Genomic DNA, 72,089 nt, shown 5'->3' with positions numbered 1-72,089 from the left:
GTAAAATTTTATAACTGAGAATGTAATCCACAATATAAAAAGTATATCCTATAAACAATATTAAAGAAGAAAATAAAATGTGTTTCAAAGAAATTCTTACCATAATTTCATTTTGAAGGTGCTAAAGCAGATTAAAATTTCAGTTGTGAATAAATTTTGGCTTCTAGCAAATGCTCCAAAAATCTTCGTTGTTATACTACCACTCCTTCACATTATTTTTATGAAATCTGCTTAGCAATTCAGAAAAATTTGGATGAATCGAAGCAATTTCTTACATCATTAAACCATATAAGCATGACATTCTAGTTTTTTCTAAAAATGCAATATATCAAAATTACAAGCTGCACAATGATATAAACGAAATTTTATGAAAAATTACAATGTAGTAACGAGTGTTATTGTATTTCAAACTAAGATTTCCATAAAGTAATAATGCATTTTCAGCGAGACCAATGACACAAAATATTGGTATGCCATTCATAGTATAATGATTTTCAATGATTATTACTAAAAACATATTGAAATCACTTTACATTTAAATTGTCTTATCAAAAGAAAAATATTAATCTTTAATTTCAAGGGTAGAATCGAAATTGTTTAAATACTTTTTTCTCCTTGCATGGACTGTACAAATTACAGATTAGTCAATGGGTCATCTATTATAGATAGTTTGCTTTTAATTAATTAATGAGTGAACATTTTCAAAGTCACTGTTGAAGTGCATTTTTAATTAAAAAGTATACAAAATATTTGTGTATCATTCATAATATGATAATTTCCAGTTATTATTAGTAAAAAACTTACTATAATCACTTTGACATTTAAATTGGCTAACAATAAGAGAAATATAATTCTTTAATTTCTAGATTAGAATTGAAATTGTGCAAATATTTTTTTCTTCTTGAATGGACTGTACAAATTACAGATTAGTCAATGGGTCATCTAATCATATTATAGATAGTTTGCTTTTAATTAATTAATGAGTGAACATTTTCAAAATCACTGTTGAAATACATTTTTAATTTAAAAAATATACAAAATATTTGTATATCATTCATAATATGATAATTTCCAGTTATTATTACTAAAAAACTTACTATAATCACTTTGATATTTAAATTAGCTAACAAAAAGAGAAATATAATTCTTTAATTTCTAGGGTAGAATTGAAATTGTTTAAATACTTTTTTTCTCCTTGAATGGATTGTACAAATTACAGATGAGTCAATGGGTCATCTAATCATATTATAGATAGTTTGCTTTTAATTAATTAATGAGTGAACAATTTCAAAATCACTATTGAAGTGCATTTTTAATTTAAAAAATATACAAAATATTTGTATATCATTCATAATATGATAATTTCCAGTTATTATTACTAAAAAACATACTATAATCACTTTGACATTTAAATTGACTAACAAAAAGATAAATATAATTCTTTTATTTCTAGGGTAGAATTGAAATTGTGCAAATACTGTACAAATGGACTGTACAAATTACAGAATAATCAATGGGGCATCTAAATCGTTTTATAGATAGTTTACTTTAAATTAATGAATGGGCAGTTCCAAAATCACTGTGGAAATACATTTTTAATAAAAAATATATATAAAATATTTGTATATCATTCATAATAATGATAATTTCCAGTTATTATTACTAAAAAACATACTATAATCACTTTGACATTTAAATTGGCTAACAAAAAGAGGAATATAATTCTTTAATTTCTAGGGTAGAATCGAAATTGTTTAAATACTTTTTTTCTCCTTGCATGGACTGTACAAATTACAGATTAGTCAATGGGTCATCTAATCATATTATAGATAGTTTGCTTTTAATTAATTAATGAGTGAACATTTCCAAAATCACTGTTGAAGCACATTTTTAATTAAAAAATATACAAAATATTTGTATATCATTCATAATATGATAATTTCCAGTTATTATTACTAAAAAACATACTATAATCACTTTGACATTTAAATTGGCTAACAAAAAGAGGAATATAATTCTTTAATTTCTAGGGTAGAATTGAAATTGTGCAAATATTTTTTTTCTCCTTGCATGGACTGTATAAATTACAGAATAATCAATGGGGTATCAAGATCATATTATAGATAGTTTACTTTACATTAATGAAAGGGCAGTTCCAAAATCACTGTTGAAATACATTTTTAATAAAAAAATATATAAAATATTTGTATATCATTCATAATAATGATAATTTCCAGTTATTATTACTAAAAAATATACTAAAATCACTTTGATATTTGTACTACCTTACGAAAAGAGAAATATTAATTTTTAATTTCAAGGATAGCATTGAAATTGTTCGAATATTTTTCTCCTTTCTTTCTGTACAGATTACAGAATAATCTAAGGGGCATCTAATCACTTGATAAATAATTTACTTTTAATTAATGAAGGGACAGTTCCGAAATCACTTCTGAGGTGCATATTTATGGAAAGTTTTAATTTAAAAGTGGTCAAAAAGTTTTATCTATATCTGAAATTTTACTTTATCTTTATTTGGTATTTTTTTTTAAAAAAATTCAGTTTTGACCATTATTTTTTTTAATCTATACTATTATTAAATTCGAAAAAAAATCCTTATTTTTCTTGTTATACACCCAAAAACGTATGCCCATACATTCATTTTTATTATTATTAACAATCAGGCTCCACATGATATAGATATTAAATATATAGGTTGTGCGTTAGGTTTGCTCAATTTTTTTTTAATAAAAAGTCGATTGGGTTCAAGTGCAAAAATTTCCGTTCAATGACTGAAGATATTTTTGAGCATTGTTTCTGAAGTGGAAAGGATGTTTTGAAGTTTCAACTTTTAGATTGACAAGCCATTCTTAGAGCCAAGAAATTTTTAAATAGTGATTCAAATGGACAAAAATATGCCAAATATAAAAGGAGCAGGCACTGACGTTGCGTAGATAAAAAGAAATGCATTTTCAATTTTAATGTTGCCAGATTATTGCCTTTATTGCTAATGATAGATTTTAGGCTCCATATCGATAATGGGCAATAGTAGCCACAGCGTACATATCTCGCCACTTAGGCATTTTATTTTGACTTACTAAAATCTGTCATTTTGGCCTTCTAAAATAGTCCAGCATAATAAAGAACATACAATGAAAAGATTACTACATTTCCCATAAAACATCACAGAAAAATTGGCAGTGTAAGAATATTATATCAAAATACAATTATTTATATTTTAATATTGTTGCGAATTAGTATTGTAGTTTTCCTACTAAATTATTATCATAGTTGGAAAGAGAGATTTGCAGCGATTCTTTATGGTTACTGAATGCATGCCAAGTCAGAATTTCAACGTTGGCGACAATGTGGCTCCCATTTCATGACTTTGTAGACAAAAATGAAGGTTCTGGATAGTGAAAAAAACTTATCTCTATTTCTATTAGGACCCGAGATCAGGAAATTCTTCTTGAAAATGCCATTATTTGTCGAAAATCCTTTATAAATTATGGTACTAAAGTGAATAAATCAATTCTCGCTTTTAAAATACTGATGACAAATCGAGCCTTCTAATTGTTATTATAAACATTGTTACTATCTTTTATCTAATACTTTGCTGTCTACCTGTATTGTTATTGTCTGTAAACACTGTTCTTTTTGTGCATTCTGGTTTTGCTTTTGTCAGTTGTGTTCCGTGTTATCTGGAATATTTGAAGAAAGGATCAACTTTTTTCAATACCTAGCATGGTGAACTTCTTTTATTGTACAGACACTGGTTGACTTCCCTAATAATATATACAAAATTCATTGCCACTACGAATATTTCTCATCTCTTTCTACAGAAAAGGTGAGGATTCAATCAAATTTTGGCTTCTTATTTTTTGATATAAAATAAAGAATTCAACAATTTTTAAAGCTCAAAAGTTAATTAAATATGGAATTAATCAAAATCTTTTTTTTTACAGTAAATTCTAAGCAAATTATTTCACAAGAAATATTTTTACAGAACTTTTAAATTCAAATGTTTCATGATGGATGATGGGAATTTCATTTCGTTGTAATTTTCTCTTCAATTTGAATTCGTTAAAAATATTTGACATTTCGATAGATGCAGACGATTTTGAAAGAAAGAAATACAGATGTCTGATGTTGCTAAACATTAATGATTCTTTTAATATTTCGCATTTATTTTTTAATATTTCTGCTACTTTAATTTTTTTTAATATCTTCGCTAACGTTTTCATTGGTTTAAAAAGCATTTTAAAGTTTATTTAATTTGATTAAAAAGTATCGTAATTTAATCTCTCATTATTTTTACTTACGTCTTTTTTTAAGAAATAATTAATAGTAAATAGCAAATATTAACATTACGAAGACTATAAATATACAAATAATAGAAATCCTAAGAAGTAATAAACTGTAAAAAAAACTTCAGTTTATAGAAAGATTTTGTGTGTTATGATATTTTATATAAACGCACCCACTGCATCTGCAATTTCAATTGAGTTTTTTTGTTCAACATATATGTAAGAAAAACTAATTTTACTTTTACATCGTTAAGCTGCAGAATTCATATGTTTAAAACATTATAAGGTTTTAAGACCTTCAAAATTATTTAATAATATGGGAGATAGAAGATAGTTATAACAATTTTTGGAAAAGTATTTCAAGTTTTAAGGTGCACCAAAAAAACCTAGACAAACATTTTTAAATATAACTTTATTAAAAAAAAATAAATTAAGGAAATATAACAAATAAAAATAAAAGTATAATTTTAATAACAAATAAATTTTATTGGTTTCAAAATGGCTGCGTTTTCAAGCAATACAGAAGTGCAAACGCTTATCGAAATTTTCAACAATGGACCGCAAGTAGTGATTACAATACCGGTATTTTGAGCCATTTGTATAATTTTGTAATACCGGTATTCACAAATTTAAATACCTTTTTTTCGGTGTTTACTAGAAATTCTTTAAATTGTCTCCACTATATGTTCAGGGATTGCCAACATAGCAAAATAGCATACGTTTCTGTTTTTATGTCTCCCTAACGGGCGAAATTAATTAGACTGTGAGTACAAAGTTGCATCGTACAATCAAGAGAAGTGATAAAATACTGTTTGACAACGAACTGTGAAACCCTCCACGCTTTTGCGCACGCGTTAGGTTGAGTTTAATTCTACAAAATAGGGTCGAGAGAAAGATGAAAGGAGGAGATGCTTAAATTTAACAATGAAGACTCGCGATTTTATGATACGTAAACATTACAGATAATTAGTAATACAGAAGGAAAAAGGTACTAATGAACAATAAAATATTTCAGAGAAATTTTTATTTAATATAAGCGACATAAACATTAAATTATGAAAAATAAATAAAAAAATCTCTGTTCGTAAAATTTGGTGATTACTTTTTTACGAATTAATAATGATCTTTTTTTATATTAAAATGTTTCTTTTTTATATAAGGAATTGTTTCTAGAACAAAAATTAGAATTAGCGATAAATAAAAAAAAAATCAACAAACCAAAATACAATACAGAAATCAGCTACAATATCTAAAACCATCCGACGAGAAATTGATTTATTTGAAGATGAGGGATTTAGAGGAAAAATATTTCGCGCATTGCTAACAGCAGCACCAACTAGAGTAGATGCCGAAAGAGCGTTTTCGACAGCTGGTCATTTTTGCACAAAATGACGTTCCAGGCTTTATGACAGTACAATTAATGCATTATGTTTTTTAAAATCACATTTCAAAAATTTGTAATAGTATCACAGACTGAATAGTGATATTTACACTTTTTGTGATTTAAATAAATAAGATGCCCCTTTACTTTTTTTGTGATTTTTTATATGCTTTTATAATTTATAAGTTAGAAATTATTTTTTGTGATATTTACACTCTCTAATAAAACTGCCAAATAAAACAAATTAACACCTGTGTCTTCTTTCTTTTTCTAAAATTTCTACTAACGGTATTAAAAACGGTATCCGGGTATTAAGATCTAAAAAATACCGAATACCCATATTGAACTTTTGGTACGATATTGCAATCCCTATCCGCAAGTCTTCTACCATTAATCTATTCCACCCCCACCCCCGAAGCGGTTGCTTTAGACAGTCCAAACTTTTGCTTGTTTTAGTGCTGTCCCTAGACTCTAAAATGGACTATACATTGTAATCCATAGGATTGATATTTAGGGAGTAAGATGGTCGTTCTCCCGATGATATCACGTCCGAACAATGAGCCTTGCACCACTCTTGTGTCTTTTTGACATTCTGAGCTGGTGCAGATTCTCATTAAAATGTCCTGTTTACATTGCCGGAGTACTTTTCGGCCCTCGGAAGTACAACAACTTCTAGAATGTTCCGCTGGTACGCTTTTTGATTTATTTTAACGCCCTCTTCCACAAAACCTAGAGGTATTTTGTTGCTTGCACAAATTCCGCCCCAGACTATGAGTGCCTTTGGATGGTGGCGATGTTCAACAATTACTAAGGTGCTTGGAACGCCTGTAGACCAAATCCTATCGTTCTAGGAATCATGAGCTTGTTGGACAGTAAAGAACTTCTGATCAGTGAAATGGAATCTCTGTCAGCGCTGACTTTTGGTCCGTTTCAAAAATTTTCGACGTCTTTGGAGCCGCACGAGTTTTTTTTCTTGAGTGAGAAGCTGAACTTTTTGGAACTTGTAAGGCTTCAGTCCAAGATTTGTTTCTGTCATTCGTTGCACTGATAGGTTGCTTATTCCCAGTTCACGAGCGATTTCTCTCATGGAAATCCTCGAATTTCATTGAAATCGCTTTTTGATAACATTACTTACGGCTATTGAAAGTGTTCACCTACGTTTTCGGTCACTTCCTGGACTTTGATCATCGTTGCCGAGCTCTTTGAAGCGATAAACTGCATTAGAAACTGTTTGCCGAGGCATATTAAGCAAACGAACGACTTCAAACTGTCGTTTTTCTTGCTTTAAAATCGCATATGTTTTGCTTGCCATTGTAAAAAAGGCAAAAAACAATACGCAAACTAAAAGATACATTGTAAAATATGTTATAATTGAAGTAGTAGATAATAAAAAATGAACAAAAATTAAAAAAGAATTAATTAACTTCTATTCTATAATGTAATAACTTTGTGCGAGTTTTTATGCCGCATCCTGTATTAAATGGAATTGGTCTACAATAAGTTATTATCCGGACAAAGTAAAAGTCAAGGTTACCGTTAATGCACATAATTCAGTTATTTCATTGTATTCTTAGTTATGTTTCAAATTACCCTACCATGATTCAGTAATTTCATTTAATTTCTAGTTATTTCATAAAATAACTTATTATTTTGCATGAAAAATTGGATTTTATGCTTTATTGATGCAAGTCATAGCGATTACCATCTGGCGGTGGTTAAGTTTAATTTCGTGTTGATACCAGATCTTTGAACTTTGTTTGACTTCAGACTTTTGATTTTATCTGCATTTCTTCCCTCTGACTGAATGAAAGCTTCAGTGACAAGTCAGAAACTTTTCCCAACATTGCTGATAATATTCTGCAGCACTATTAATTGGCTAAGAGAAAGTAAAATGTAGTTCAGAATGAGAATTAAGAAGTTAATAAGGAATTCAATGAAGTAAGCTTAAACGTTCTTATGATGGTTTGTTTACGTTTGATGGCTCTTATTCTATAATAAGTAAAAAGACCCATTCCAGTGCCACGTACTTTAGTAATATTTTCAGATAATATATTTAAATAATATTCAACAACTTGAATTTAACGCCAGAAAGAAATTTTCAAACTTGTCGGCTGTCACAAATTACCCCGGGTATGGGACAGATTGTATCAATAAAAATAACGATATTTAAGACTATTTTCTCCCGATCATTCTTTTATTAAGTAAAATGCATAAGGGATTTGGTAGTAATTAGCACTAGGCATAGTGGCTATAAATGATATTGTAACATCTTGACCTGACCGATCAAATAAGAATAGCATTGCAGACAATTCCTTTATTCACAGTCTTATATGTACACAAGGACAACTTGCTCTCATCTAGGTTAATATGATTGATAAAATTTACACAATAGTTGAAAATCAATCATGAATAGTTTCTCGTTCAATTCGGAAAAATAACACCACAAGAAAAACTAACAGGCTGTTGGCTCATCCGGCTACTCCAGGGGTAGCTCTAGGAATCCACCGATCTTCATCGGGTGGATCTTAACACAGAAGCACGAATCACATGAAGCTTCTCTGACTTCTTCTTAAAAACGATTCTCACTGCTCTTTCTCCCTTTTCTTCAAAAAATCTCGCATTTTATTTCTGCCAAATCTCCGATTATCATTTTCAAATTGGTGCACTTGAGCTCTCTGTCACCCAGTAGCTGTACAGCAATCCTTCCTGAATGGTCTCCAGTCGATCGTAGGAATGTCCGTTAATGATCCATCCCTGTAGCTGACCCTTCCAGAGCATGTGTTAATTATAGTCTCTTCACTGAATGACGAAACACGGCTCTCTATCTGGACACTACTAATGACCAGACACAATGACCCTACTGGCGAAGAGGATACCCCATCTGGTAGTCTGGAGGCACTTAACAATGTGGGGGGTGTTAACAGGTGGTGACACATCTGGCCGGAAATGCCAATTATGTTGTGTGGGGAACGAGAAATGTTAAAATATCAAACGGTTTGCAGTAAAATAGCTATATTAATCAATCTTTGTAAAAGTCTCTCTTCTTCTGAAACGCAAACAAAATGCAAGCTTCTGGCAGTACGCATTTTCCACTCACATTTTGAAAGGTAAATATTGAACCCATTTTTCATCACGCCATTGAAGGCCGGGGTGGCATGTTTGTAACGTCTTGCTTTCGAGGTCGGAGTGTGCCTTGTTCAAAACTCGTTTTCGTTAATAAACCACCTTATAAGAGTACTTGGTTATATTAAATCTGTTGGGTTTAAAGGCTTTTTCTATAATGTGGAGCGAAATGGGAACAGGAGGTGCAAGTTAGGGTACTTCCCTCGTCATCTGACTGCTCCTGAAATAACCATAACGTTGCTTTATATCGAGACATTAAAGTAAGTTACTATATATATAAAATATAATTAAATTTTTGTATACATTCTCGGAGGATAGAGTAAAGTCATGTTTCTTTTTCAAAATCTCTATGTAAATTTAAAATCCTGTTTTTTTCCCCTTGGTTTTCTATGATGGATTTTTTTCTTAAATGTTTTTCCTTACTCTCATGCTTTCTTTTTGTTTCCATTTATTATAATATTTTTGTCATATTTTTTATCACTTTCTAATCAGATAGATCAGTTAAATATTTTTTTAAATTTAAGTAATAAGTGAGTTTTTGTTGGACTCTTTCAGATGTGAGTCCATTGGGAGGGATCTGAGAGTAATATTTCAAACAGAAAGGCTAAATAGATGTATCAAACTCAAATCTAGATAGTTATTTCAAATTGTAATATGTTACAACTCGTCCTCAGATTTTCTTACAATATATCTCATTGCATAGTTACATATATTTTTTGTTGGTTTAGAAAAGAATAAAAAATATTGCAATCAGTAAAATAAAAAAAAGTAGCTTTTTAAAATTTAATACACAGATTAAGCAAAATCGTAAAACCATTTTTAAGAAGATCAATTAACATATCTTCGAATTTAAATTTATGAACCATTTTTTCTGCATTTACTAGCTAACATTGAGCATGTATTCACAACATCTCACAACCCATTTCGTCTGTGCTGACATAATAAAAACATGTTGAAAGAAAATTCTGATAAAAAAATTCCAAGGCCACTGCATAGCGATTTGGTTTACTTATGCCTTGCACAATTAACCCTGGCTTCTTTATCTAATTAATTACTGTTTTACAGGTTTTAAGCAAACGTGTAAAGCAGGTTTATCTAAAACATGTATATGGTTATGATTATCTGAAACCTATATACGGTTATGGTTATCTGTATATGGTTATTTAAAACCTGTATAATATATGGTTATCTAAAATCTGTATATGTTTATGATCCCTGTTGAAACAATGTTTGAACCCATTTTTAGAACAGTATATTAACTTTACAGATTGCTTCTCACAATAAGGTTTCAATTACCAAAAAATTGAAATTTAAATTGTCTAATTTTATTGCGGCGGATTCTTTATGCACTAGTTTCATGAAAAAAAAAATATTGAAAAATTAAGTTTTGAAGCATCAATCCGAGCAAAAGGACGTAATGTTTAAAAAATAGGAAATAAAAAATTGTTTAGTATTTGCCTTTACCCTATAATTATGTTAACTTTATATTTTTATAAATAGCTTTAAACTACTTTATTTTAGTTGCATGAAAACAGAAACATTATATTTATAAACATTATGCTTTAATTTTAGTTCGCACAAATCCTTCATATTTTAGAAGTTGGAAAAGAAAATTGAAGCTTCTATGGTTTTAACAGCAGGTGTGCTACTGTATTTTAAGATATAAAATGTCAATTTTTCAGGATAATTTGTTAAATTGTATTATTTTAAACATTTTAATTCGAAAAGAATATATCATTTCACTTCGTTGTCGATTTTATATTTGGTTAAAAAATGACCCAGAACTTACCACAGGAAAATTGCTGAAATTCTAGGTCTCATATACTCATGAACTAACAATATGAATCCACTGTCAATCAGAATTCGATTCATTTTGCTAATTTGGCTCTCTATGGTCAAATATAGCTTTTGTGCCAATAACCATCACTAAATCAACCAATCACAAGACAGGATGGGATTGATTCTTGGATTATTAATTGGGCTGAAGGACAACTCATGAATAGATGAATGAAATGCGACAAATCTTTCTTAGACAAAATTTGAATATCTTGTGGTGAAAGCTTATAAGCCAGTTAACAGCTATGCTACACGAGCAATTGCTTTTGTATTGTGGTCATGTTACTGGGCTGCAAACCACAAGATCCTCGCTCCTAACAATCCACCACAATCTAAATCTAATTTCAAACCATACCTGTCCTTTGTTTCACTGAAAACATTCAACTAGAGAATGTCCCCAGAAGAAATGTCTAACTAGGAGTGTTCATATGGATGTTCATGGACACAACCGCTCAAGAATATAGCAAATAAGAAGGATGAAGTTTGATAATGTCTTAATCCTGAAATTGAAGATTTCTATCAAATTTTGAAGGAAATTTTCCAAGAAAAGTCTATTTGTCCATTTGTTTGCGTGTGAACATCAAAAATTCACAAATTCAAAGAATTGGAGAGATGAAATATGGCATTTGATTCTATGACTGAAATTTTAGATCTTCACTAAATTCGTCCATAGTTTGAGTGTTTTTCAATTAAAAGCTTAATGATTTGAATGTGAAAATGTTTAATACATTGTAAATTGGCTTACAGTGGATTAAATAGAAATCAATCTACTAATTTTGATTGTTACTTTTCTATTTGTGTTTTTTAATGCGTACAGGATAACATAGAAAACAGTATTTGAGAATTTTAAAATGTGTTCTTTTATATTTTTCAAAGTTATCGATACATATCAAATATTGAACAAAACTAATCTATTGGAAGAAATAAAAAAACATATACACGACGTTCTTCAAGACACTGCGAAACTAAACACAAAACGTGCCATTTTGTGAAAGCAATCGAGAAGAGAAGATTACCCTTTTTTACCTTAAATTATTCCTTTGTTATCTTCTGATAAGTTTCAAAATTTTAAACACTCCAGTATACTTACTGATGTTTAGAAAATGACTGAGAACTTCTAAAGTATTGTGTTATCAAATCATATCTCCAAACCTTATCGAACACATTCCGTTTTTTTCTTATTTGTCCCCTAATTATCTATGAAAAGGAAATTTCATTCTTCCGATTATTTGTAATACAGTTAACAATGACTGAGATTTCCAGAAGATATGTTTTAAAATCCATGATATGCTAAAATATGTTATCAGATTACAAATATATATCAGATTTTAATGATTTTAATCCATAGTCATTAGTCATGATATTTTATAAGCCTTATCTATAAGGAAAATCGTGAAATATGCATAAAAGAGCAATATATAAACTCAAGGTCAAAACTATTAACTAGAGGAAATGAGTAATTGCGAAATGTTTCCATATATTTCAAAATTGTAATTAATATCCAGAAAAATTAAATAAAAATAGCTTTCTAAAATACAAATCTATTAGAGTCATAAAAATGATTTCTTATTATTAGAAAGTTCATTGTTATAAATATTATGAATTCTTAAAATAAATGTTTTTGAAATATACTATCAAGCGGCGGCATAAATTTAAGTATGGAATTAAAATTTAATTAAATTAATCAATTTATTGGCAGTTAGTTAAGTTCTGAAAATATAAAACACACAAGTGTACAAAATCGGAAGACTCTTCAACAAAAGAATCAAAGAACAATCTGTAAAAAGTTTCAGCCTCAAAAGTATAAAAACAGAAAAAATTTTATTCCTCACAAAAGAAAAAAATTTAAAGTATTTGTGTATAAAGTAAATTTAAAGAGCACATAGTATAAAAGATAAAATGAGTTCCATAAACTCTGAATCTATAGCGCAAAAATTGGGAGTAACGATTATTCTTGACAAAGATATAAAATATTCTATTATTTCAAACAAACGTTAACTTTACAATTATATTTCCTAGATAATGTAATTCTGTTTTCTGCATTTCCGCATTAATATAGTTTGACAGCTTTTATAACAGTTTTTAAGTTTTTATTATTATGTGAGAACATGATGCTGTTTTGATTTGAGGTTTTTGAAGCCTCAAAATGCGTAGGCAACAAATTGGCGATTTATCGCTTTTGAGGCATCATTTTTTTGCATTTAGGGTTATTAGAAAATAATGCAAAAAGTTGCCACATTTGGCGATTTATCGCCAACTAAAGATACGACTTGATTTCCAAATTATTCATTCTCTGAAATCTTGCGAATTGTCTTAATCAATTGAAGTCATTAACTAGTTTAAATAAACAAATTTTGAAACAATCACGAGACTATCAGATTACGCATGCGTCGATATTAAGAAAAACGATGGTTTTTTTTCATCTGAAAATCGATCGAGCTCCAAAACTTTGTTTGCTTTGCCAGCTGGAAAAATTGCTATTGAAAGTTTAAAATAATTATATATATATATATATATATATATATATATATATATATATATATATATATATATATATATATATATATATATATATATATATATATATATATATATATAAAGAGAGAGAGAAAGAGAAATAGAGACCGATAGAGAAGTCTCGTGGTTGTTTCAAACCGGTTTAAGCTGGTAAATTGCTTAAATTAATTCAGAAAATGACTTAAAAAATAATAATGTTCTCAAATGATAACTTGAAATTTGTAATCGTAAATTTCATTATATATATATATATATATATATATATATATATATATATATATATATATATATATATATATATATATATATATATATATATATATATATATATATATATATATATATATATATATATATATATATATATATATATATAATAATTAATTTGATTTTACTTTCTGTTTCTGTTATAACTGTAAAACTTCATTGGTAATTAAATTTAACATTTTCTTAGGCTCAAAAAAATTGTTTTCATTTTAAAATTTATTTTAACAGGAGTATACGGAAAATACTTAAACCTGGTACAGCTATCTTAATTAGATGATAAATAACAGAAAATTAAAAGACGAGTAAGAAACGGCTTATTAAGTAACGGCTAAGAAAAATGATTTTAAAAACGAAAACAGTTATCCTAAAAGTATTAGTTTAATTTTTACTGAACTTTTTGCTTATTCATTCATGAAATATACAGATAGAAATTACTGTATTGGTAAAACTATTTCTCCATAGATTTGGTGGAATCAAAAATATTTCGAATTCAGTCATCAAAATCAATAAATCAAAATATTTATTCAATAATGAATGAAAATATTTCGCAAATATTGATGGAATTGCCATGTTTTAAATCTTCTTGAGTCTGAAAAATGTATTTTTGGAGTTATGTCGGTCTGTCTGAATAAGAAAACATCGAAAAAGAACCAATGATATGAAGAAAATTTGTATTGTATATTTTGCATTGTAACTTATTTATTTGACTATTTTCTATTTGCTTGTTTATTCGATCTCTGGCAACTGAAAAAATGAAGTAATTGAAATGAACTTTTCAGTATGATTTTTTTTCATTGAATCTGACAAAATGTTGATCGATTTTTTTAGCTAATCTATCGATTCGTGTATATGCGAATTCATTAGCGGAACAGCACAGCAAATTTGATAAATGAAGTTTAATGAGTGATTTTACAGTTATGTATTTGCAAGAAATTTTGGAAAAAAATCAATGAAATTTATGAGGTACAAAATGCTTAAAAGTATACATACCCTATGCTACGAAACTGAGCCCATTATAGTCCAGATGTTAATATGACAAAGTCGAATGAAGAATTGTGCCACTATTTTATTATATTTCAATAATAAACATATTAAATTAATTGAATTTGGCTTTGCATTTCATTCGTGTTTTGAATTACAGCGCAAAGTTCGTTGCATTATTTTTATAAGATTAAGACAATTTTTTGTTGCTTTGTTAGATATGGTGAATTCATAATTTTCATAATCACGAGGAAGACTTTTATCCTAAAAGGATGAAATAAAGCAAAACATATTTAAAATATTTTTTCAAATTCTTGTTAGGGGCTGTAAACTTTACACTATTTACTCCAATAATAGTAATTGTTAATATCACGGACTTTTCTTCAATGGAAGTGGTTACATGTTGCGCAACTTTCTACATTATAAGGATTCTAAATATTATATGAATTTTTATGTGATCGGTGATTGTCAGTGCCATTATTTTTTTCGTCGGCGTCCTTGCATAGGGGTAGCGCATCTTCCTCATGATCTGGGCGTCCCGGGTTCAAATCCCGGTTCCGGCATTGTTGTTCTTCATCTGTGTTCTTTCTGTAAGGTGTGTGAATGTGCCCCCCTGTAAAAAGGGGCTGCGCAAGCAAATGTGTGAGTTTCATCTTCATATGAGCTAGAAATCAGACTTCTGCCCTCGGGTGTTCAGCGGTCTTTACCCTCAGAAGCCACTGCACCCCCTTTCCGTGGTAACGCGGACACGACAGCATCATCATCATTTTCTTTGCTGTACGTGATTGCAAAAATCGTTTGTCTTTCTTTTCTCTAAGTGATTATAATTGTACGTGATTTGCAAAAGAGTGGCGATAGCTGAATCATTACAAGTATTAAAAATAAAATTAAATTGGATTTTTAGTTCGAAGCGTAGCATAATAACTTTTTAGGCCTGATTCATCCGTTTTTTTATTATTTATTTATTTATTTTTTATTTTCTTGTATAAGTAGTATAGAGAAAGTCCAGTAATCATCCAACAATTCGAACTCAAGATTTTATCGAATCAACACGTTTTGAAACTCCCTGAGTTCGAGAAATACTTTTTTATGAAATTGTCCGTCTGTGTGTCGGTCTTTCTGTGACAAGATAACTCAAAAACACATGGAGATATATAGTTGAAATTTGGCATATGTCCTTTACCCCAAATTTGCAGATTTCTATCAAATTTTAAATAAAATCTTTTCAGAGGAAGCCCGTCTGTGTAAATATAAGTTAAAACTGTAACTAAAAAAGGAAGAGAGCTAGATAAATAAGATTCGGTACACAAATTTAACATCTATAGTGTAGACATCTGTCAAATTATGAGCCAACACCAACACCGGGTTGATTGTCTGTCGGTCCATATTTCCAGAAACATATAAAAGTGGTCATTTGAAAACTCAATGACCTAAATATATCAAATTAACTATGGAGTTTTGTTACTACAAGTGCAGTTTTGTGCCAAGTTTTATGTCAATCGATTGAGAAAAGCTCAAATCATTTTCTGATAGTATTAATCGCATGCCAGGAATTAATCGCCAAAAATTCCGCCAAATTATATGATATATTCCGCAAAAATGTTAAATTCACGTCAAAAAGTAAAATTTCATAACTATTGAACGCCAGGGCTCTGGTATGGCAGTTTTATCAGAGAGTATGCGAGAGTTTTAGAGAGACTACTGGTTCTGGTTTAATATCATTTTTAACAATTTACTCTTCATTTCAGAAACAATAGAATACACACAAAAATTGATTTAATATAATCTCTATAAGTATATATGTAAAATCAGGCACGAAATAATGAAAAATATTGTTGCCAAATATTATTAAAATATTTTTAAACAGCAAAAAAATTCTATAGATATAAAATTGGTATCGTTGAATAATTTTTTTTTGAATTGGCATAAAAGTATATTCTTGCAATGTATATTACAAAGTATAAAAAAGAAGTAACGTTTCATTTAATTTTTAACTAATCAATTCCGAAAATTCCTACTTAATAAGCACTTATTGTCAAAAAATGCCTAAATATGTTTGATAATTTTAGATCAAATAAGAGGTCCCTATAAAGTATTTTGTACAATTTTCTTACCTGAAATTTATATTATTAAAAGTAATAAAGCATTCTTAATAGATTAGATTCTGTTTATAATTTAAAACATTCAAATAGTTTAAAATTTTCTGACTAATAATTTTATACTGTTCAATTTATTAGAAATTAATAATACTTAAATTCATCTTTAAACCGAAAAATTAAATATATATCCATGCAACATAAAACTGAAATTTCCAAAAACATATTGACCCCTACTAAGGCCTTGGGAAATATGCTTCCCACCAAATTTATCAATCTTTGTATGAAATTATGTAGGTTGGCATAAGTTCTGACAAATTTTTTTAGTAAGTCAGAAACTTAGAGGCTTCAGTTCTTTATCTCAGACAAAATGATGTGTCGATTTGTTACTTAATTATTCATTAACCAAATTAATTAATGAGTCAAATTAAATTTATCTAATAAGCTAAATGAATCCCTTTTTTATTCTAATTCCAAGCCTAAAAATATTTAACATAATATGACTAGAAAAAAATGGCCCTTTAAAGGGTTAAATGATCAATAACGACTAGTTGATTCGCTATGCAGACAATTTTACAGAAGAAATCAATGAGAATTTAAGAATATCTATAGAGCATAGACGCAGGATGGGGACAATGATTCATAACTCGAATTACTTGATGAAAGAAATTAGTTTGAAATATAGGTAATGACATAGCGTCGTTCTGAATATGCATTTCTCCCTCCAACTGATTTATAGATTGCATAAAATGAATGTCGATAACATGGAAGTAGTGACAGTGGCTGAAAAACAGTTCCATATCGGAAAAGAATTTTTAAAAATTTTCTTTATATTGCCTCTTGAAATAATCGAGCGTAAACAGGGGAAAAAACGTTCCTGAAAAGTCCCAGTTCATTCGAAATAATATGTTAGATATCTTCTTTCTTAATAATTTCGTATGTTTGAGAATTTGTGAAATGCTTATTATGAATATTGGAAAGGAGGAAAAATATTTTTCAAAATGAGAATTTATTAAAATTTATCTGATCTGATTTGAAATTGAGGGATTGAGATTGAGAATCTTGAGGTCGAGGGATTTTTTATAGATATTATATGATCTCATTTTAATAATTGGATCAATTTATTTCTGGAAAAATAAGCAAAAATCATATTAAGATCTTGCATTTTGTCGTAAAAATGAAATTAATTTTGAGATTTTATTGATTGAGATTTATTTTCTGATTTATATGCTGCATGTAACGCAGAAAAAAAGAAGGCACTTTGCAAGTTTAAATGTTTATATAAAAATGCATCTATGTCAGAAAAAAGTCACTTGAGATTCAAGTTAAAAGTGACAATATTTATTAAAACTTTCTAAGTATATGAACAATCTTTTTTTTGAATAATATTCTATGAATTAAGCTAAAGTTGCGTAATTTTTTAAAATGGAAAAATTTATATATAACAACCATTACGCTAAATATATTTATTTAGCTCCCGATAAAACTGTAGAATTTCCGTATCACCTGTATTAATATATATATTCTTCTTTTATGTATAGAAATAATATTATATATATATATATATATATATATATATATATATATATATATATATATATATATATATATATATATAATATTATTTTGGTTCCTGCAGGAGGCAGGTTTGAAGACAGACGAGATGCTGTATTTTTAATTTAATTTAATATCCATTTCTTTTATATAATTTAATTTAATATCCATTTTTTTATATAATTTAATTTTATATCCATTTTTTTATATAATTTAATTTAATATCCAAAAGCAATTTATTTACAAGCAGACGCAGTGCGGCACAAAAGCAGAAGTAAGAAAAAAAAGGGAGAAAAAGAGCCTCACAAATGATCACTCGTCTTATATAAGATGGGATTTCCGGCCACGCGCCGATGGAATACTATGTTGACCTTTGATAAGGGCAACGGAAGTATCACTTTCATTTGATACGTAATACTGATGGTGCATTATTTTTAACAAGGGATTAATTAAACCGAAAGTGGAATTGGATCACGAAGAGAATATATATATATATATATGGCATAGATTGGAATAATTTTTTGCAAAATGATCAATCGATTTTGACTCACTCTTTTATCAAATGCTTTCTTATATCTGTTTGTTAGAAATTTGTTGTTCATATTGTGTTTGCTCCAAATAATTCTACACATGCTCAATGGAATTAAGGTCTGGACTTTGTGCAGGAATCTTAATAACACTAGAGCAGTGGTAGAGGATCCATTATTTGCAAATACTAGCAGTATGTTTAGGGTCATTGTCTTGGTTTAGTTTAAAATGTCGTGAAATTCCAAGTTTGCTCTCACTTTTCTTCAAGTTTCGCTTGAGAATGTCAAGATAGACATATTTATTCATTGTACCATCAACAAAGTTTAGTTAAATAATTTGTTTCAACTTTCCGACACTAGTGTTTCCCATACAACCCCCGACTCTTTGATTACCGCCTCCATATTTGACAATAGGCTCTAAATTTTTGACATACGTAGCTGAATTTGGTTTCCTCCAAACGCTTTGGATACCATCCTATCCGAAAATGTTATATTTGCTTTCATCAATAAAAATTATATTTTACCGAAATTCTCTTTGCTGCTTTGCATACATTTTAGCAAATGCCAACCTAGCTTGTCGATTTGCTTTGATTATGTAGGGCTTTCTTTGAGGTACTCTGCCATGATATATATGTTTTCTTAACGCATTTCTGACAGTTTTAGGATTTATAGATTTTCCAAACTTACTTTTACATTGCAGAGTCAATTTTTCTGTACAAGTTTTTCGTTTAAAGTGAACTTGTTTCACAATCCACCTCTGTTCATGTTCATTAAATGTCCTTAGACGCGTTGATCTTTGCTTGTATTTTACATTATTTGTTTTCTTATAACAGTGAATAATGTTAAAAACATTAGACCATTTCTCCATTTCAAGATATGTCCTATACAACGAATGGATTTTCTATTTTTCAAATAGCATATTACACGATTTCGCACATCAACCGATTAGCTTTGTTTATCGCCATTTTTTTTTCTATAAATAATCTTATCTGTTGAAACTTTTATGCTTAAAATTATAGTCTAAAAAAAGTGGTAGTAAATTCAATTCCACTGATGTGCTATATATTTGTTAAATTTCTTATTTCAAAAGTGTCCCAATATTTTTTTTACTCCTATTTCGGTTTGAATTATATTTGAAAAACTAGATAAAAATGTAATTCTAAAATATCAATAAAATTTTCCTTACAAATTGTACACCAAAGGTTAAAATATTTCTTGATTCATTTTGTTTTTATTATAATGTGATAAATAGCTATATAAATAGCCTTGTAGTTATTCATGCCAAGTGCCCCAATACTTTTTACCCAATACTATGTATATTATTTACTTTCTCTTAAGTTCATTTATACGAAAGAATGAATAAAACGTTTCAGCTTCTCATGATCAAGTTTTCGAATATTCAAATATCTCTTATTAATGATATAAAATTAGTTGCCAAACATTTTATGATTTCATAATTCTTGATATTTTATTTTTTATCAAATTTTAATGATCTTCACAATATCATAGAAAATAATTACTTTATCGATGAAAGTCTGCTGATGATTTGCATGTCTGAATTGAACCGAACTTTATGTTACGCAAGCGGTTTTGAAGAAAAGCAGCAGAGCGGAAATGAGAACCGTAAAACAGACGAGTACGGTCACTGAATGAATGTCACAGATTCTATTCAACAACTTTCTGGTCTTATATTCCTTTTGGAAACGCCGATTGTAATGTTGTAAGTAATAAACATCTAATTAAAGCTTGGAATAACTTTCATGTGCGATTAAGGTGTATATACACACTTGACACTTCGAAAATAGCTCAAAATATCGAATATTTTTTTTATTGCTTAATAATGTTCTCTGATCCTTTAGCATTCAAACGATACAAAGATGTTGTCAATATTCGAAATATTTCTCGAGTTATAATTATTTTTCTTGAGGTGCTTTCATTAAAAACTCTAATTACGGTTTTTTTTAAAACTCATTTTATGAAGAATGGTATTTTTCCACTATGTTGCTTCATTCAAACAATCATAACTCACCAAGAAATGAACCAAATACAGTTATTTATATATCAAAATAATCTGTATGAAATAGTGGATGTTTTGTGTCTCATTAAAAGATATATTTATAGAAATATATTTTTAATTGCTATTTAAAAGTTAAAATGAAAGAAAAAAATCTCGCTTTTGTTATAATTTTGTAATAAAATTGTTATAAAAACTATATATTTTTATAACTTGATTGAGGCAGACAACATGAAGACTAATATTAGGCATCATTTCCAACTAGAATTGTGTGTCTATACAAATTAGAATTTAAGGTATCATGTTTAAAAAAATATGCTAATTAGCCCATTAAATATTATTTAATTAATTCATAATTAGTATAGTATGGTTTTTTCTCACTGAAATAAGTTTAAACATGTATTAATGACCTACTGTGAATAAAACTGGATTTTGAAAGTTAAAATTTAAAAAAAAATCTTCTAGTGTGTACGTACATCTTAAACGTATAGGTCGTCTTTCATATACGCGATTATAGCTAATATAATATTGTTGAGATGGTTTAAATTAGAACAAATTTTGAAGTACAAATATAAAACAATAGTTATTGTTGAGGGAAAAAAATGATATGATCTGATTTTTTACATCTCATCAAAACTATACTTCCAATTCAAGTGACTCTTTGCCTAGCCCAGATAGCACAATATTATACGATATTATATAATATTATTCAATATTAAACAATATTGTACAAAATTGCGAATATTGTTTTATATCTTAAAATATTGTACAATATATATGTGTTACTAGTAAGTAGATGTTTGCTATGACCTTTTACAAAGTCACGAGCAAAATTTAAAAATGACTGGCATGGACATTAGAGTGAACATTTGCTCAAAGTCGGGAAGAATAATCATCTGACCATAAAAAAAAAAAGATGCAGATATAAAATAAAAATTAATTAATTAACTAAATTCCACAAGTCATTTTTTTCTTATTTCCCCTATTATAACAAATATTTTGCACTATATTATTCGATATTATGACCCTGTGGTGAATAGCATATAAGCCAGTTAACAACTACGCTGCATGGGCAATTACTTTTGCATAATGGTTATGTTACTTTACTGCTAACCAAAAGGTTCCAGGTTCTATCCTCGCACATTCCACAATCGTGCATCACCTACCGTTAAATTGGTGACCTCGGACGATGAACCTTCAACCTTCATACAGCTGTTGTGGCGTCATCTACCCGCAACCAAAGTCGTTCAGACTCACTTGACGCAGCATCCAAAGTCGCCAGACTCACTTGGCGCAGCAGCATCAGCAACCATTCACCCACGCACACGTTCGCCATAACGCTTGGTGCTACTCAACAGGGTACAGGCCCATTAAACAACAGCTAATTGCTTTTGCATAATGGTTATTGTTACTGGACAGCGAACCACAAGGTCCCAGGTTCTATCCTCGCACATCCCAATTCGCTGAAACCTTGTTAGAACGAAATGTACAACAACGTATTATCACAATATTATCCGATATTCAGAATATCGTGTAGATATCGGAAAAAATCTTGTGCTAATAGGGAAGGTTAAATATTATCTTGAAGATACCGCTGCAATCCAATTGAAAACTTTTTGAGCTATTTTGGTTACTATCGACAAAAGTAATAAAATTTTTAAATAATTTTTTTTGTTAGATTCCGAGAGCTGAGTTGGAATGGGACATATTGTATATTATTAAGAGGAATGACTTTCTTACAGGATTCAATACCTTCACAAAGAAAATTTTCCAAATTTATTAATGATAAAATTCAAAAAATTTATAAAATACTTCAATAATAATCGAACTATACATAAAATTGTCAAATGTGTGCCTTAATAAGAAATTTCCCGATTCACACAAAATGCCACACGCCAATGTTACGATATCTTCACGATACTGGCTAGCTTTCAGAACACCGTGGAGACATCGCATCTTAATATGTACAGAGTAACCAATAAATAAGGTTTAGTTAGAGATAAAAACTTTTATTGGATTTTATTTTTTCAAACACTTTTATTGAAAAATATCGCTGTCATAAGTAAGTGAACATTTTCTAGTACTTGATAGAAGTTATAGAAAAAATAGATACATCACAAAACATTTTTATATTTCTGTATAAATAATAATGACAGAATAGGAAGACAATTATGAATCATGACTGGTGCTATTTGCATGGATTGATTTTCGGCCCAGAGAAATAAATCGACCCCTGGAATGTCTTCACAAGGTACTTCAGGATTTCTACAAAAAATAACTCTTTTCATTTGATTACATTACTCATATTAATAATAAAAGAACATATTGAAATTGTTGAAAAAATTTTCTTTGTAGTCATTTTGACAGCTTTTTGTAAAATTCATTAGATAGTTACAAATATACTAGCAGTACCCGTACAGCGTTGCTCGTGGCATGACATCTAAGAGGAAAAATTAGTTAAGTCTAGCCTCCACCCGATACGACATGAGCTTGTCACGCAACATAACATAAAAAGATATTTAGAAATCCTCAAAAATAACTACAGAACAATTTTTTATAGCATATATTCAGAAATATTTAGGCCTAAGCTTTGATATACTGTCATTTGGCGCCTTGCGAGGTTGGCAATTTTTCGGTGGCGCTTTATTTGGGGGTACATGGCCGCCATTTTTTTATGTTACTATATTTCAATCTTTCCTGTTCATTTCCCTTGATTGTTTTTTGCTGCACAAGCTTCTTCTGCTTACTTTCATTATTTTAGATTACATTTTTTTTGCGTGCATTCATTTTACTGCATTTGTTGATTTTTTTTTATATTTCCGCTAATTTGCTACAGCGTTCCTCGGAACCTCGCGATTGGAAACGCTATTGCTGCCGTTCGCGCCACATTCAGCCATTTCGCTGAAATTTGGCGATAAAATTTTTTGACCATAAATGACTGTATATAAAAGCTGTTTCACATTTAAAAAAATACATATGTTAAAATTTCCCATATGTTAAAAAGGTAAAAATATGGGTTGAACCGGAGTTTAAGCCAAGTTCTTCGCCAAGTTAGCGATAACGCGCCAAAAATTTCAACGGCCGTTTTTGTGGTCCTTCTTCTGGCAACCCTATTATCTTTCACGTGATCCGCTGTCTGCTATGGTCGGACATCTACTTTATGATTGGATAGTTGGATAGTTTCTAAAAATTTTATATTTTCAAATTTCTTATATTTATATTTCAAAAATCAAGTTTAACATTTCCTTTCTTTGGTTCTCACACGATCTCTTGCCTCTCTGCTACGATGGAATGTGTGGATTATAAGAAAAATTTGGATGGATGCTTTATGAATGAGGTAAAACCTCATGACCTGACACAAATAACATCGAAGGAACGTGGTCGGCGATCAAAAGGGCCTTGAGGAATACTCCTCATAAGGCTGATTATTTTTATTCGTACCTGTTTGAATATGTGTGGAGGAAAAACCACGGTCACTCGGTGGGACCTGACGCTTTTGAGGATTTCAAAAATGATATCATAAAAGTTTACACCCCTTGGGTGAGAGGTCATGTCGAAGACACAGACAATAGATCAAGCGCCTCGTCGGCAAATTAGATCGGGCGACTGACCAGTAAATGGGTGCAGTGAATGTGTGGAATGAATGTGTGGAGTGAATATATGGAATGAATGTGTGGAGTGAATGGGCTGCTCACATCCATCAAACGAATGTGAATGGGTAAGTGAAAATTTTCTGCATTAAAATAGTATTTTTGCAGTATTTTAAAACGTGTTAAAAATTTTAAAAAACGGGGGGTTCAGGGGGCACAGCCCCCTGAGAAAAAAAAAAATGCTTAAAAAACTGTAATAAAAATAGCAATGTGTTATTAAGCATTTTTGTTTGCATCTAATTTCTATTATTTTAATTGTTCTTTTTCAATTTTAAACATTATTATGCATTATTTTAAATTTTAAGCTTTTAACACTTGTATTTTGATTACTTTCTCAAAATTGTCTTCGCAAAAACCACGGTCTTGCGATCACGTGCTTCACGGTGACCGCACGGCGCAAGACCGTTGTTGGCGAGTAGGCGATTTTTTGAAAAATACGCCAAGCGGGGGGTTAAACTCCGGTCGTACCAAAATATATGTTCATAGACAAAACAATTCATTAAAAATATACAATAGAAAAAGTGTTTTAAAATTTAAAGGCCTAAGTGAAGATTAGTGTGCACCAGCCGATTGTCGCCAATATTGCAACCCATCGGATCCCTCTTATAGCAACCGTACAGCTGTTTTGTTTACTACTTTTTGAAATGGTTGAGTTGTACTTAAACTACAATTAAATTATGAAAAATGTTAAATTAAAAATATTAAAAAAATATCGCTTAAAGATTTTACTTTTGTCCTTTATTATAATTAAAATTTATTAAATAAAGAAATTTAAGCTTATAATTAAAAGTTATTTTCTTCTTTCTTTTTTTAATGTGAATACGAACAGAAAATATTTATTCTTTTGCAATTTTTAATTGTCAGTATTCGCTTTAAAAAAATCGTCTGCATCCTCACTTTGAAAGACAGCTGCAAATGGAATTCTTCGCAGTTCTCGTAATTCTTTTGGTGTTATAACGGTTGGTTCCCTTCATAATTTGTTATGTCGGGATTATTTCGAACCTGTAGAATGGATGAAGGGCGAGTTAAATATGCATACATATATATTTTACGAGTTAATGAAATTAGGAAAGGATGCTTGTTTGAAATTTTGTATTGAGAATGGTTTGATATCGAACCGGCAGAATGGATGGAGGGTGAGTGGAATATATTTTTTTACAAGTTGATGAAGGTGGGGAAAGTATGTTTGTTTGAAATTTTGTATGGAGAATGTTCCAATTGCTTATTTCTCCGTTTTTTCTTTTCTCTTGGTTATGTACTGTTTCTGTTTTCCACACAGTCTTTATGTTCAATGTGCTAGCGAAGCTACTAGGTTCCCGCTCCCGCTGCTAGCGAAGCCGTATTATGTTTTTTTAAGTTAAAAAATCCGTTCGTACAACATCCTTCATTCTTTCTTTTCAATTGATTATGTACAGTTCATGTTATCCACACAGTCCTTATATTCAATGTGCTAGCGAAGCCGTAGGATGTTTTTTTTAAGTTAAAAAATTCTGCCCGGTGCCTTCTACAGATGCCGAAGGCACCGGGCAGTATGAAAAAAAAAAATACTTATCAGTAAAAAGTTCTAATTAGATGGCGGGAAATAGTAACCGTAACTGTTCCGCGGAAGTATTTGTTTATTTTGTGCGCCATCTTTATTGGCGACTTGGCATTGTTGGCGCAGCTGGGTGCACACTAAAATTCACTTTTATCAATTTAAAAATATGCAAATAAGTCATTGCACCCACTGTTCCACACTTGTTTATCAACTCTGTATAATCATATATGAAAATAAAATACAGCTTGCTTCATAATATTTCTTTGTAAACTATATGGGCTGCTTTTCCTCCTGATGCCAGGACAAAAGAGACAACTAGTCAAATGTAGACTTCGCCGTGGGCTTTAAATGTTGGCATAAAGTAGTGTCCATGCACCAGTGCACTCATAAATGAAGTCATTGGAAAGGCATTAATGTACTGGCCTATATTCTTCGTAAATTCTTTGGAAGTAAGATGTTCATTAGTAAGAAATGAATCTAATGGTTCAGGAGGGGGATGGCATTTTCTAATTTAATTTTCCCTAGTAAACAACACATGCCTTTTGATTCATCTTTCCATTTTAAAGCTGAACAATATGGACAGACTATAGACATTGTTCCCATTGAGAACGAAGCATCATTTCTGTAATCCTTGTCTTTCCCTGCCAGCAGACAGGCGAAATTCATTCTGTCTCTGTAATTCAATTGCAGTGCGATTTAAAGAGAGATGGTTACCTCGATCAACAAAAGACTCTTCTTCCCTAAGTGTGGACATTCTTTCGCTGATATCTGCCAACCTAACGTTTCATACGCTTCATTTCTTCTACATTTTCATTATCCCGCAACAAACGAAGCGTTTTGGCATTTAATGTGCACCGGCCAAGGTTGGAACTACTTTTTGGGGGCACAATGAGTTTTTAATCGCTGTTTAAAATCAGACGTAAACAAAAAAATGTATCGCATATGCATAGCAGAATTCTTGCTATTTGCGCAAGCGCAGTTTGAGATTTGCATATGCACGGATAAGTGAAAGTACAGATGCTGCTTTTACGCATTCGCGAATCGTAGTCGGAAAATAATTAAAATCGTAATTATAATACTCCATTTTTTATTTTGATATGATTTCAATATATTAAAATCCTTCCCAATAAATGCTCTACAAAATGATACAAATATCTCCAACATCAGTAAAGTATTTCACGAGTTTTTCTGGTTCAAACATACAGACGCTTTCAGGAGACTTCATTTTGTACTATGTATAGATAATAAAGAAATTATTTTAAAAATACAATGTATAGAAAGGAGTACTTAATTTGGTCGCAATATTATATAAAAACAACAGCTGTCTACTTTTTTTTTCTAAATGAAAAATCTTTATGTAATGAGAAAAAATATATGAAATCTGGGTGTAAAAAATGAAATAAAAAGAAAATGCAGCTGCGATGTTTCTCATAGATCCTTCTGAAGTCAATGTTAAACTTAAATTAATTGACAAACAAATTCAACAGATGTGCTGCCATCCATGGATAAGAAATGCGAAGACAGCCATTTTTTAAAACGAACGCATTTAATAACAGAAAGAAAAAAAAATTACATTAAAGTTGAATAAATTCCGACACGAAATTAAAAATGAAACCAGTGTGAGGCATTTCATTTCATAAATATAATGCAGATTTTAAAATAGTTTTTAAATTGCAGTGAAAATAAACATGTGAGTATTGAACTTACGTATCACTAGGAAGAAGCATAACATTCTTTTGTATATGTGTGATGTTCGAATTATCACAGAATATACGAGATAAAGAGCTCTGTTTGAGGGATTTCCTCTGAGCTGCAATAATAATAATAGAAATAAGATATTTAAAACAAAGAAATTAATAAAACAAAACATTATCATTCACAAATAACGTTAAATGTTACCGATAGTATGAACCGTTGTTAATTTCAAAATGTTATCAAAAAATTCATTAACAAATGAAAAAGGAATGTTTTAATATAAAGCAAATTATTATTATTCTGTAAAAAAAGCGAATTATCAAATTTTAATAAGAGAAATCTTCCATTTATTTATAATAATTCAATGTTCAGTCCCCTTACAGTAACTAAAATTGTTCTTACGTATTTTATTGTGAATTAGAATATTCTTTTCACAATATTACGAGTTATCCGCACATTTTTTGTTTTAAAGCTTTGAATAATTCGAGCTCACTTTACTGTGAAATGTACACATCTCCTCATTTCACCTTTTCTCTCATACCTATTTTGCCCAAATAACCTCATCCTGACGCATGCGTAAAAGCGAGATAGGTTTTAGAATCCGTGAATAAACAGTACCAATCATAAGTTTTTATGAGTTGTTAATTTGGATAAAATGTTTCTATTGTGGTTCATAGCTATGTGATAATTTTAAATCTCTTGCATTGAGAAAAGTGAAAATTATGTCTGGATTTTTTTTATACCAGATTTCTACATATGAATATAAATCTATTTTATTCAATAAGTTATATCATACTAATATTTTGTTGCATTTAAATTGAATTTAGCTTTTTTACAAGATTATCATGTACCGCTGACTAAATAGTGGATTCCAATCGCTCACTAATTGAAATTTGAATCCTTAAATAATATTCACTCAAACAAATTAAGGTATAAAATTCTGAAATATTTTTAATAACCATTTCTGATTATATGTCAATGATATAATTAAATGCACTTGGTTAACAGAGACTTCCAAATTATAACTTTCATTCTAGCCTTTACAACAATGTTATTACACTGAATCAACTTTTCTGTTTCAGTGTTCTTCGATTATTTCTGTTAGTGTTTGTTTCCGAAACTCTATATATTTACTATTGTTACGAAATTTCCCGGGGTTCGTTTGGATAGTGGGAGTTATATGGTGTGGAGAACACTCAATCAGCAGGCGGCAGTAGAAAATGAAACAACGACGTTTATTTACACGAAGACACACAGGACAGCACAAAGACGACAACTATATACAGCACAGAAGACTATTATCTTCAGCCGAGACTTGCAGCATACAATAAGACTCTACTGCAGACAGTAGCGCACAGCTTAGTTCAGCACTCGCTTGACTCTGTCACTGCTCCGCTTATCCCTGGAAGACCAGTTCTTCACCTTCGATCTCGACCACTCTTCTCTGTCGCTTCCGACTACTCAATTCACCACTACTCCCCGGCAGCTGCAGCTCCTTTTATAGGTCTCAAGAGGCCGGGCTAGAAACCTCTCCACCAATCAGGAACGTTCGAGGCGCATCTCGGCTCCTAATGGACGGATCGGGAAAATTCTGGAAGTTTAATGTATAATCTATTTTGGAGCCAAAGTCGCCAAATGGTCGTCAAGCTCTGGGACCTCCTATGGAATCAACTATGCTGGGAAACCGCATCACAGATTCGTAACAACATGAAATCTAGACAATCATAAATAAAAGCAGGATTTTAATTTGCACCAAATCCTCACATGTCAGGTATTTTCATGTTCTTATGCTAAAAATATTAGAGTTCTTTGCTGACCATGTATTTTTATACATGCCTCTGGCATAAAGCATCATCATTTTAGCACATGATAACAAAAACCCATGCAGGTCCATAAAGTATCTGTTTAAAGTATATACTTCCTTTTTTCAACCTACCCTATTAACAGAAGATATTATACGATATAGCTAAAATGCTGTTCGAATCTCAAGTTGGTGGTCATTATCTTAAAAAAAATATCGGAGCAATATTGTTTGGCATTTTGTGCTAATAAGATAGGCATCCTAAATACTTAATTGTTAACGGAGAGTGGTTTAGATTTCTACCCAAACGACGAACAATTATTGCAGCTGACAATCGTCTGATTTGTATGTAACTTAGAATTCGCATTGCCCAAAACTTGCTTGAAATTGTGACTTATGAACATGCGCACATTAAAAATAATTGCTAGCCCTTCTCAAAAAAAATTGTTTAGATATAGATATTTGATATTATTATTCAATGCGGAGTTTTTGCAAAATATTGAAGAAAATAATTCTAATATTTAAGTTTCACCAACATTAATTGCATAAATATGTTTATTTTTGGCTCGTTGTTGAAAACCTTATTATCGTGCACATACAGTTTTCCTAATACTGTAATAAGTAATAATTATAACTAGTAGTAATAAGTACAGAAACAGTTTTTGGAATCTGAAATCTACAAATTGATAATTAATTCCCAACTGCATAACAGCCTCCTTTGCATATTAACTAATTATGTGTCTTGTGTTCTATTTATAGACTGACAAAAGTGCGATTTTGCTTTTTGTGTGCGTATGTGGACCAATTTATAGAATGCATAGAATTTACAGCTATTTTTAAAAATCTATATTATAGGTATTAGTCAAGTAATAATTCAAAAGAAATTTTAATTAATCAACTCTATAAAAATTACATTCTTTAAGTAAACATGGGTTCCTCACATGCAAGCAAGGGAACCACACACAGACTGAAGAAAAACTCTTTAAATACTCAGTTTCCGGTGTCAAGGGTTGCCAGAATGTTCGCTTAAAGCAGAGATCTGTCATCCATTCCGGTGATGCATTACAGTTCTGATGCCACAATATATCATAATTTCATTTAATTTTGTAGGAGATTGGGATTTGTACATGAAATTTTTATGTATGTACCATCCTTAGTTTTGTAAATGAGAGTCATTTCATTCTTAAAACTTTAAAACATAGATTACCTGCTTAGACATAGATCTTAAAACTTTAAAACATAGATTACCAGCTTAGACATAGATCTTAAAACTTTAAAACATAGATTACCTGCTTAGACATAGATCTTAAAAATTTAAAACATAGATTACCTGCTTAGACATAGATCTTAAAACTTTAAAACATAGATTACCTGTTTAGACATAGATCTTAAAACTTTAAAACATAGATTACCTGCTTAGACATAGATCTTAAAACTTTAAAACATAGATTACCTGCTTAGACAAAGATCTTAAAACTTTAAAACATAGATTACCTGCAGTGAAGGAAGGTACCACCCCTTCATGTTCAAAGAAAAATCTGTCTCCATATTTAGTAGAATAAAACTGCTTGGCGATGATGCAAGCGGCTGTTGGACCAACCACTGATCCAGGAAATGGATCTTCCATCTGCACCCCTACCATCAAATCTATGTCCTCTACGGCTCTATGGCGCAGATAAAATAACACATTAGCCTATATTAAAATTAAAAATTAATACCTGAAGAAAAACCTATTATGAACTTAGTTACAGAAATTTAGGTCAATGTTTTACAACTGTTTTACCCTTTTTTGTTACGAACTGACTCGTGTTTTTATGTTTCAGTTCATTATTAAACATTGTTTTTCAATTACGTTTCCAAAGAGAAAAAAACCCGATCAGATGATTAGCTATGATCAGGTGATTAGTTAATATATAATAACAAAAAGGGGCATATTACCTCAAAATCTCACTAGATATTGGAGAAAAATCTTAGATGACGTATTCTTTCACACGTTTCCGATTTCTGATATTTTAATTTCTTGATTAACGTATAATTTTATATTTTAATTTCTTGATTAACGTATAATTTTATATTTTAATTTCTTGATTAACGTATAATTTTAGATTTTAATTTCTTGATAACGTTCCAATTTCTGATTATAATGATCTTAATCACCTGAATAAAATTATGTTTTGAAAATCGATTTAATCGAGTTATATTTACACGTGGCAGAGTGACGATATTGTAGCTGGTTCGCGTTCTGTAGAATATCAATCGTGTTTACTCCCACTCCAATGAAGTGGACATTTGGTGCAGGTGTTGATGCATCTGTAGTTTTTAACATATGTCCACTATTCAAAGTTACAACACTCATGCAGCTTTAAAATGGCATGATAATATATCTAAAATTAAATTAAAGTTTTTAGTATAAATGTGACTGCTGGTGATTTTTTACTAAAGTGAGACGAGAGGTTTGCAAAAGTTACTAATTTAGACACTATACTATCTGTCTGTCAGGCTTTTGTTACTTACGATAGCTTTAAAGAAAAATGATTAAACTATCAGATAATAAAATTTGAAAAAAGTATGCACTTTAAAGAAAGAAGTTATTATATCCAAAAGTCACATATACGCACTTTTTCCATCTTAACAATGGATGGTCTTTAGATATTTATGCAAAAGTTTGTAATTGAAATATACTTTAATGTGCTCCATCAATTTGTTACCAATATGATACTTCAAACAAGCAAGTGTAGTAATTTTTTTAGCAACCCTATTCATAATAATGTATGGCATCCATCTTGATTTTTGATTTAGTTTACTTGGCATTGCTGCTGTTCTTGGAGATGTTAAAAAGTATAATAAATTAGATTTGAATTCTGCTCTTCCTATCTGGGGAATTAAACTGAAAAGAATCATTAAATATTCATGCTGTGTTTCTTTAATGTACTATTATCAGCTAACAATTCTTTTCTTATTATTGTTTCTTCTTAGATACATTCGAATTAGAATGTGAAATTAATTCAATCATAGAAAACCGAGTTTTCCTATTCTTTGGAGTGTCCTCTAGATAGGCATTTCAACGAGCTACCAAACTGAAATTATTTTTAAAAGTTTCTGCAGTATGTTTTGAAATAACGCGCATTCATTTCTAAATTCATGCAATATATTGGAAATTTATCTATATTCACAGCTTATGTAGTCAGAATCGTATGATTTTGTATATACGACAATTGCAGATTACATGTAGATGTATTTCTATTTGTAGAGTACATCTGCTTGTCTTTACTGTACTGTATATTGTACTGTTTACTGTGCTGTACTGTATATTACTCTGTGTGAGCAGTTTAAGAAGCAGTATCAGTCAATAAGAAGGAAATGTTGAAACTAAATATATTCTAAAAGTGTGCTGGACAATAAATGTTATTTTAAAGTTTTTCTTTCATTATCCCTTGTAAAACTAGATTGCTCTGTCATCCTATGAAAATCCACACAAGGGTTAGGAAGTTCTAGCTTATCATCCAATTGCAGTTTTTCCATTATTAGAGCTTTAAGTCTAGCTTCCGGCTTCTGAAATAAGGTTTATAGTCTTTCTGGATGCAAAAAAGACTATACAAACAAAGGTTATAGGTCCAGTTTCCGATTTCCTACCTTTTGTTCCCAACGAAGGCTAAAGTTTTAGCACTAATTTCTAATCCCTACCGTTATCGTCATTATCAATTTAATGTCTTCATATTTTTATGGTCCATTTCTGAAGAGAATGTCGCATTTTTGTCCATCAGTAAGTATAAAGGGATAAAAAAAATTAACCATTTTATAGAACGTTTTAAAATTAGTTTGAATCGATTTTAAAGTCTCTTTTTAATCGGGGAATCATTCAGAAAAAGATCTACAAGGTTTATAAAGGTATTTCGAATATAAAAATTATGTTACGATGCGTTTTTTAAGCTTTTCTCCATTCAACAAACATATTTTACGAAACAATGCAAGTTTTTAGAATTTGTATTGTTTATATTATAATACAAGTTTCATGAAAAAAAATTCAAGTTTACTGAAGTTGTATTATTTCATAGGCAATAAAATTAATCTTGAATAATAAAATAGCATATGAAATCTATTTTAATGTTCCGTTTTAATTTCTTGCCAATATAGAATTGCAAGCAGGCAACTAATCTAATTCTTCTAGAAAAACTACATACATTATTCTTCTAGCAACCCTACTCAGTATTCTACCAGCGACTCTAAGCACAATGTTGACTATCATTCTGATTTTTACTTTTAGCGATTTGATTGTTGGCATGTTTGGCGATGTTGGACCAATGGCATCTTTGGCGGTGTAAATATGATTTAAACCAAAATGCATCTATAAAATGCATTTTAATCAACAAATATATTGTAAATAAAAAATAACTTTAAAGTTATAATATTAGCAATACTATTATTCGAAAAATTCTCTGTATGAACTAATACATGCTTACGCATAATTTTCCTTCAACTTTTCTGCTTTTTCCTCTGTCATCAGCAAAGGTGCAAGGTCATCGAAGGTCGTAACGCTTATTTTTTCTTCGGAGCAGAATCTCACCATGACTACGTAAGGTGGCAATCCGTGATCTCTTGCTCTCTGGATATCAATAGAATTTAAATCGATACCATATGGTACTCCAGGTCGTCTGTAAATATTTAAACAGAATTCTCATTACAATCACTAGGAATATACCAACGATAAACAGGAGAGAATTATAAACTTTGTAAAAATTTGATGGTTGCTAAACAACGAAATTTTTGGAAGAATGATGTTGCGGCGAGTAAGCAAGCAAACAATTTAGTATAGTTACATTTAGCTTAAGTAGCATCAGCTTTTTATTGTTGTTATACTATAAAACTACTTATATACTTATAACATACTTATTGTGAAGAAATAAATATATATTATACTAAAATCTCTCAATATATGGTGCCGATAACTCTACGTGAATTAGGAACTTGAATTTATACTTCCTGCTTTTTACGAAATATCTACAAGTTTTCTTTCTTATTGAATTTTTTGTGTTTATACTTCGGATTACTGCAATGGCGACGCATGATGAATCTATAGACAAAATGGCGCAACTCAAACGGAAATGGAAAACTATTACTCGTTTTTCTGCTCAAATAAGTAACATAAAAGTTGAATTTTCAATTGAAGATGTTGAAAATATTTATAATCTCTTAACGACTACTTTGAATGAAATGAAAATAACGGATAACGAAATACATAATTAATTTTCTGATGAAGAATACGAAAAGGATATTTAACAGTGTGAAAGCTATACCGACAATACTGAATTCGCAATTTTTAAAACTCAAAAAATAATTCAAAATAAATTAGCGCCAATTACGAATAACGTTACTGATTCGGCTATTAATAATAATAATTTGGCGATGAATTTCAGCCCTTGTATTACAACACCTGTTACTCAGTTAAACTGCCTACAATTAAGCTAGAACAATTTAAAGGCGATGTACAACAGTGGCAAATTTTTTGGGAACAATTTCAGTCTTCCGTAGATACTAACCAAATCTTTCAGTTATCGATAAGCTTGTTTTTTAAGAAGTTATTTACAAGATGAACTGAAATGATTGGTTGATGGTATAAGTATTATTACCAATAGATATGAAGCTACTAAAAACTCTTTACGGACAAATATGGTGATAAAAATAGAATTATCCAAGCTCATTTGGACTTTTTAGAAAATTTGAAGTCAATACGAAATCCATTGACAACTTCACTGAATGAAGTTTTTATTGAGTGTAATAGAAGATTACAAGTTCTACGTGCTTTGGGAGAGGACATTAATGCTTATGTTCGAATTTTAACTCCTAAAATCTTCGGGCATTTCCTGATGACATTTGTCACCGTTTGGTTATTTTTGCGAAACGTCAGACAATTTCGAAAGGTGATATAACAAAATTAACACAGTTTCTCTCTGAAAAGGTAGAAGGCACACTTACAGTTCTGAAAATTAGAGATTAGCAGTCTGTTCACTATGATTTTAAACCTTCCAATGCTAACTTGTATGTTAATTCCAAGAACACTACGCCAATTAAAAAACGTTCTCCATTTTGTGCTTTCTGTGATACTAATGGACACTGGCCGCGAGATTATAACATTATACTGATATAGATACTCGTAAGCAAAAGTTGAAAACTGGTAATCGTTTTTTTATGCACCAACCGTGGCCATAACGTAAATAATTGCCCCCGGAAAAACACAGCCCTTTGCTATAAATGCAAAAAAAAAAGCATTATGTTTCCATCTGTAAAACTGTAACTGAGAATCCAAATTTAACTACCATTCCAGTTACTTGTACTAATAACGTTGACATTATAACGTTCAAATTTATTCATCTGCAAACTGCTTGAATATATGTAATTGGGCCAAACGGTAAAACAAAAGTAAAACGGCGTTTCTTAGACTGTGAGAGTCAGTCTAGTTTCATTCATCCTAGTTTGATCGACTTCCTGCAATTGGAAATAATTAGCTCAGGGAAACTGAGCCTTCAGGCATTCGAATTCATTCCAACAAACACTTAGAAAAGACGGGAGTCAAATTTATCTTGTCAAGCATTTGGAGCAACTCAACAAGAAATATACATACATTTGAAAGTTCAAACACTTATGCTTTTTATCCATCTTCTCCTCAATCTGTGTCATATTTTGCTCATATCAAAAATTGAAACTTGCAGATCTATCAGGCAGTTTAAACAACTTATTTATTGTTTCAAGATTCTCTTTGTGTTTACATAAATATATACAAAATGTTGATGTGGACGAAAATCATTGTATAAAAATGACAATAGTTTCTGAATTTTATTGAATCTATTTTTTGGAAAAATGAAATAAATACGTCTGATAAGTATATGAAATGCTGTTATGAGACGTCAAGGTGCGCTTACTGACATTATCAAGATGTCCCGAAATGTTCTGAGTTGATGATAGAGCTTTTATGTTCCGATTCATCAATTCTATTTTCGCAAATGCAAATGGTGCTATTCCTATCGCCTCTATGAGTGCAGAAATAAATATTCCAATTGGAATTGGACTTCAATGCTTCAAATTTCATGGGGAAAAATACATCATTTCACCTTTTATGGCAATACCAACTCAGATGCTGGTTGTGGTCAGTTTTATATAGTTGATGTCTGTGAACCAATACTCTGCGGATGATTAGGAATGCTGGTTGTAACTATTAACCTAATTATTGGCTGTAATCATTACCTCCTTTGACGAATAAGCCATGTTACAAATGCAGTAAATTTTTCTGAATAGCCTTCAAATGATATGGAGATGATATTCAAGGATGATCCAGTTATGGGTATGAAAAAATGCAATGCTACAACAATAAGGAATGAAGTGGCCTCAACTTTTATAAGAGGGTTGATATATCAGCTAATGTATTAAGATCAATCCTAATTGTGTTTTGCAGTAATCCTATTAGTATACAATGTTTGCATTATAGCGATTAATGCGAGCCAGATTTGCTTGGTAAACCAAGACATGGTTGCTTTGTAATCCTCCAGGGAGTTAGCGACTAAAGGACTGAAACACCTACAAATAATTTAATATAATAATATGCTATTACTAATTCTGATTAAAATTCCAAATAACATGTCTGAAACCATTTCTGAACATCCATTACCTGTAAATGAGATTTCTATTAAATTAAGAAGCTCTAGTTTCAATAATCTGTTTCTGGTTTGTAGAACATTATGAGTGATTGGTAATCTTAAAAGTGTAGTTTGCAGACAATAGGATAATATATAAATATTATTATCTCAAAAGTAGGAACAATAATAGAAAACTTTCTTCCTTACTGAGCCATGTAGTTAGTCACATCATCTACATGGTAATGATCATATTCTTCAGATGGTACTCTGTAGGCTCCTTGCATAATTCTTTCCATGTAGCCAGCTCGAATGATTTTCGGATTTGCGTAAAAATCTTTGAACCTTATGTTAGTTGTTCCCACTACTTTAGGTATCATGGTGTGGAGACGGAAAGCCGCGGTTGAGAATTCATTACTGACTCCAAGTCGTAAGCTAGAGTTGTAATTTGTTCCATCTGATCCATTTTTGACTGTCAAATTAAATTGATCCATAATGTACTGGCCCAGAAGTACCTGCAGGTATTCTTTGTAGGTGATGCATTGAAGAATTGCTGTGTTGATTCTCCTATGAGAACAATGAAAAAAAGAATGTTAAACACGGTAAAGAATTAGAATAATAGGCATTATAACAGATAAATTTATGACAATTCTTCAGGCTTTAACTCTTTGATTCTTAAAGCTGTAAGCTGTCAGTGTTTTTTTTCTCTTGATAGCGGAAGTGTTCACCCTTAGATTTCTTAGACAAGAAGAGACTGTCAAACCGTGTCTTTTCTGTTTTCATTATAAGAGCCTGTAGACCTGGAAATCAAAATGTAGGGAAGAAAAAAATGGCAAAACCTGGAATGCCATTACAAAGTCTGCAAATGGTACTTTCATACCTATACTTCTGGCTTTCTAGTTTATCTAAGCAATATAATAAATATACTAAAAATAACTATATACTTTAAATACCTTATTTTCGATCAGATGAAATCCAAATTCGATTACGATATGCACTTTGAGGTATCCCTTGTAAAACAAATTTTCATTTATCTAAGTTATTTTTTTTGTTTTGATTATTTCTTTCAAAAATTCCAAAAGTTAACTCATTGTCAGATTTTGTACAAAATTTGACCCAGATGAACAATTTTGATGATGATTTTGTGGAGCAAATGTTAACTACCGATCTATCTAGCTTTTCACACTTGCAGAGACAGACAGACAACTAGAATTTATTTGGAAGGACTTTCGTGCATAATTCCCATTTAAAATGAAGACTGAACTTTATTTATCAAAATTATTCAAAATGTTTTGAAGAATTTCAGTTTTAAATTCATACAAAAATTCTGAAGTTATTTATATATTTTTAGAAAATTTAAATTCGAAGTATTTTAAGTTCAAACATCAGCTGTATTTGGAAAAGCTAAAGCAGCAAATATAGGGTCGTGTTTCCAAGTGAAAGAAGACTACACGTGTGCCTTTTCCATATTTTAATAGACGAAACAGGACTACACGAACATTAATCAAAAGAACAAAAGTATAGGGTTGGTTGCAGTTTGGGTGAACATAGAATGGCTGTTATCCTTCAACTTCGACGCTCACACTCTCCCGCTCCAAGCGTCTCCTTACTGCCGTTCGTCTCGCTCCTCCTTCTAGTCGGAACACTACTGCCATCTGCAGGGAAGGGATGGACAGAAGCATAGCGGCTCATACTACACAAACTTCTCATTAAATAACTATTAAATTTTATATTTTATTTACTTTTGACAGCTGATATATAATAATTATCGAGACAACGCAAATAAATATCCTGTTAAAGAAATTATATTATACAAAGATCAAGCTAAAAAATATCAGAATGTTTTTTCAAGTTTCGTATAACACACCAAAGTCAGAATTGGTATCTCTCGAGAAATAACAATAAGAATACTAAATACTATGGCTGAAATGCTAAAAGTTTCGAAAATAAATGTATATGTGTCATATAGGTAGTATTATAATAAAAAATCAAAACTTAGAATTTTCTTACCTTCTCCTAATATATTCTCTCCCGATATACTGATAATTCACTATCTTTAGTTAGTACTTGAAAAATGAAATTTATGCTATTAAATTAATGAAGTTTATTTAATCCTGTTGCTTATTATTAAACACCCTCGTAAACACTTCATACCACTTTTATATCCTTATTGTCATTGAAATATTGTCAGAAATATTTGAATATTTCAAACTGAATTCCGTGAAAGGTCATTTATCAAATAACGCGATTCTATTTGAAAACGGATTAGAATGCAATTTAATTGATTTATTTTAATCCGCCGTTTCAACGCATTTCAAGCAGCAAAATATAAAATAAGGCCGGGATAACCTGGTTGGTAGGGCATTGGACGCGCATCGACGTATCTCGAGAGTAATGCCAATGGGGGTACTCGTTCAGTGGTGATCGTTCTCTGATTCAGGTCTAAATTACGATCTGTGGATGAATGAATGAAATGCATGAATGAAGTTCTCCCCGTAAAAAGGGTTGACGTGGGAGTAGCTAAGTCGCGCTCTTGGCCCTAGTTGGCGCTACTGAAAAGATGCTCATTTGGCTTAAATCGCTGATACATAACTGGCAGCGAGCTTGTAAGGTGCCATAAGTCACAACAACACAACATGATTAATTTCGACGTTCGGCGTGTCAAAATTTTACCATAAGCGGTTTCAGGCTCAGAATATATACCGTAATTTGTGTAATACGAGAGGTGATGCATGAAAGCCAACAATATGAAGGATAGTTACTAACATTAAACCACGAAAACATTACACTCGTCATACATAGGTGTCCAGGGGCAATCTTAATGATAATCAGTAAGACTCTGTACGAGAACTAGAGATGCAGTCACTGCTTAATTTGTGCAGAATACATGCCCCGTCATTAGAATGAAGAACCTAAACAATTCCTATAACTCATGATAAGCGATTACTAGCCTATTTATCCTGTAACTTTCCATTCGTGCGTTCTTTTCGTTTCCCGCATTAAGATAAAGATCAGAACGGATTCTTCCTGCAAATTGTGTAACACAAAAATTGGCATGAATAGAAAACAATGTTCAAGTCAATTAAACTAAAAAAATGTAAATAAAAAAAAGAAATATAAATATCAAGCTACAATTCTTCAGAATAGGATTCATAACTGTTTTGGTATTGACATATCGACGGTGTGAGATAACATTTAAAAAAATATCTTTCCTGTTTCTAATTTATTATTTTTATTTAAACATAAATGTTGAAGATACATTTTAATATGAAGTCCCAAATTTAAAGAAATACCTGGTTTCTTGAAACAATTTATCTTCTTTCCAGTGAGGATTCATCTTCTTGAGATGTGTGGCGATTCTGTTATGCTCTCGCACGTAGTATGTGGAAATTCCAGTCAGAAAAGCATGCTGATTCCCTCTTATATCTCCTGTGAAAGAGAGAAAGAAATTATTCAGTTGCATCATCCACAGTCTAACACATTCTATTTCAAATACATTTACTTAATTATTCTTTATTCTATATGATGAAATAGTTTATTTAGCTTTAAAGGACAAATGTGGTTTGTCTCATACAATATAATGAAGTGCTTATATTATCATTTTAGAGAGATCAGCGATACAAATTAAAATAAACAACACGGGAAAAACAATTCATGAATATGTTTTTTATAAGGACATGAAATTTAAGATGACAGTAACTAAAAAACAAGAGATAGGGTTTTAATGCCACAGTATTTTTTTAAAATACTGTGAAGAAATTCAAGAAATAAGGATAATAATGTACAAATTAAAACGTTTCGTTATGCACAGAGCCTGTAAATTAAGCATGAAGTTACTTTAATAATGGGTTCTTACAAAAAAATGTTTTTTTTTTTGAAATTTCTAATTGGTTTTGTTTTATATACTAAATATTATTCGACATTTAGAATTTTTCTTCAAATTCTTCACAACGCATTGCTGCCCAAATATTATTTATACATCTCTTTAAAAGTATTCAAGAGAACTGAAATTTTATTTTCGTACGATTTTTCACTAACTTTAATAATTTTTTCAATATTTTTAAAACTAAATATTGTTACAAATCTGCGATGCGGCTTTCCAACATAGTTGGTTCCATGGGAGGTCCCAGAACTTGGCGACCATTTGGCGACTTGGCGACTTTGGCGACAAAATAGATTATGCCCGAAACATCGAGAATTTTCCGGATCCGTCCATTAGGAACGGAGATACGCCTCAAACGTTCCTGATTGGTTGAGAGGCTTCTAGCCCCGCCTCCTGAGACCTATAAAAGGAAGCACCCGCAGCTGCCGGGCAGTGGTGAATTGGAGTCGTGGACCAGTGGAGTCGAAGAGTAGTCGGAAGCGACGGTGAAGAACTCGTCTTTCAGGGACTAGTGGAGCAGCGACGGAGTAGAGCTGCTGTGTATACTGTTGCATGCTGCTGTGTATGCTGTTGTATGCTGCACGTCTCGGCTGAAGATAATCGTCTTTTGTGCTGTATATAGTTGTCGTCTTTGTGCTGTCTTGTGTGTCTTCGTGTAAATAAACGTCATTGTTTCATTTTCTACTGCCGCCTACTGATTGAGTGTTCTCCACATCATATAACTCCCACTATCCAAACGAACCCCGGAAATTTCGTAACAATATGCAACATTTTTTTTATTATTAAAATTAAATTAAATCACGTTTTATTAAATGTATTACCCTCCTACCTTTACCACTGCACACGTTATGACAAAAAATTACTTCCTTTTTGTATCAAAGCATGATTTTGATTTTCAATTGTAAGTCCGATAATGCTATTTTTATTTAAAGAACATTTTCAAAAACACACTTATCAAAATATTTTAAACAATTCTGAGAAATCTTTTGAACTTATATAATTAAATGTAAGTAAATAGGCAGAATTGATACTTAAAAAGACTAATGAGGATTACACGACTACAACTTCTCAAGATATGGACTGGCCATTTCTTAAAGATAAATTAAATGGAATTGGAAAAATTTAATTAAATTGACGTTTTTCGATACAAAAAAATATTCTCGGAGATACGCAAGAAGGAAGTAAGAGAAGGAAGATTCAGTTCAATAATACATCAATTAACTGAAAATCTTTAACCTTAGTAAATGTTCGAGAACAAATTACAAATTTTTTTTAAAAAAATGCCTAAATAAGGAAAATAATAGTATTAAAAATAACTCTGGCTATGGCCTTATTTCGCTCTTGTCCGAAATAAGAGAATGTTTTTATAATCTAAAATAGTGTACATACTAATTGTTTAATCTATTTTTTTTTTATTTTGATACGTTCTGTGTTTTGTATAGTGCTCTAAAATCTATATATTATGAATCTTCAAAAAGAATTTAGTTTAGGTTTCTTTTTTTTAAAAATCTTACTGCATTTGCAGCTTTTGTAGCTTATATTAGTAAAACATAACTTCAAGAATTGAAGTTACTTTTTTGTATGTCGTATTTTTCATACAATGATACTACTAACTGATACTATTTTCCTAAAATCTCTGTTTGGTTTCTCTAAATTTTCATGCTATTTTTTTCTGTAATATATTTTTCTATAAAAATATTTTGCTGTTACTCCAAGTTCTATAATACGATACAGTTTTGCCTTATTTTTGCTGAAATTCACCGACTGTTATATTATAAGAAGTACATTAAACTTAATAACAGATAACTACGCGTTATTCCACAAGAAAACATGAATCACAGAAGAAAGATATCAAAACGTAAAAAAAAAAAAAAAAAAAAAAAAAAAAAAACATTTCTAGAAATCAAGAGCTCACACAAACATTAAAGAGTTATTCACTATTCACACTAGTATTTAGATTGTAATTACAGAACTCTATCGGAGACCTACATTACGAAGAGAGAATGAGCGTCACAGCTTATACATGTTCCATGAGAAGATATGAAATTTTCAAGAAGGAACTCCGACTCTCTGATCTTGATAAATATTTTGCCATTATCCTAATATTTCATTCAATAGCGGTATCTGCAATATTATCCTTCGTATTATGAGACTAATTGTGCAGGAAAACTATATTACAGATTCATAACAATATTTAAATAGGCTTAGATTGCAATTTTTATGCTTGATTTATTTCAATCATCTCATTACTTCAATGTTTTTTTATATGTTACATAAAAGGCAATTCCATATTTTTTTACCTGACAAATAGCAAGTGTTTTCTTTCTTTTCACGGCAGAAAATACCGTCAGGAGTTTTAAACGTAGGTAGAAGATCACCATGCTCTGTGGAATTAACGATCAATTTTCCTGAAAGAAAAAAAAAGTTTATATTTAAAATAAATGTGTTAAGTCTTTGTAAAATCTTAAGTTAAATTTCGATCGTTAGAATACATTAATTTCTATTTTATAGTTCATTTTATTTTTGACGTCTTTATGCAATTTAAAAGTAAGTATGAAATTTTTATTTGATTTGCCTTTTTGAATATTATCAAACTTTAGATTATTTGTTAAAAGTATCTCTATGATGTACATAAAGTCAAATATTTATAATTTTCCTTACTTCTCTATTAACAAGTATTATCATCTAATTTCAAAATTTCGTTATAAAAAAAACTCTTTAACCAGAAATTTTATATTAGGTTATTGAAAACAGAATCTGAAATTTGTATTTTCAGCATTATTGATTTTAACGAATATGCTAAGCTGTAAGAGAATCCGAATCATGTTTTGTATAAATTTGTTATAAAAAGCCTATTTATCATAGACATTTCCGCAGTTAAAGTTTGAAACATATAACCAGGGGCACTGTATTGAAACCAATACCCCTTCGTATTGTACGAAGTGCTGTTAGTATTACTTCTAGAGAACAATTTTTAATAACTTCATCATCGACATCATCATTCATTGCGTGGTTTTCATTTCCTTTCTTAACTTTAGTAATATATTATGCAACATAATATATTCAGACACTGCTGAGTCTTCATTAACTTTTGAAAATTACATATTTCTTACATATTCTTCAACTGTTTCCTTGTATTTCAAATGTTGCAATTTTTCATAACTATCGATTTAATTTATTCTCTCGGAACACAGATAAAATTTAAAAAAAAAATAATGTACAATTTTGTTAAATAGTGGCGTTTACAGAAAAAAAAATTCATTGATATTTAATCGGAAAAAACTCATTACATAGAAATTATTCTTTTGTAAAATGGGGAGTAACTAATTTGCAAGATTTGTTTACAATCAAAGCTATGCAGAAAATGTCGTTAAATGGAAATTCGGTGGGTATTCAACCGTATATTTATCTCGTAATTACATTTTATTTATTTTGATGGCTCTTTCTGTTTAAAAATATTTTACGGTAATACTAATACCTATATCGACCATTTCTATGAAAAGTGATAAAAACACTATATTAATAAAAAAATTTCGATTTCAAACAAGTTGGTAGACACCCAATTACCCACTAGTTACCCAGCAAGTTAAGAAATAGAATGAATCAATAAAATGCAGTTAGAAAAGAAGAATTTAAAAAAATTATTAAAAAAAGAATGAACGTGTTCTTGACAACATCCTTAAAAAAGCAAGCCTGATTGGCGCTTTCGTAGCAAATTTCACCCTGCTGTCGGAATAGTTACTGTCTCAAGATTTCCCTCCAAGGCGTCCAATGCCCTTGGAATAGGTTATCCAGGGAAGTAAAAATAATATACTGCTTCCAAATAATGGAGGTCAACTGTCCCTTCAAGGCATACTTAGATGTCCCAATTGACTTTGATCCACCGAAGATAAGGCACTTCCATTTTGTCACGAACCCATGACACAAGGAAGATAGCTTACTTGTCTATATTTGTTGAATTTATGCCATTAGGGATTTAGATTGATTTTCACTAAACTTGCTCCTTTTTGTAAGGTAAATTTTCCATGATGCTTTTTATTTTTTTAACATATAAATGTTTACTTAAATTGTTATGTTCCTATATCATGTGAAACTGGCGAACAAGGCTAATTGCTTAGGATGGTATTGAAGTATTTTTATGTATATTTATCTTACAAAGCAACCGAAAGAAAAGAAAAACGCTTTGCATTTGATCCAGTTTAAGGTAATCGTTTTCTTTTGTTATAAATTACTAAACCGAAAAAGACACTGAAGTATTTATCTAAAATACGTTTCAGATTACCAAAATTAAAAACTGTAAAATAAAGCTTATAAAAACAATATTATAAGATGTTAGCTTAAAACTGTTTTTTTTAAGTCTATCTTACAAGTATTCTATTAAGAATTTTTTTTGAAGGATTGCCCGTTTCTAAATTAACTTTCTGTCTCTGAACAAAAGAATGGGTAACCCTAAGAGCTGTTGAAGATGTCCCAAATGTTTTTTTTCCAGTTATTTGGGGTTAGAAAAGGTTGATTTTTTTTTCTTCACGGTTTTTCTTTTAATATGGAATTTCTCTTATACTATCATATCCTATTAATTAATCCTTCAATTATCCTATTAAGGATTAATTTTTTTTTAAAAATACTGTTCGTTTCTGAATTAATATGCTGCCTCTGAACAAAAGAATAAGTAACTCTACGAATTGTTGAAAAATGTCACAAATGTTGCTTTGCAATTATTTTGAATAAGATAGATTGAGTTTTCTTCTTTTCCTTCATGGTTTCCGTTTCAATTCAGAATTTCACTTTTCGGTAGTTTAAGGCTAATAAAAAAAAACTATAAAAATGTGTCACCTGTTCCATCATTGGTTCGTATATTCATTGCATTTTCTTCGTTTGTGCCGTACACCATTGATGCATCCAAAGCAGGTGTTACAGCATTCACTTGTTCCCTACTGGCTGATAAAAATGTAAGAAAAATAAACTGAAATCAATCTAGAGACCAATGACAGGAAAACATTCAAGGGAATTTTTAAAAAAAAAGAAGAAAAAAAAATGTCTTTAAAAAGGCAAAACATAAACAATAAATAATAAAATTGCTGTCTACTTTCTCAAATTTTAAGTTATCATGTCAGAATATTATTATTTTTAGATCGTGGTTTGTCTTAATTAATTTAAGTCACTAAGCAGTTTAAACCGGTTTGAAACAATCACGTGACTAACAGATTACGCATACGTCTACATTTAGAAAAACGATTCTTTTTTTCCATATCTCAAAATCGGTCAAACTGCAAAACTTTTTCTACAGACCAGAATTTTTTTTCCTTCAAAAATTGGGTTTGAACTGGTTTGGAATGATCACGTGACTACTAGATTGCGCCATCGTTAATTTTTAGAAAATAGAAGTTTTTTTTTTTTTTTTTTTTTTTTTCATTTCAAACTCTTTTGAGCTCAAAAGTTTTTTTTTTTTTTTTTTTTTTTTTGCCAGCTAGAAAAATTTGTAATGAAAGTTTAAAAAAATTATATTTTTATTATTACTATTTTATATATATTATAGAGTCCACAGAGTCCAGACAGTAGAATAGAGTACATGGCGAATATTCGCGCGAAGTTGTAACTTTTTGTTAGTGATAAGTCGCCAAAGTGCAAATCTTTATCTTTTGCTAATAATCCTAAAAGCGAAAATGGTTGCCCCTAAAGTAATAATTCGCCAATTTTCAACCCGTGCATTTTGTGGCTTCAAAAATCTCAAACCCAAACAACATCATCTTTCAAATGATAAAATATTAGAGTTTTATTCAATGAACTTTAAAGATAATACTCGGAAAATCATGGAATTTAGTTTTCAATCTTCGATAGTTAAAACAAGAGAAATAAAAAATAAAATTAAAAAAAAAAACTACTTACTGGCGTTACAAATTTCACAAGACTGAGTTCTATGCAGATCTAAACAGGAGACGTTATATTGAGAATAGAATGGATCATTAGATCTTATAGAAACGGCTATACAAGATGGATGCTTAGAGGAATCTTCACAGCATTGTTCTTGAACTGAAAATTGAATGTACAAATTACTTTTTTGTCTAATACTAACAAATGAGAAAGAATGGCTGTATTTTTTTTTACCAGGTTATATTTGTTAAGAAAAGGGCAATTTTATTTTTTACATTTTATAAATGATTTGATTTTGTTTGGGTTCTTGTCGATTTTAACGGCGAACAGATAGAGCCAAGAAAACATTTCGCCAAATTATTAAATTTTTTCAAGTGTATTAATATATGTATAATAATATTTGAATAAATATAGATCAAATCACGTGGGAATCATATGCTATATAGTTTTAACGATTGAAATCGCCAAATTGGCGATATTTTTTTTCTTGGAGCATTTTGATTGCCATCATGACAGACAAGTACCCAAATTTGTTTAGTAATCATTATATTTAACCATATACGTATAGATATATGAAGAGGACAAGTAATAGCAGTAGAATTTACTATGCTGACTGAAAAGCAACTAGTATCAAAGTTAAAATATAATATTTTGTTCCAAATATTGTCCATAGATATTAAGTTTTTTTTTGTGTGGTAAGAGTTGCGATTGAGGCCAACTCGACATCAAAGGAACAAATAAAGATAATTATGCGCTGTACCATGCTTTGCTCAATACCAGTCTTTAACAGCAAGTTAAAATAATGAATACAATATTTTTTTATGTTTCTTTTTGTTCATATGCAAAAAATGTGTGTTAATTTAAATAAATAAATAAATGAGATTATTGAAATTAAAAATAAGTCATTTCATCACAACATAATTTCGAATTATACATAATCTGTCTTTGACGAGTATACACGTCATCACCAAGTTTTTGGACACAATTTTGATACGCATTTTCCGAAGAGGTTGGAACAGTGAATTGGCTATAATTTTAGTAAGACTGGCTGAAAAAATTCAAGAAGTGCCGAAATTTGCCTCAAATTTTTTGTTGCCTTACTGTATAATTTGAAATTTGGTTCTTACTAGGTTCCAAATCTTCATTTAAAAGAACCACTTTGTTTGAAACATTTGAATGCCATTGTCATAATTTTCCAAGAAGTCAGAGAAGCAATGTTCCACTCACCGAGGAATATACTTACTGTTTCGATTCTCAGTTCGGGATAAATCGTGAGCCATAGTTTGACCATAAATCGTGAACATGAATGAAACATTTGGAGAGGGTCGGTGAACGTCTTTGAAGATATTCACAGTTAATTCTCTGGCGAGAGGCAAAGGATCTCCATTCTTAGATCTTGGAAGCATTTCGAACCCTAAAACGTTAATATTATTATACATTAATCATGGAATCAATATAAACTGCACTAGAGAACAAAATTAGAGAAATCTTTTGGAACTAAAGAGAGTATAACAGTAATTTTTTTTCTCGTATATGTAGTATAGATAAAGCATAGCACATATTTGGAAAATGTTTGTTTGTTTGTGATAAAGATAACTCAAAAACGATTTGAGCTAGACTGTTGAAATTTAGTATAAGATCTTTACATCAAATTTGCCGATTTCCATCCAATTTTGAGTAAAATCCATTCAGAGGAAATCCCGAATTTATGTTAACAAAATAATTACGGAACGGGGAAATCTAGATGAATAAAATTTTGCACACAAACTTAATATCTAAATTCTGTCAAATTTTGGACCAATTCCAATTGCGGATTGACTATCTGTCTGCCAGTACTTTCAGAAAGGAGTAAACATGGTAATTCAAAAACTGAATGACTTAAATGCATCAAATTTGGTGTGGGATTTTGTGACTACATGTGCAGCTCTGTGTTCATTTTTGCTTCGATCAGTCAAGAAAAACGCGCCAAAAGCACAAATTCGATTTTTGGATCTTATTAATGGCATGTCAGGGATTAATTGCCAAAACACTTGCCAAGAATGGCACGATAGATTCAGTAAAAACAATAAGTTGATGCCAGAAGTTAGTAATGCCATGCATAGCATTATATGGTATAACACCTTTATTAGAGAGTATGCGAGAAAGTTTTGGGGTGACCACTCCCACTGGGCTGCTGTACAGAACGGGTTAAATAATCTGATGATTATGGTTCTATGAATAACATTTATGATAGACACAAATTTGCTTGGTAATTTTCAGTTAATCCCAGATAAATAAAATATAGATGAACGTACACATAAGATGATAATCAATATGGTTTTGACCCTTAGTCCATTGTACACGGCAGGGTAGAGTAAAACAAACTGGATGCTATTTAAATCATTAAAACTGCAGAATGTAGACTGCACTATGGAATATAGCAATTTATCTTCCAAATGTTTCGTTTAATTTCGAATAATTCCACCAGATTTGATTTCTTTTCATTTTAATCGGGAGTTGATGTGGCAATATTGTACTAATCAAATTCTTTTACCTTGCCTTGTTGGCAATGGATTTCTGCCATTTCTCTAGATATTAATGCACTCCACAGTTTCTTTTTAAGTTGTTAGCCTCTAATCTCTACTAGGTGTCATGTAGAACACTAGTTGATGTAATATATCCAATATACACATTGCTAGTAATATTCAGAGAATGTTTCATTCCAAAAATAGAGAAAAGGCTTTAATTCATAAAGTTAGAATTGTTATATGTAAAATTCTGACAATATCTTATTTTGAAAACAGAATTAAAAGTACAATCGTACAGTTTATAAAATTAGATTTATAATTAGAAATATAATTCTCTAAGATAATTAGAATATAATTATAATTATGATTAATTAATTAGAATTATGATTAATTAATTAGAATTAAATATAATTAGAATTAGAATTCATTAGAATTAGAATTCTTTAGAATTAGAATTAATTAGAATTAGAATTCTCTTTCACTGAATACCTGATGATGCATTGATACTAGTGCTCTCTACCGGTGATTTTCCAAATTACTTACATTTTTTGTTTTTAAATACATCGACAATCCTAACAATTCTAAAAGCAACTTTCTTTCATTCTTATTATGGATTTTTAAAGTTTCTACATTTTTTTGGTATTATTTTGCATTCTTATATTTTCAATATTTGATTTATTCTTCCAATTATGGATTTTAATATTATGCTTAATCAAATTCGTTCGCAATCACTTTTTCTGTTCTGTAATTTCCAAATTATAAAAACTACTGGATATTTCAGGTAAATAAATTTTGATAGTTATAGAAAATGAATCGATTTCTTTTTTACATATTAGAAGCAGTCTGTATAAAATAAAGAAATTTTGCTTCATCGTTTTATTAACGTTTCAATACTGTCCCTCTTTCCCTATTATATAGACTTTATTCGCATTTTAGCCTTTTTTCGAATATCTTTTGAGAGAAAATATAGATGTCTTTTCTTGGAATTTTAACATTTATATTAGACTCTAGCTGCATGCGTCGAATAATTTTTGCATTCTAGTTCACATTGCAGTCTTCCATTTTATATTGTTTACACTTAAATATTTTCTTCTGGGAATTTTTGGTACAACATTTTGACAGAACTTTTGTAGCATTGTTCTATTGCGACATTTCCTCCCCCTTCATATATTATGTGTTCTTTATCCTCTCAAAAGTTTGGGTTTTTAAATACCCTTTATTTAATATATAGTAGATTTGTTTCTTTAATGGTATCATTTTACAGCAATTCTTGGATTGCTAACCAACTCTTAGCGAAAATCTATTTCATTTTATAATGTTTTACAAGCTAACCAAATTCAAAAGCATATAAAATTACAATGATGTTAATACTAATTGAATAATACTGCAGCAAATGCCCTTCTTACAACACGTTTACGGAGTTCACTTCGCTTTAATGGTAGGCTATCTCATGACTCATTGAAGAATTCGAGATTAAATGCGTATATAATGAGGTTCCGTTGTGTACAGTCATGGTCAAAATTGTTTTTTTTTGGTCAAACCTTTTGGTAAATATAAAATTTTGATATTTAATGGCACATAATAGCAAGTTTATAAAGAAAAATACCATACCATTTTTAAGATTTGTAGTTTAATTAATTTTCATTGATTTCTGATACAAATAAAAATGCTAAGCAAAAGTATTTCTGGTTGTATGGAATTTCTTTTGATACTGGTGTTATAAGTGAAGAAATGAGAATTTAACTGATAGAAGAAAATAAACATATTATCATAATTATTTCAAGAAAGTTCCTTCAAATAGGATAGGCCTCTTTCCTTGAAATGCTTCGACATTAGGATTAAATCGATCAAAATATTATATTTTTTGATGAACAGTTCAATACAATATTGTGAAAGCATGCGGAACTTATTTCGATGTTTTTGAAATGATATAATTCCACAGTCGAACACCTAAACAAGAAATGTGATAAAATGTGCAGAAAAGTAGAAGATAATAACAGAATTTCAGAAATGAATAATTCCAGTTTTTGTTTCTAATTTTAATTGACTCTGTAAAATTGTTTAAATCTGGGACTTTCACACAAAAACAAGCAAAAACAAAAATCACAAGCAGTTCAATCTGAGTTGAAGGACTTTCGCTTGCGCGAGTTTTTTCTCTTCAATAAAACCTTCAATAAGTTGTATTTCGAATTCTCAACTCACCGAGGGCCGCGGTGGCTTGGTGGTAAGGTCTCGGCTTAGGAACCGGAGGGTTTCAGGTTCAAGACCCGATTCCACCGAAGAACTTGTAAGGGGGTCTGTTGCACGGTAAATCCGTCATGACCAAGCGTCCTCCCGCTGGTGTGATGTGGAGAGAGGGGTGCCAGCTCAGGTGTCGTCCTCGTCATCTGACCATGGTTCAAAGTTACGAGGTCAGTCCCAAAATAGCCCTAGTGTTGCTTCAAATGGGACGTTAATATAACTAAACCAAATCTCAACTCACCGGGTGAAGATTGCAGTGAATTTTACCTACTGTTTTGAATTTCATTGATGTTTAAACTCGCAAGAATAATTCTGTGAAAAAAAAATGTTGACTTAACTACCCATTCCTTATCTATATTACCTTCGTAAGATGCTGGAACATATCTTAAGTAGCACTCATTGACTATACCCCATGTCGGATGATTCAAATTGTTACAGCTTCCGTCTATCGTTCTGTATGGGTCAGAAGGATCACATGATGTGATTTGGCCACTCTCACAGTGATAGAGTTCTTTTGGTATTGAGACATCAAATTTCCAGAGTTCATCTGTTTTATTTCTGTTTGGAAAAAATAGATAATTTAAGAAATAAAATAAAGAAATATTTATCAAAGTTTGAATTCATTTCCTTTCTAAATTTTAAGAACTATTGATAATGGAAAAGCGACACTCCTGGACTACATATTTCCCATTTAATATCAATTCGGCGACAGCTGTACTCATAAAATATACATCTAGGTATAGTAAAGTGGCAATGCACATACAATGAGAAGAGCGAGAGAAGGCTTATAGTCTGACTTTCTTTTAAAATTTGAATTCTTACCTCGAAATCTTTAATATATTAAGGGTAAATGTCAACAACAATATTTCAGCATATCATACATTTAATACTTAAAACTGTTTTCTGAAAATCAATGTTAGAAATACAATCAATAAAATGCCACTTTGTTTAATCACTATTTCAACATACTAAGACCTTTTCTTGTTTCTCTTATATGGTGTATAAATAAATTTTATCCTGAAGTGGAGGACTCCTTTTGCTGCAATGATGGAAATGCATGTTTGAACTAAGTTTTTAACCAATTGTTGGAATGTTCCCTCAGAAAATACACAGCATTCTTGTAAAAGAAAAGCCTTGGTATATTCTGTCACTACTCTTGGACAATAAGAGAATACTGCGAACTCTTATCTCAAATTTCAAATCCTCTCATAGTGATACCCAATATGTTAATCGTTAAAGCATACACTGTACAGAATTAATTTGTAAACACCAATTTTTAATCAGAGGATTTATCTATTTAGAATCGAATTTCTGTTCTATAGAAAATTAACGGAACTTACCATAAGATTTTTACAATAAATTTTGTGCAATATCTACTGAAACATTTCAAAAATTATGGAGCAATACTACAAATCTGTAGCATTGCTTACATGTTTCGCTAGTTAAGAGTGATGGGGTGGAATTTATACATAACTCTAATGAATGCTGAATGAGCACAGGACCAATGACGTCTGGCCTTAGCGATAAATTTGGGACTGTTTGGCCACATGCTAACAAATTTGACAATTTTGGTTACAAAAATAAAGGTTCCCGAATATTCGAGAATTTCAGTGATATCTCAATTAGGATTCGAGTTACGTCATGTGTCTTAAAGCATTCGATGACCTCCAGAGTGTCAGAAATGCCGAGGAGCACAGACGGGGGTACTGGCTGAGTGAATTTCTTCTTTAAACTGTTGACCTCCAGCGAGTTCTTACTAAGAGCTTTGTGCTGCTGGAATTGTTTATAGCGATTTGCTGCTTGTGTGTTGTTAATTTGTGCAACTCTGTTATGTGTGCATTTCGGCTGTGTTTAGTTACCTGTGTTCCGTGTAGTCTAAACCGTCTTTATCCATTATTGAGCCTGTTGTACATTTCACGCACACCTACCAGGCGGATTTTTCCGTAACAATAATTTTTTTCATGGAGTAGCAGGCTTCATTGCAGCTAAAAGGCCAACCCCTCACTTCATATTAGTAATTCATGCATCTAAAGGATAAGGAAAAACGTTAACGTTTTAAGATGTCTTAAATAACATAGAATATGTTATATATGAAGGTTAATGTAACAATTATAAAGTTAGCGTAGTGTTATGTAATGTCGCAATGATAATGTTCATGCAATTAAAGTAAATAACATATTAAAATTCACAGTTAATTATGATATATAATTTAAATTGGGAACATAATTTATAAATTTTGAGGGTGAATTAGAATATTTAAAGTTTTAATACGTTTAAGTGTAACTATTCGATAGTTGAAAAATATCATTTTGTTTCAAATCTTTCATCATTTAACTTGTCTTAGAGAGTAAGCGAAATTCATCTCCCATCAGTACCGATATCTTTCTGAATTTCAAAGCTTTTGAATTGAACTTTTTTATTTAATCTCCCTTATATATATTACTTTGAAATTTTGAAAGAAAAGAGTTATGGTTTATACACACTATTAAAAATTAATTGCCATAAATACTCATATTCCCATGAAAACTCAAAGAATTTACATTGAGTTTTGATATAATTCTTCAATAAAATATTGTACCGTATTTTGTAAATTATATATAATTTGGCTGAAAATTTTTAAAGCTATAAGAAAAAAAACCCCCATGTTTTCAGGAATATAGCTCTTTGCTGTCATTGTTCAATTTTTAGATTTCAATTAAAGAAATGAACCAAAGTCTGAGTTCACCTTTGAGGGAGGGCTCCCTAAACACAATCATAACCTAATTTTTGCTATAAATTGTGAGTTCAGGCATATTCTTTAAGTGCTCTAATTTCAGAAATAGGTTTTCTTGCTTTATTGGAGAAATAAAAAAAAAATCGTGAATACCGAATTTTCTGGCATTTTTGATGGTACAGTGTGCAATCATTTCCTTATTTTATTATTTTACTAGCCGCCTTTGGCGACCAGCCGGTTCGCCAATCTTAATGTTCGTTAAAATTTTAATAATTAAATATTTTATGCAAATCCTACTTTAATAGCTTCTTCATCAAAATATTTTAAAACTTCAAATTTTGATATATAATTCACTCATAATATTATAAACGCCTTCAGTCATAACGTAATATGCATCTCTCTAATTTTCTGTTAGTTCCCGTAGAATTTATACTATAAATTAAAGTGGAAAGGATTAATCTGCAATTAATAAAATAATATTTTTTACTGAAACAAAGTACTTTTTTGTAATATGATTACTGAAAACAGTCACTGAGCGTTTAAACTTTATGGGCACTAAAGAATATCTTTCCTAATTTATGTAATATTTCAAGAATTTGACAACAAAATATTCTCAGATTCATCATGACCAGAACGATTAATTAACAATGTTTAATTTTAAATGCATCAAAGACTAAGAAAATAAAACGAATCGTTTAAAATAATCTTTTGAAAACAGGTTAAAAAAAACTACTTAAAAACGATGTACTTAAAACTATAAGCGTATACAAAAAATATATAACTAACATAAATACAATTTAATTACAAAAACATGCAACTAACCTAAAAATAATTTAAATCATCCGTTGATAATGGTTGTCATGTCAACAATCAGAACACAATGCGCATGCTTGAATTTTCAACGCCAGTTACGGAACGCGAATGCTTGAGTTTTTCTACGCCAGTTGGGGTAACGCTATGCAGATTAGAAATTTTTAATTTCTTTTATTCTGTTTTATTTTAATTCAAAAGTACTTAAGAATGAATCTGAAAGATCGATTCATTAACAATGTTTAATTTTAAATGCATCAAACATTAAGAAAATAAATAGAATAGTTTCAAATAATCAGCCGAAAAATCTTAAGCCTAGCCTCATGACTGTTGGGGGAAAAAAACTGAAGCCGTACTCATTTGGCGGTGGAGAAAATGAAAAGATTTTTTGGCGGGAAAGTTAGTTTTTAATTAATAATTAAAATTCTAATTAAAAATTCAGAAAAGGGCTATCCTATCTTTTAAGTTAGATCAAACTGCACACGGTGTGCAAATTTGATTAAAATCGGTTAAGTAGTTTAGGAGTCTTTCGCGGACAAACAACGTGACACGTAATTTATATATATTAAGATTATTGTTGAGGGATAATAATAACTTGTATTTTAAAATTTGTGATTAGCTATATGAAATAAAACATTTTATAACTAAAAAAATCATTGAAAGGAATCCCTATTCTTTAAAAAGCTAAATTATTAGATCGTTACATTTTCTATTTAGACGCAGGTAACTTTAGTTAAATAATAAATGTTTTTCTTAGTTGAGAATAGATAAAAATCAAACTCTAAATCAAATATTAAATGTACAGTATTTGTTATTTGGCCTGCCAACATAAGTAAAAAAAAAATCTAATGAAAGAAATTTTCTGTGTTAACTTACACTGTATCATTCAATGACTTAGAATCATTAACTTCTGAGTTTCTTTCAGGCTGTTCATATGCTGCAAATATAAAGCAGAAAAATTAACTTCCCATTTGAATAGCTTTTTAAGAGATTCACTCGGAGCAAATGTATATTAGAAAATAAACCTTGCAAATAAAGCGAATTAAGTTCTTTGAATAGATGAATAAAGCGATAAAAAACTGAATTTTGCAAACACCTTATTGATTTGGAACAAGCATGAAGTGAAAATTTTCATTTTTACTTCTTTATGTCACATTATACTTTGATGAAAAAGAAATGAATAATGTTATAAAATGAGCAATTCTATGAATAAGAAAAGACCAATTCGATAAAATCAGCAATTATATAAAATGCAAGTAACATAATGATCTAACTAATACTCTTCCAATTGCCTTTATAAATACTACAAAGTATTTATTATTACGTAATTCCTTAATAAATTGATATCAAAAACTCTAGCCCACTTTTCGTGAATTGTATCAAATCAAATCAAAATTTTTAAATTTATCATTCGATTTCATTGGAAAACAAAGCAATTAGAAATGTGAAATGCGAAAAAATATAATTTTGTAATTCACAGGACAAAACAATAAAGGCTATATCATTTTATGGAATTTACAAAAAAGTTAATGTTCCCATATTTTCTTATATTTATAATTAATAAATCTATCAGAACTTATTTTTTCCTGTTTGTAGCTCGTTTTTACATAGCTTGTAAAATATCATTGTTTTTAATTTAAATATTAGGAACCTATTATTTTTTGACGATTATAATACTTTCTCCATACTTCGCATATAAGAAAGTAAAAAAAATGGTCCGGTTAAAATAAAGTTAGTACAATATGATAGAAAATAAAACAATGCAAAAGGTACTACTTTTAATTATTTTGTTTAATTAAATGTATTTAATGACATTTAAATACATTTCTCAAGATGGAAATGCAGAATTGTTGAAAAATATTTTCTTTATAATTTCGTATTGCTAATAACTTAAAAATCTGTTCAACGAACAAATTCAGAATTGCAAATGATAATTACACTAAATTATTTAAAATATCCAGCTTCAGTTTAGTTATATTGACGTGACGTTTTAGAGCAACACTAAGGCTATTTTTGGACCGACATCGTAATTTTGAACCAGGCCACCGCGGTCTTTTAAACATCTAGCATCTTTTATTATTTAAACTAAATGTGAGATAATATTCCTTTCTACACGCATCATTAAATAGTAACAAGTTAAATTTTGTATTAAAAGGGGTTATAGTTATAGATTTTATTTCAGTAATTCTATCTTTTGTTATTTTAGTATATTTGGCTTTATGTTGAAAATATGTATATAAGTTGTTCAATAATGAATATTAATTGCATTCATATCTAAAAGCAATGCTACTTCGATGCGAAAAAGAGGTTTCGTGTACTTCGATAAAAGAATGTTATTTTCATCATTTAAATTTATTTTACCAATTAGAAACAAAAATATTTGCTCTCGTTGTAAATGCTTTCATTTCCTTTTTCTTCTAGAATTTAGAATGATTTTCATAGTCCCAGATTACCCTTTTGTTCACCCTAGTTTCTTTACTTTTGGTAATATTTCCCCGTTTATACTGTCGGCTCTATTTCATCAATTGTTCTGTGCAGGTAGTTATTTCAAATATATTAAGAAATGTGACAATATTGACAACTACAGTGAATATTTGGTGCATGTTTAAGAAAATGCATTTACATAATTAAATTTTAACATTTTTTTAAAAACTTTTTCTTTCATTTTACCTGGGTCTCCTCTTCTCCTCTCCGCATCTCCTCGGGGAGTAGAAATGATTGTTGGTATGACTTACCTCCACTCCTAAGACGGGTCATATCTCTTGTGAGAGAGATTTCTGGGTCCTACTTTTAGTTACTGGGGTGATAATGTCGTAACTATTGTTTAAATTTGCCTTGATACTTAAACATAATGGAGAAAGTTCTCTTATGATTACTTTTTACTTTTTCTATACGAAACATATAAATAGAAATTAATGCATTCATCATCATATGTTATCTTTATATTTTAACTATTCTGCATGTCTTAGATCTTTCTGAGTCAGAAAAACACGAAATCAGAATCATATTTCGCTTACGTGTCTATGAACTTATGTTAAATTAAATCTAAAACGTTATGAACTAGACTTAAGGAATTTAAAATGTGTAGATTCTTGTGAAATACTGAAAAAAAAAACGAACCATCTTTTCTCTGTGGGATGACTACAAAATGTAAAAAAACTAGATCAGTAAAAAGTGGAACACGAATTAAACACTTAATGTGTAGGTATTTATCAAATTTTAAATGAAATCTACCAATGAATTGACCATTATTCAAGTTTTTTATCCGCGTTCATATAAGCATGTTAACGCAAAAAATACAACGAATTAGATTAATGATATTTGTTATTTGATATAATGACTAAAGCTGTAGTTCTGCTCCAAATTTTGGCTTCAATCGGTCACGAAAAAATGTATAAAAGAATGCTCACTTCAGTATCTATACTACAAAGAACGGAACGCTCATATGTGGAACACTGTAAATAAAATCTAAGTACTCTTGCTCTTCACAACTTTATCCAATATCCACAATTTTTACATTCGTCTAAGAGAAATAACTTTATTAGGAAGTATCTTATGAAGTTTCGGAAAAAATAAAATCTTAGTACAATTGGCAATCACAACTTTGTAGAGTGTCCATAATATTTATGTTGGTTGAGTAGGGGTAAGTCAACCATCTAACTCTCCGACCCGCCCTAAGGCACACGGATTTAAACCATAAAACTGAATGACCAGACCGCCGCAACAGCAATTGGCGGGAACTGTGGTTGAGTCCTAAGGGCCGTCACCGGCCACGGTACAACCCTCCCCGAAGGAAGTACGTCCCATCATCGATGGGAGGAGCCAGATCCCCCACCTATTAGTGTACCCTCCAGGGTGGCGAGATCCAACCACCATGCCGGAAGCATCTCATCCTCATTCCGAGGTGCCCCCCGAGGGACCGTTGAGTACGGGTAAGACTTTTATTAGTAAGAATTTTAGAAAGTTTCATAAAGTTTAAATCTGAGTACAATTGAACTTCATAGCCTTGTCCAATGCTTACAATTTTTATGTAACTTGAGGGCTTAGAAGGAAAAACTCCATTATTTGAAAGTATGTTAGAATATTTCGATGAGACGACTGTCTGGCTTACTTCCCGAAGTTGTATTGTATCATTTGCAAAAGATACAAGATTTGTCGGTTTATAAAGTGGGGCTGCTAAGAGTTATAACGAAAAGGGGGACTTATTAGGATGCACTATACAAGATACGAAACAGTCATAACAGCCACCTCTATAACTTTTTTCAGCCCATCTGCAGGTTTTTTTTCCATTGAAACTATTTATTGCTTCTTAATACTTACTTGATGGAATGTAATGAAAGAAACAATTCAGATAATGAAAAAGTGTTCATAAATTTACTAAAGTTTCACCTAAAATTAAATCAGGATCCAATTCAGCAATCAGAAAGAGTATGAAAATCCTGAAAAGAAAAGCAATGTGATCATAAGACAATATTTAATTACCATAGACTTTTATTTAATTTTTAAAAAATTATATATATGTAAGAAAGTAGCTTTGGAATTGGTTTTCTATAGAATTTTCTAATGCACTAGAGTTCTGATTGTCTGCATAGTTCAGCTAATACGCTGGCGATATAATATTTCAAAACTTCCAAAATTTAGTCATAAATTATTTTCCCAATTCTAATTTGGATCTCATGAGTGAGGTGCCATCTATTGGGCAATTTGAGAGAAATTTATTGCAAAATTTCATAATAATTAAATTAACCATCCTTGACGGATATTTCAGACTAAAGAGAAGAGAATAATAAGAATAAAAACTAATAATACGCTTTTATTATCATTTTAAGAAACATAAAGGAATTTTTTTATTATAAATCTGATAGGGGAAACATAATTCATAAGAATATAAGGCACTGAAATTCATACAGCAAGGACTTTAAGCATTAACGAATATTACGATGAAAAAATCCTACATACTTGTTGAAAATAAAAATAGAATGGTTGCCTCAGAGTGCAGGAGTTGAGTATCTACATCAAAAACTCACACTTTTGTGACTTCCTTGACCAAAACGTTTTAGATAAATAAAATTTGCCATTAGAAACTTATTATATGCTTTTTCTCATTTTTTTAATTTAAAATTTGAATTTTATCTAATAGCTTTTTTTGATGAAAATAACTAACTGCAGATAAACATATTTATCAAATGATATTTGATATTTGAGAATATTATAGCATTCACAAAAATTTAAATATGCATAGCATTTTATGTTCGATTTATCATTGAAAGAATGCACACATGGTTTAAGTTTCAATTGTTATTTAATATAAACTCCCCAGTTAGGCATTTGATAGAAAAAATACTTAATTTGTAGAAAAGAAAATCAGAGAAAAGTTTAAAAAAACACTATGCTCATTTTAATGGTATAATGATTAAATAATAAAATAATTTACACATAATTAAGTATTTATACGAAAATAAGAAAGACAAGTATCGGAATACAATGTAAGGTTTTCTTTCTTAACTATTTAAATTTCGTAAGAGAGAGAAATAGTTGATTGCAGGATAATAATAATATTATTTTCATTAACGCTTTTCACTGCTATTTCTTTCACAGAATTATAAAAACATGCCACCTGCAATTACTTCAAAGTTTTCTAAATTATATTATATTGCATAGAGATATCTAAATAGATTTAGAAAATCATATTCTGTAACAGGGTTCTATTAGATAAACAACATTTCGAATGCTACTCTTTTTTCAGTTATTATTTATTTAATCTTATGTTATTTACATAAGTAATATTATGCTCTTTACTAAAAATTTGCCACCTACAATTACTTCAAAGATTTCTAAATTATCACTGTAATGCATATGAATATCTAATGGAATACTTAGAAAGGGATATTCTGTCACAGATTCCTATTAGATAAGCAACATTTCGAATGCAACTCTTTTTTAAGTTATTACTCATTTAACTTATTAATTACTTATTTATGACGTATTATAACTTTAAACGAGCAATTTTTGTATATATATATATATATATATATATATATATATATATATATATATATATATATATATATATATATATATATATATATATATATATATATATATATATATATATATATATATATATATATATATATATATATATATATATACAGGGTGATTAAAATTAAATTTTAAGTTTCAAAACGCTATAAAAAAAGAACCACTGACGAGAATGACGTCAAAGTTGAACGGCCTGTTATTGAAGAAGGCGGAAAGCGTATGGCAGAAGAAAAAATTTAGTTTCATATTTTAGAAACAGATGGCGCTGTAAGCGGCTGAAGATGTAAATTAAAATACCTGTCATGCACACGACACATTTCAGTGTTATAAAATAGCGAGGTACATGGCTGTTCCTCATTTCGCGTCTCAGACGTTCGCCATGGGTGTCTCACTGCAGGACCGAGCGCTGCTGGTAAAGCTGTATTACAAGAAAGATGATTGTGCAAAAGTAGCTCTGCAAAAGTTCAGGACACTGAAGGGTATAAAAGAAGGCGTTGGTCCAATGAGTGTCGTGGGTCTGAAGAAAATGATGCAAAAATTCGAAACGACAGGTTTGTTTGATGTGCAATCTGGTAGAGGGAGAAAACGAATGCATTCGACGGTAGTTTAAGAAGTGGCCACAGCATTACAAGAGGGGTCGGCCGGTGGTGTGCAACCGTCAGTGCACGAGGAATTGTCCGAACATTGGACATACCTACGAGCACGGTGCTGAAAATAGTAAGAAACATCCTGCAACGCTATCATACAAAATTGGCTATGTGCAGGAGTTGCTTTCGTCTGATTTGCCAGCAAGGGCGTAAGAATTTCTTGCTTGCATGGAAGTGGATAATGAATCGCCGTGGGAAATTTTGTGGACAGATGGAGTCCATTTCCATCTGACAGGGTACGTCAATACCCAGAATTCTCGAATATGGGCAACCGAAATTCCACTGGCTACGCACCCCGCACCACTTCATCCTGAAAAGGTCACGGTGCGGTGAGGCTTTACGGCATCATTCATCCCACAGCCATATTTTTTCGAGCAGACGGGTGCTTCCGGTCCTGTTACCGCTACCGTCACTGGTCATCGCTATGCTTATCTTTTGCGCAACCACGTCATTCCAGCTCTACAACAGCGTGGATGTGTGGATGGAATCATTTTTATGCAAGATGGCGCTCCCGTGCACATCCCGTGAAGCAGCTGCTGAGGCGCCATTTCGGAAGTGCTCGAATTATCAGCGGTCATTTCCTTACAGCCTGGCCATCCCGATCACCTGATTTTACTCTGTGTGACTTCTGGCTGTGGGGTTATCTGAAAAATGTTGTGTTCCGTGCTCCAATTGCAAATTTAGCGGTATTAATGACATGCATTTCGCAACACATTCTGAACATCACCCCGGAGACACTGCGATCTGTTGTGGAACATGCTGTTTGTCACTTTCAACTAGTTACACACAACAGTGGACACCATATGCAACATGTTTTGCCCCAGTCTCGCTATATTTCCGGACTTCATTGGCGAATGGTTCTTATGCGGTATGTCGCCGCAAAACTCTTGAAACCGATTTGTCCCTTTCGATGTGATATGTACAGTCATGCAAATAAAACTACTCAACAACTCTAATTTGTCAATGCGTTTTAATGTGTAACTTACACCTTTGCCGTTGTTTTACGAATCATTTCTCATTTCTCGTCATGATTCTGCCGCTTACAGCGCCATCTGTTGCTAAAATTGAAAATAAAATTTTTCTTCTGCCATACGTTTTACTCCGCGATTTTACACACAAAAACATTTTTATAACAAACTATTCGAAAGCGTATATTCAACTTCCTCTTCGAAACATAGGCTGTGTAGCATAGTGCTCAGAACAACCTGAATGTAGCGGGTCGTTGTTTCGGTTCGAGTTGTACTTTTTACTTTATTTTTTTTTTTACTTATGTATTTATATTTAATATTTTTGATTTTTAAGATTATCTATATAGGTGCCTTTCCTGAAAAAGAAAAATTGAAACCCTATTTTATACCCAAAAAGGCATTTTTTTATAACTAACTATTAAAACTTTTTCCTATTTACTCTCATGCTGACAATGCCGTATAGCGCCATCCGGGACACTATTTCACCACAATAAAAATAAGTTTAAGTTCGAATATAAAAGTAATGATGGAAGAATTGTAAAATAAACACTGTAATACAGCAGAACGTTTCGAATATATGTTAAATTAGGTGCATTCGTGATAATTTTTATTTAAAGAATCAATTCATATGTATGAAAGATCGAAAAATATTCATATGTAACCAGTATGTAATTCGTATCTAAATATTTTCTCCTGAAAAAACACGATTTTATAAATAATTAATTAAATAAAAAATAATAAATAATTAAATAAATGCCAAAAATTCCGAATATTCATAATTGAATGAAATACTTATTTTAAAACAAATAACCATTTGAAAAATCGTTTTCACGAAAATGCATTCATTGTACCGATATTTTTTTAATACTTTGCCAGTAAAACAAAAATGAAATGAAAGAAAATTTACAAACATTTTTACAGATCACTTTAGAATAAAGACTAAATGATTAAGAGTTTCGAGAAAAATATTTTGTTCTCAATTTAGAAGTTATTCAATTAATATCAAAATCTAAGCGATTGTGTCGTCGTTTAAAATATTTTTGAAATATTTTCTCTAAGTTTACCTCTAATATTTATTATCAATACGTTTATTACTCAATTGTTAAGGAATGATTTAATTTAGAATATAAAAGTATTGGTTATTGGTTAACAATTTTTATTTTGCTTTCTTTTAAATGAAATGTTAATATTATGTTCTTTCTTTTCACTTCAAACTAAAATGTTTATCTTTTCTTCAAGTCAACAATTGTTCTTAGAAAATCCTATCAGAAAATCGCAGTACATGTTTCTTTTAATGCCCCTTCAAACAATTTGATTAGAAGAAGAAAAAACAAAAACAAACATTGCCATCGGCAGAAACATTCTTATAGTTGCATTCTGAGAAAAGGGGACATAAACATTGTTTTATTAAATTTTATGGCTGACTGTGCGTAATTTGAAAAGTTCAATATGAAAAATATATTGAAAAATGTTTAGATGTTATTGAAAATACTTCTAAAATACATAAAAGGAATGAGAGCAAACAAAGAAGAACAAATGTTTATAAAAATAATTAATTCCTATGGGAAAGGCTTTCGAAAATTATCTCATTTCCAAAATTTGTACTTAATAAGATCAATATGACAGAAAGAGGTATTTCAAAATCACCCATATATTTGTTAGAGATTTTGTGTTTTACTTTTCGCATAATTACTTTTGATAATACCTTTGCCTGTCTGTGAAAGATGGAACGCAAGTGCACAAAAATTGAAGTGATGTAAGTAGGGATTGCAATATCTGATCAAAAGTTCAATACTGGTATTCGGAATTTTTTAGATCTTAATAAGGGATACCGGTTTCGATACCGGTAGTAGAAATGTTAGAAAAAGAAAGAAAACACAGGTGTTTCTTTGTTTTATTTGTCAGTTTTATTAGAGAGTGTAAATATCACAAAAAATAATTTGTAACTTATAAATTAGAACAGTTTATAAAGAATCACAAAAAAGTAAAGGAACATCTTATTTATTTAAATCACAAAAAAGTGTAAATATCACTGTTCAGTCTCTGGTAATATCACACGTTTTTGAAATGTGATCTTAAAAAACATAATGCATCCATTGTACTGCCATTAAACCTGGAACGTCATTTTGTGCAAAAATGACTAGCTGTCGAAAACGCTCTTTCGCATCTACGCTAATTGGTGGTACTGTTAGCAATGCGCGATGTACTTTTTCCACGTATTTACCTCTAAATCTCTCATCTTCAAATAAATCGATTTATCGTCGGATGGTTTTGGATGTAGCAGATTTCTGTATTGTATTTTGGTTTGTTGAAACTTTTTTATTTATCGCTAATTCTAATTTTTATTCAAGAGGCAATTCCTTTTCACTATCGACATTAGTGTCATAATAATCTTCGATAACTGTACCGAATTCTTCTGAATGTGGGTAGGTTTGTGGGTAAAAGAAAAATTAAGAAAATTTACTATAAACTTGATCAGATTTGAATTGGTTAGTCTCTTTTCTTCTTCTACATTTTCATTTTTAAAATTATTATAATTATGTAAATACCGTAAGATATTTTCTATTTCAGTATGCCTTTTTTCTGTACGATTTTTCAATGTAATATGAAATTCTTCAGATAGTGATATGTGTTGTTCTTTCAGTGACTGAAGCATGAAATTTATTGTTGCATTAGCTGTTCATAAATTAGAATCTCTCCGACATAATGCCTCAACAGCCAGTTTTATTAGAAGTAGAGCTGATAAAGTTCTGGATATTAAGTCGAATTCACTATCTGAAAAATTAATTTGCATGTTTAAGTCGATTATTGCTTTTTGGATTGAATTTCTGTTTCAAAAATCGTTCCATCATTAGGAGTAAGCTATTAGGAGTAAAAAAGAATCTAGTAAATACTGAAAAAACGGTATTTAAACTTGTGAATACCGTATTACAAAAGTGTGCAAATGGCTCAAAATACCGGTATTCGGTATCCGGTATACCGGTATTGCAATCCCTAGATGTAAGTCTATGTATAATAGTCATAGCAATAATGTAATCTTGAATGAAATCTATGAAAGGGAAATTTCTGTTATTGATCGTATAGTAACTCAAAAACATAATGAGATGAATCGATAAACACTTTGGATCAAATTCATAATTCTGTTGATAATTTGTTTTTATCTCACTCGCTCTCTCTTTTGTGCCTACGTAATTGCAAAAGTCATAAGTATTTAATTTCGGATTTAATATGTCATAGCACAGATTGATTATCGGATTTTTTTTCGACCTTATGATTCTTGTTCTAAAGATTTAACAACGACAAATAAAATTTGATATGTAATTTTGGTATACCAAAATTATAAAATGTGGAGATTTTCTTCGCAATATGACGACGCTGCAAGCAGACGATATCTTCTTAATAAAATAGAATGTGAACTTGTTTCTAATATATTTTACTGAATTAAGGAAACATATATATTTTGTTTACTAGTTACACTGAGGGAAGAATTTTATTCTTAGGGAAGTTGGTAATTAATGCATTTATCGACAAATTTGGTTTTTAATCTTTGGCAATATAAGTTTCATATATACAAAAAAAAATTTGGAACAGTATAATTATATCCAAATTGTATTTTGTTTTGAAAATATTTGATATTTTTGAAAAAGAGTGCCATTATAAAAAATATTAATCAAATCATTTCAACTAAAAACAAGATTGAGTAACTAACATATCGTTAAATATACCGTAAACTCTAAATTACATATCTATGTAAGTTATTTCATTACAATATAAGAACCAAACCAAAAATATAATGCCTCAAATAGGGAAATTCTTTCCTATGCAACTTACAGACGAATTTCGGTGTGGCGTGGTGTGAAGAAGGGGGGGGGGGTGCCAGCTCAGGTGTCGTCCTCGTCATCTGACCACGGTTCAAAATTACAAGGTCCGTCCCAAAATAGCCCTAATGTTGCTTTTTAGTTAATATAACTAAACCAAACCAAACCAAACTACAGACGAATTTCAAGTTTGTTCGCTAGTTGTAAAGAAACGAAGTATAGAAAACGAACATTCTGTTACCAACATATTGACTGATATATATACAGAATGAAATTAATGATATCAGGCGCACCAAATATAATTTTGGTGATGAGTTGTATACATAAAATCCGTAGATCCTTAATGTAGATTGTGGCAACTAATGGGTTAACATAAAACAATGATTTTTTATATTTTCAGTAAAGTTTTCGAAGCATTGAGGAATATCATATTTTTGAGTTTAAGAAACCAGCACTAGGTAAAAATTACCTGATAAAAGAGACATATTTGCTAAAAATCTTTTAAAGTCGAATATCCCATTTCTCATAAAGTTTATTTGATAAGGTGAAGAGCCCCTTCGAAACTAAGTAAGCACATGATGTCACTTTCTCTAAGTGAACGACTGCCATCACTAAAAGGGCATCCTAAAAGGGACCACCTGATTTCTTAACTAGAGACTAGATGACATTTTCAAAAACTTCTTTTACGAATAGGATTTTTTATCTATGTATTTTCATATTTAGGTATTTCTTTTCAATCGTGTTTTCGACATTTTGCACCGGCATACGGGGTTTTCTATGAATATTTTACGCGGGATTTTGTTCTCGCTATTGTTACTATTATTTTCCTTTCGATTTCCCCCCTTTTATCTATCCATTTTTATAGTTATTTTTTGCTCCAATTTTACATTTAAGCTTTTTCTATAATCAAGTCTTGCCATTTGATTTTGCACATATTTTTTTTTTCTTTCCAGTGCTTGATACAGTTAGATTTTTCTATTATTTGTCTTTGGTTTTAGAACTAATTCTTCACACATTTTTAAAATGCACTGCAATTGCAGATTTCCCGTTTGATACTTTTGCAAAAAGTCACGATTTACTTTTTAATCATGTTTGTTCATTTCTATTGACTGGGAGTCTTCCCAATTCTAGATGTAGGGGTTTGCAGTAGTATCAAAGTAAAATAAACCTGGAACCTCAGTAGCTTTGATAAAATTATTATCTTGAACTCTAGACATTAAATTCCTCCCATACATCTGCTTCACCACTGAACCTTGTTTGTTTTGAAACCTACTGCATCATATATCCTCATGCTCGTTTGCTGTGAAAATTTGGGGAAAGAAGGTGTGTTTTGAAACTTACTGCATCAGATATCCACATGCTCGTTTGATGTGAAAATTTTTGGAGAGAAGTAGGTTTAAGTACACTCATGTCCAAAATTAAGGTCACAAAAATATTTTTCAAAGTAATTCTAAATGGCTAGCAGTAAATTTTAAACAAATTAAATTTTATATATTGTGAAGGACCGTTAACACGATATTAACCTTTGTTGTGGGAAAAAATGTTGTTTAGCATTAGTTTTTGAGGAACTACTGAAATTAGACCGTTCAGGCATTTGGGAATTTTGCCTGCAATTTTGTGAATATTGCATTAAAACAAAAAATTTAACCTGTTTCCAATGAGAATGAGTTCTCATAATCGTTCAGACGACTCCTTGAGATGGAGAGCCGTTGGCAGGCTTGAAGCTGGGCAGTCTCAAGCGGAGGTGGTTCGATGGTTACAAGTAGCACCGAAAGTGGTATCCAGGCTGTGGAATCAATTCCAAACAAGTGGTACTGTAACCAGGACGGCACAGAGCAACGACGCCTGCAGAGGATCGCTATTTGGCATTAAGCGCCATATGCTGATAACGGCTCCTCAACTTGCTCGTTACCTTGATGCTGCGTCTGGAATAAGAATTTCCAGTCAAACAGTATACAGACATCTAGGAAAGAGAGCCCTTTATGCCCGGCGACCAGTTGAGTCGTCCTTTTGTCTGCATCCAATAGAAAAGCCCGGTTGTTGTGGTGCCGAACACATCAGTCTTAGGCACAGCATGAATGGGGACGTGTTCTTTTCAGTGATGAGTCAACATTTACCACACAGAGTGACACTCGTCGAATCTTCATCTGGAGAGAGAGAGGAGCTCGCTATCATCCCTCCTACGTAAAAGAAATCGACATATTTGGTGGCAGAGGAATTCTTGTCTGAGGTGGCATAATGTTGGGCAGTCGCACATCACTGCACGTCTTCGATGGGGGTACTGTCAATACATATCGCTATAGGGATGAGATCCTTGAAGCCTATGTGAGGTTGTTCTGGGGTGTTTTTGGCCCAGACCATGTTTATGGATGAAAACGCGCTTCCACACAGAGTCCAAATCGTTGATGATTTTCTTGCGGAAGAGGGTATTCGACGTATGGACTTACTCTCGAGGTCTCCGTATCTTATTCCTATTGAACATGTTTGGGATGGTCTCGGAAGAGCCATTGCACAGTGTAACCCTCCTTCTAATATCCCCCAAGAGATAGAATGGGCTTTGTTGCCCCAAGCATTTATTAACACCCTCATAAACAGTATGAAATCTCGTTATAAAGCCTGTATAGCAGCGCACGGTGGTCATACACCATATTAGACAAGTTTCTCCCGAGATAAATGCTTTATCTCTGATTCATAATGTAACACTTTTTGATATACCCTGTTTCTTAATTCCTAGTTAAAATCATTTCCATGTTGTTATGTGCCTATGTTCTTTCTTACATTGTAGTGTACCTCTCTGACAAATTTCGTGAATGAATAGTTCACAATGAATAGTTTTTCATTTTTCGCAGATATTATGTTTGTGACCTTAATTTTGGACATGAGTGTACCTTCTTCATCATCTAAATGTGTTTGGAAAGCATTCTATCTACTTTGGAATAACCCTAATTTAGTTGCAACATTATTTCAGTAGATGAGATAAAAATATCTAGATTAAAATTATTATTGATGCATTTCCATTTCATCAATAATTTACAATTGTTTCATTATCCCTTTAACAGTCTTTACATCAAATATTTATTTCCTTTGCCAAGGTGCAATTATTTAAAGTTTAGCAGTTGAAATTAAATTTTCAATAAAAACTGATTCAATACAAAATAGAGAATCCTTATATGTTATACTTTGAGTAAGATAACTTGAATATATATATACTTTTATATATATACTTGGAATAAAATAACTTGAAAGGAATGATTTAATAACTACATTTTTTTTCTATTCTTTAATATGCGAAGTAAAATCTCTAAGTCTGTTTTCTAAAGATACAGTTTTAGTGAATTGATCTATATAAATGAATAATTGATAGATTTATATGGTAAAACACGCCAATCTTGGCAACCCCGCCGCTGTGTCTAGCCACCCCGTTTTCCAAACGGAGGGTCGGGAGAGGGAGCGAGGAGGTAGAGAGAAATCGGTCTGAAACAGAAGAGGAGAATGTGCTTGCTCTGTTAGAGTGTTTGTGTTTCTTTTCGTATTTTTATGTTTTAATTTTGTGCTGTGTCCCGTAACAATTTGTGAATAAAAAAATTGGGACTAATTTTGAAGAGATCACAGCCTCTACCGCTCACACTAAAGAAATCCCACGCAAAAAGGGGTTTTTACAAATATATTTGCTAATAGGCACTTATACGAAACGAATATCCAAGATTATAATGAAACTAAATATATCAAATAAATTAATTATTATGTTAAACGCATATCAAATTAAACTTTCTTATTCTATTTTCTGAAAATTCGCATCAATTCAAGCAAGATTTGAGGCAAAATATTTCGTTATTAGAAATTCATTTTAACAACATTTTTGAAATCGTTACATAATGTTTTTGATATTAGTATATCCATACTAATTAACTATTTTATAATATAAACTAAAAATTGTCCCTGTAAAATAAGCATAGTAATTTTATCGTTTTAACTTCTATTATATACGAAATATTTCATTAAATAAATTTTCACACATTTGCTTTTGTAATATTTATTGTCATCTCTTCTGTGATACAATAAGTATTTCAAAGATTTAACTTTTGACGTTCTTCATTCAACAGAAAAAAAAATTTATATAACAGAAAATATGCAAATATTTAATTTTGAGATAGATAGTTCACGATATTAAAGAGATATTTTTTAATAGAACGCAGTAAACACTAGAAGACAGTATCATAATTTTAACATTAATTGAGATTTTCTTAGAATATACTCCATCTTTTGCAATTTGTTTATTTTCATGTCCAAAATTAGAAATAATTTTTAAATTATTAATTTTCTTTATATCGAAATATATGCAAATTACAATATTAAATTCATTGTTCTCACATAGTATATTAAACTCAATACAATAAAGTATATAAACTCAATCTTGGAAAGTAATGAGTTTAAAAACATGTCCGAATTACTGATTATTATTGAGGGAAGTTACCCACCTTTCCTTAACTCTCTTAGGGTAAACAGTGTGAACGGTCATGATTATTTCTTTCAGTTTCTTTTACCTCATTTTCGGTCATAGTTTTCACTGCTTATAAAAATAACATTTGCAAAAATTTAGCATTTGTAAACAAGATTTTTTTGAGAAAAAAAAAAAAAACCCAAATAAAATCAAATTTGACGAATGCACAAAAGTGAAATAATTTTCTGTTTTTAATTGAGAAATACGGAAGATTCACTACATGCATTATAAGATCCACAGTAACTAACCTAAATCGAGTCTTTTAAGATTTAATTCGCCATTTCTCTAATTAAACAAAGGCAAAACGAACAGCTAAGGTTGGACGAAAGATATAAAATAATTAAAATGTTACAAATTCAGAGTAATAAATATTTACAACAAAAAATTGCTATCGTATGTTGGTTCTAAATTATAAACATCTTAGAATTAGAAATTTATTTCGAATAAAAAAGTTTGAGATAGCAATTAAACTTACCATCTCATCACGGAAGTATTTTTCAGACCTGTCATTATATGAAAACTGAAATCTTAAGAGAACATAACAGAACCAAATAGCAACATGATAAACAAAATGTTTGTGAGTATTTTATTTAAACACCTGAAGTTCATAAAATTTCTATGCAATTTTAAAACACCATAAAATTTGGAGATAAAGAGCATAAAGGTAACATTTATATCTTTTACAAATAAACTTGATGAAGTTTCAAATAAAAGATACTTTACAGAAAGGTTTCATGATAATATTTTGCATAAATGAAAAATATTGTAAACAATGCCATTCAGATTCGAAATATCTAATTCATCTTTGACTTACCCGAAGATATTGACTATAACTCATTTCTTTATAATGCAAGAAATTAAATTATTTATCTAAAATAATCGATCATGGTTCAATTAAATGATTCATTTTAAAATATAACGAACTTTGTGATCGTGTGGTTGGCCGGAATTACTGGTTATTAAATATTTTGTGTAACTTGTATTAATGATTTTCCTCAGTAAAACAATTTTTAATCTTTGCAATTTGATAGACTTTAATTCATTCTATTTTAGTTTTACAGATCTGTTCAAATCCCCGGGGGGCACCTCTAAAAGAGGATCAGATGCTTCCGGTATGTTGGTTGGTTCTCGCCACCCTGGAGAAAGGTGAGGGATCTGGCTCCTCTCATCGACGACG

The 72,089-nt window shown here is 30.5% G+C and overlaps 2 protein-coding genes across 2 annotated transcripts in view; both read right to left on the bottom strand.

The window, feature by feature from the left end:
• Positions 1–231, bottom strand: part of LOC129988434 (peroxidase-like) — a 39,466-nt gene extending 39,235 nt beyond the window's left edge. Inside the window, exon 1 of the mRNA XM_056096660.1 lies at positions 101–231. Within this exon, the coding sequence (XP_055952635.1) occupies positions 101–111 (11 nt within the window). The 5' untranslated portion in view covers positions 112–231. The remainder of the gene's footprint in view (positions 1–100) is intronic.
• A 22,372-nt stretch (positions 232–22,603) lies between these two features.
• LOC129988270 (peroxidase-like) lies at positions 22,604–71,477 on the bottom strand. The gene is made up of 14 exons (XM_056096457.1): positions 71,388–71,477; positions 59,326–59,375; positions 55,813–55,873; positions 51,775–51,971; positions 47,909–48,079; positions 46,681–46,824; positions 45,628–45,732; positions 43,095–43,202; positions 40,205–40,340; positions 37,122–37,478; positions 33,747–33,938; positions 30,781–30,950; positions 27,498–27,600; positions 22,604–22,868 (listed from the first exon to the last, which is right to left on the bottom strand). Exons 1-14 carry the CDS (start codon positions 71,420–71,422, stop codon positions 22,718–22,720), a joined length of 1,980 nt encoding a protein of 659 aa, XP_055952432.1. The 5' UTR covers positions 71,423–71,477; the 3' UTR covers positions 22,604–22,717.
• Between the last annotated feature and the right edge of the window lie 612 nt (positions 71,478–72,089).

Source organism: Argiope bruennichi, chromosome 10 (genome assembly GCF_947563725.1).
Source record: "Argiope bruennichi chromosome 10, qqArgBrue1.1, whole genome shotgun sequence".
NCBI lineage: Eukaryota > Metazoa > Arthropoda > Arachnida > Araneae > Araneidae > Argiope > Argiope bruennichi.
This window is presented reverse-complemented; position numbering and strand designations above follow the sequence as displayed.

Coding starts and splice junctions, on each gene's coding strand:
- LOC129988270 (XM_056096457.1), bottom strand. CDS start 71,422: ATGACAGGTCTGAAAAATACTTCCGTGATGAGATG. Junction 59,376..71,387: donor AATACTTCCGTGATGAGATG/GTAAGTTTAATT, acceptor TTTTCTTTTCAG/GATTTTCATACTCTTTCTGA. Junction 37,479..40,204: donor AAATTGTTTCAAGAAACCAG/GTATTTCTTTAA, acceptor TTGTTCTCATAG/GAGAATCAACACAGCAATTC.